The sequence below is a fragment of the Eumetopias jubatus genome, unplaced genomic scaffold (genome assembly GCF_037043125.1).
Source record: "Eumetopias jubatus isolate StellerSeaLion01/CBP00866 unplaced genomic scaffold, mEumJub1_p1.0 scaffold_5, whole genome shotgun sequence".
Lineage (NCBI taxonomy): Eukaryota > Metazoa > Chordata > Mammalia > Carnivora > Otariidae > Eumetopias > Eumetopias jubatus.
Genome location: NW_028274811.1, coordinates 25,669,267 through 25,739,621, shown reverse-complemented (window position 1 = coordinate 25,739,621; position 70,355 = coordinate 25,669,267). Strand labels below are relative to the sequence as shown.

Here is a 70,355-nt window from a genome sequence, read left to right as displayed (position 1 = left end):
TATCTATTTTTAGTTGTTTAAAAATCAAGTTTTGGAATTCTGTCTATATTTACCTCATAAATTGAATTGGATGACAAATAATGTCTTCATATAGTTTCAAATAATTTGTATAATATAGGGATTACTTATATTATCAAATTAAAAAAATTCTTCCTAGGGGGGTAATGGATGATACATGAGGCTGGGAGTTAGAATGCCTAAGGTTTGGTTTGGTCTTTACCTTAGTTTTCTGTGTGACCCTAAGCAAGTCCCTGAGCCTCCCTGGGCCTCTAGGATTAGGGAGGACAAGACAGCTGGCTCAGATGTCTTGGACCCCTGCCTAGCTGGCCTTTCTGGGTCAGCCCATGGTCCTTGGGGTTGTTTTCCTTTGGCAGGGCCCACTGGCACCATTCTGGCACCCTCTAGCCGATTTCTAGTGGTTTTCCTCCCCCCTTTGAAGTGCTTTGTGTTGTTTCCTTGGTTTTCTCCTGGACCTGAGAGAGCACCCCCCACCCAAAGCAGTTTTTGTTTTCCTTGGGTCTAAGCTCACGTGTTCAATGACTTAGGCATTGATTTTTTGGTTCCCTATAATGAGTTCTGAGATGGGAAGCATCCTGACTGCCTCCAGGAATGCATCATCCTCTTCTGGAAATTCATCTCTCCTTGGATTTCCCTGGTACCTGGCCCCTCCTTGAGATCTCTTTCCACTACGTCTAAAAGAGTCTGCCTCTGCCTGCCTCCCCTCCCTCTATAACATCTTCCTGGGCTGACATGAGCCACTCTTAAGGTCTTCATGGCCACCTCCAACCCTGATCTCCCTCCCCAGCCCCAGCTCAGTGAGTACTTCTAATGGCTACCAGAGAAAAGGAAGCCTGGGACAGATGTCTAGAACCCCCAGGGTCAGGAGGTAAGGAGTTTCATAGCACTGACCCTCTCCTCACACCCTGAGGTTCCTGCCATTTGGGAGGAACATCCTCCTGATTTCTCCAAAGATCTTCCCATGGCCTGCTTCACTCTCCAATACCCCAGCCCCTTCTGAATGGAGAGGTGGCTCTGGCAATGGCTTCTTCTTATTTTAGATTTCTCCTTGTTACAAAAATGTCTATTCATTGTAGAAAATTTGGAAAATACGGATGAATTCAAAGAAGAGAAAAAACCTTATAATCCCACCACTCAGTGATAACAACTATTCATCATTTGTCCATTTTTCCCATGAATGTATAAATGCTTTCAAACATAATTGGAATTGTACTGAATATACTGTTTTTATAAGCTGCATTTTTCAATTGGCCACACGCCATGAGCATCTCTTTGTGTCATTGTGCAGTGTTCTGCATCATCATTTTTATGCGCAGCAGTGCATATACCATCTTATAGATGTACAAAAACGAATTCAGCTTTGTGATTGAATATTTGGGCAGTTTACAACCTGGCACTGTTGTAAATAATATTGCAGTGACAATCCTTGTGAACAAATAATTCCTAATGTTTCCCCTTTGTGCTCATTCTTAAGCAAACCCACTGATGGTAGTCAAATGTAAGAATTTTTTGAGGTTTGTGATACACCTTGTCAAACTGCCTTTCAAAAGAGGTTTGCAGGATGTCAGACATTCAGATGCCCATACTTTTTTCTGATCTCTACCTTCCTTTTATTATTGATATCATCTAGCGTGGCCAGTGGGCTGAGCTGCCTAGGTGGTCACCGGGAAAAATGGTCTGAATTCTTGTTAGATGGGAAGAGTGTAGGGGACTGGGGAGATCCTTCCAGATGAGTGAGGCGGAGCTTATGGAATGCTGGCCCTCTGAGCGCTCCTATGACATGGCTGGGAGAGGGGACCCCACCAGTTTTTGGCCGAAGGAAACAGGAAAAGGGATGGTGACCTTCAGACAGTAGCTTCATCGTTCACTTCCATGGCCAGCTATGCAGAGAAGGGCAGTATTGTTTCTTTCTTCAACTCCTTGTCCATGTCCTTTGCTTATTAGTTTTTTTCTTCTTGATTGGGGTAACATGTCAAAACCTTTTCCTGTTGTCTGTGGTATAAATGTTTTTTGCAAGTTATTTATCTGTTAGATTCTTTTAATGGTGGTTTTTAAGATGCAGACATTTAAAATTTGCATGCAGTCAGACCTTCAAATCACCAGTGTTTTCCTTTGTGGTTTCTGCCTTCTTTGTTGTACTTAAAAAGATTTTCCCTACCCCTGGATGGTATAAACATTCATCTATATTTCCTTCAATTTTTTTTGTTTGCTTTATTTTCAAAGTCTTAAAAATGTGATTTATTTCCCATCAAATCTTGACCTTGTGTGAGTGGGAGACACAGGTGTCTCCTCAGGATCTGGTGCTGGTGGCTTGATTAGCCATAACTTCCAGACCTGTGGACTCAGGACAAATTCCAAGGCCCTCATCTCTGTCCTTCTGTGACTCTGGGGAAATCCCAGGAGCCCTCGAGTCATTTAATTGGCCTTTTCAAAAGTAAAGAATCTGGTTGCTTCTGTCTGTCTAGTTGGCTCATCAGAAAACTTTCAATCAAAAAACCTTCCCAAATACGTGGGTTAATCCATGTCTGACAGCTAGGCAATGGGATTTCCATGGAGCAGGCACACTGCATGTGGACAGGGACTTTCTGTTTGTTCACTGCCACATCCCCAGTACCTACACAATACCTTGCACCTAGTGGGGACTCAACATATACTTGTTAACTGAATAAATGCATGAACGATTATCATGTATCCATTTTTTAAATTTTAAAGAGGTAATAACTTGGAGAAGATACTCATGTGGTTAAGTTTAAAAAAGAAACGTATGGTACTGAATAAACTGTATCCATCATTCATTCATTTAACAAATATTTATTGAACTCTGCTATGAATGGGGGAAAGACAGGACTGATATAAAGATTAAATGACTTAGCATACTGTATCAGTCTTCTAGAGATTCCATAACAAAATACCACAAACTGGGTGGCTTAAACAACAGAAATTTATTTTCTCACAGCTCTGGAGGCTGGAAGTCCAAGATCATGATGTCGGCAGGGTTGGTATCTGGTGAGACCTCTCTACTTGACTTGCAGATGACTGTCTTCTTACTGTGTCCTCAACACAGTCTTTCTCTGTGTGTGTGCCCTCCTGGTGTCTCTTCCTCTTCTTATAAGACACTAGATCTATTAGATCAGGACTCTGCCCTTATGACTTCATTTAACCTTAATTATCTCCTTAAAGTCCCTGTCTCCAAATACAATCACATTGGAGGTTAGGGCTTCAACATATGAATTTCAGGGGTTAGGGGAGGATACAATTCAGTCTGTAACACATATATAAAATACTTATAAATAATGCCTGGCTGGCTCATTTGGTAGAACATGGGACTCTTGATCTCGGGGTTGTGAGTTTGAGCCCCACGTTGGGTGTAGAGATTACTTAAAAGTAAATTGTTAAAAAAAAGAGAAAAAAGAAAGAATGCCTAGCACATACTAAGCACTATATGAGTGTTCGATATTATTATTACTATTATTATTGTTAGAAAATATACAAAACCACATTGGTTATTATCCTTGGGGAATGAGATTACAAATGACTTTAGTTTATTCTTTCCTGTATTTTCTAACATTTTTATGTTGAACAATTTTATTAATCTGGGGGAAAATACTACTATTCAATAAAAGACATGGGTTGCAACTTGTTTGCAGTTCTATGCCCATTTCATCACATACTGCAAGCCTTTGCTCTGGATAGGGTTTCAGGTCCTGGCTGAGCTCTTCATATTTGTGGTTGTCAGAGTGAAGAGATACAAAAACCAGGCTCAGTTCCCACAGGCCCATCAGCTAGAGCTTCCATTTCCTCACGAATGCAGGGATGAGGGTGTGGGAGCCTCATGCTGTTGAGGCTAGAAAGACCTTTAGCAATGGGACAGTGAGTAGGTCCGTCTGAGTTCTTGATTGCAAGCAACAAACTCCATATTGACTATTTTAAGCAGAAAAGGAGCACATTAAAGAATGTTAGGTAGCTCACAGAATTTGGGGGAAGGTTCAAGAAAAAGGGTCAGATCTCAGCTTCTAGGAACAATACCACAAACTGTCCTCTACGCATTGCTTCTGCTACCAGCCTGTGCCAGTAAGATGGAGACCACACATAGGACTTCTTGCTTATTACCGGGTTTTGAATCAAAGGCTTACAAAGCTCTATCTCATTTGCATGGTCTAAGTCACTTATCCACCCCTTCCTGCAAAGGAGGCTGAAAAAAAGACTTCTCTGGGTTTTACCTTGGGGAGGAGGTAACTATGTGGGAGACTCTCAAAATGAAGGAGAGTGTTAAAAAATGTTGGAGAGTTCAAAAACAAAACAAAACAAAACAAAACAAAACAGAGGGTCCACCACTGTCAGAGAAGCATGGCTCAGATATTCTAACTTCAGGAAAACCAGAGCCCATCCTTGTCTGGCTCTTAGGGCCACAGTCAGGCTAGACACAGAGTGGTGGACACTTGGGCCTCACAGACCAGAGGCCATTTGTGATGATAAAGAGGCAGCAGAGTCATGGCTAGTTAATCCTGATGGTCAGAAACCTATAGATTAGCCCCTCATTGTACCAGTGGACACAGAGAGGGACAAAAGCTTGTCCAGGGCTGCACAGCATGGCAGAACTACAGCCAGGACTGGGAGTGGTGTCTGTTGTTTCTCTTTGATGCCTGGTAAGTTTTAAGGTCCCACTCAAATATTTCCTCCTTCAGGATGTCTCCCTAGGTAAGGCTAGGATCAAATGTGTGTCCTCATGCTCACCACCTGAACTGCTCATTACCCCTGTTTCCTATTTGCCTTTTTCCCCCTCCTTGGTTCCCAGCAAGGGGCCAAACACGTGTTAGTGAACATTAGCTGAATGAGTGAGTGAAGGAATGAATGAATGAATGGGAGTCTAAAGTCAAGGAATTGCTGTATGACCTAAGGCAGATGTTCTGCTCTCTAGACAATGGCCTCCTACTCTGTTGAAGAAGAAAATATTCTCCGCATTCTCTGGACCAGACCCCATGCCAGGGTCTAAAAACATGATCAGGATTCTACCTGCCTGCTCTCTCAGAGGTGCTGAGCTGGGAGGAGATAGATGTGAACAGAGCTGGCCACTACTGTGGCTGATCTTGCTGACTGAGAGAGAAGTCCAAGGGCCCTCCAGCCTGGCGTAGGTATCTCTGGGCCCTGGGTCATCTCCTGCTGGGTTCCATGGCTGTCATACCCATGCAGTCTGGATGCTTCAGAGTCACAATTGCTGAGACCCACAGAAGGTCCATAGATGGACACCTACAGGAGGGGAAAGAGACCTCTGGAGCCAAGGACAGAAAAGAACGAGTCCCTATAGCCAGTGGCAAGAATAGGCCTAAAGAGGAAAGATACCTGGCCCATGATTCCACAGCCAGACCCTAGTGTTCCAATCCCCACCCCTTAGAGAGTAGGGGGAGGCAAGCCATGCTCAAAGAAAACAGAAAAATACTCAGTTAAGCTGTAATCTGTCACAGCTCCAGCTCATCTTTTTGAATCAAATTTTTCACAAGTAGCAGAGACATCTGTAGGAAGAGTAACTGGATGCGACATCCTGCAGGAGGCCAGGCTAAATGTGTCCCATGACATCATTGTGGGGAGGAGGCTGCCAGGAGCCACGCAGGGGCCTGGAGTATTTCTGCACCTGAGTGCTGTAGGAGAAGGCTGGGCCTGAGGCTAGCAGCTTGGCTTCTGGGCCCTCTGCTCCACAAAGAAATTCTTTGTTGGCCCCCTGCCCTATGGAGAAATTGCCTGCCCATCTCTGTAGACTAATCTGATCTGGAGAGATACCTTCTTTCAGCCCAGCCTTCTGGTTCCCTCCCCGGGTCTCCTTTTGAGCACCAGTAGGTCTTCAGTTAATCTGCTGCCAGTGGGAATTGGGGGGGGGGGGCAGATTCTGACAGACTTATGACACCCTTTTGGAGGAGCCTTCCAAGCCTGGAGCATGAGAGATTCCATCAAAGTCCCTGCCAGGCTGTGCCTGGGTTCCAGCAGGAGCATCTCTCCCAGGAGTCCAGATCCTGCGATGGGAAAGAAGGTGGAAGGTCCTACTGTAAACATGGGAAGTGCCTCAGAGGCACACATTTACACATTTGCACCTACAGAGTGTACATGGATGGGGCTGGCACACATATGCCATATACTAATACTGCAAGCAGAGGCCACAGCACAAACTCACACCCTAACTGCTAAGTTGTTGAGCACATGCACACAGGGCAGGTAGTCTCTGGTGAGTCTGAAGAGATCTCTGGCTCTTCCATTCTGTGCCGCCTGACCTCTATCCTCTGGTTTCCCATCCTTTTCTTTGTGGGTCAGCTAAGTGCCTGGCCTGGGAGGGCTGCATATATTCTGGGTTGGGCTGCTTGAGCGCTGTCCTCGGTGCTGGATGCCTGGTGGGACATGCACATTTGAGAACAACCGAGAGTGTTGGGAGGAGGTGACCTTGAAATCCAGGTGGTGTAGGGCCCAGCAGGACATTTACGTTTATTCTACACTTATTCTTTCAGAAGAATATACCAATGGGTTTTCTCCTTTCATCCCACACACTGAAACAGAAGGTGTCCAACCCCTCAGCCAACATTGTGGCCATATGCAGCTGTGGGTGGCTGGGTAGCCATACACTGTAGCTATGAGGGACTTCTTAAGGTCTCACGTGCCACAGATAGCTATGTATGAAGACCATGATGGCCTGTGTCCTCAAGAAACACCTGTGATTCCATGTGGCTTCCTGTGACCTCCTGTGACCCCATGTGGCAGGCTGTGACTACATGGGGCCTCCTGTGACCTTGGTGGCCTCAGATCCAACCTTCCCAGAAGGGGAGATCTGAGGTCTGGGGTCCCCAAGGAATCTGGGCACTAATTAGGCCTCGTAATCCCTTTGCCAGAGCCTACACAGACCCTCACCACCTCTCTCCTCACTAGCTTGCGGGCGTGGCACCCAGAGGCTCCTAGTGTCTGCAAACTTGGGTCCTAGGGGTCGTCCGCGGCAGCAGGAACCGGCCCACAGGTACGTGTGCCTCCCAGAACAGGTGACCGCAACCCCTCTGCCAACCAAGCCTGCCCAGCAATCAAAGGCAGGGTCACGCGGGGTAAGGGTCGCGCAGCAGTGGGGTGGGCGCGGCGTCACGCTCCCGCGCTCATGTCCCGTGCGCCCCTCTCCTGCCCGTTTCCCCACAACGCCCGGTCCTGACGTTGGGGGCGGGGGCGCAGACGGCTGGTCTGCGCTGCGGCCCGCCCCTCCCCCACCCCGGACCTCAGCGGTTCCGACGCGGCTGGAGCGCGGGGGTTGCTCCGGCCTAGGCAGGCTCCGGGGCTGGCAGAGGGGCTCCGGTGCGGAGCGCGCGCTGCGCCCTCCCCCTCCTGCCAGGACTCCGCAGCGGCGCGGAGAGGGGGGGCGCTGCGGAGCCGGGGGGCGGGGGCTAAAAATACCGGGCGGCGGCGGCGGCGGCGGCGGCGGCGGCGGCGCGGCGATTGCTGGGGCTGCGGGGTTGCGGGGCTGCGGGCCGGGGAGGCCGTGCGGGGCCAGGCTGGGCCCCGCTCACCGACATGCTGACCTTCTTCCTCGTCTCCGGGGGATCGCTCTGGCTGTTCGCGGGTAAGTCCCCGTTCTGTCCTCGTCCCAGACCCCCATCCCCAGCGCGCTGTGGGATCTTGGCCCCGGGTGGAAGTGAGCCCCCAGTCCCAGCTGCTGCGCGGTCCTTCAAGCCTCCTCCCCCGACCCGGGCCTCCCAGGTCGTCCCCCCACCCCCTCAAATTCTGGCGGGCTCCGGGTCGGGTTTGAGAAGCAGCTAGGTGTGTGGAAATGAGGGGCCTTGCTCTCAGGACCGTACAACCTCGTTCCAGTTCTCGCACCTTCTCCCCTTATAAAGAGCTCCATCAGTGATCAGACTAGGCCGAGCCCACCCGTCCCCCAAGGGACAGACGTGGTGCATCCTTGCCAACCCCAGTATCCGGAAACCTAGGGTGTTGGTCCCCGACGTTTTAATGCAGATCGGAGACATAACCAGCACCAACCCGGGACTTCCTGATCCTGGGCAGGGGTCTCCTCAAGACCCCTCACTGCCCACCCTTGAGCCAGAAATCTTCACAAGATTTCTGTAAAAGGGTGCTCCCCTGACTCCTCAGCTCTGCCCAGTGCTTGTATCCCCACTGCTCCCAGCCTTCTCCCCTCCCCCCTCACAGGAGTCAGCTCCTCGCCCCTGCGTTCTTTTAGGAGGCTGTGAGGACCCTCTCTGAATCCTTGCCCAACACTCCTCCCTCCTCCTCCCCGGCCACACACACACCTGGGGTCTCACCACAGGCCCGTTCATCCACCAGTTCTGCTGCCTGCACCAGCCAGTCCCCTCTGAGAGCCTCGTGTTCCTCCAGGGTATAATACCACTACAGGGTCTCCACTTCCGGCTGCCCATGTGCAGATTTAAGCCTGATAAGGTATGTGAAGTTTCAAACCTTAAACTGACCTTGAAAGGGACCTAGTCCAGAGCAAATACTCTAAGAATGTTAGTGTTTATTATTATTTCACAACCTGCAGCATCAGAGGAGGTAATATGGTTCTTTATGAGCCAAAGAAGGGGAAGCCAACCCTTCTGAAATCCTTACCTGAAACTTTACATGCATTATTTAAAATTCACAGCAAATACTAGGAGTTTGGTGGTGCTTTCCCTTTCTCACTGAGGTTCAGAGGTTAATTGACTTGTCCAGTGTCACATGGGTAATATCTGGCAGAGTGGGCTTTGATGTGAGGTTTTAATTGAGCAATCATTGCTAAGTGCATGGTGGTATCAGGCCTGAACCTTGAGGGTTGGTGGGCCAGGTAATCACCCACACCACTCCCCCCCCCCCACCGCCGCCTCCATTGCCCTGAGTTGGGCCACAGGGATACTTCCCCTGAGCTGGGGAGTGAGTGAGGCCTCTCTAATCCCTTCAGCTCCCTAAGCTCCTTCTGTCTGCCGGTGTCTGAGGACAGGCTGTGCAGGGCCACTCTGGGCCTGATGCGCTCATCCAGCAGGCAAGGTCTGGGCCAAAGCTGGGGTCACAGGTAAGGAGCAGGAGCTACCAAAGTAATGAGGAGGGGAGGATGGTGATAGCAACAGCCACCATTTACTGGGTGATGGTCTCAGAGCCTTTCCCTAGTGCCGGGACCCTTTGCTTTACCCTTAGTAGGCCCTCACCCAGTGGTGGATCGAAGGGCAGCTCTCTGGAACCTTGGTCTTCTGCAGCCACAGGGAGAGGTCTGGGGACCACAGGGCCACATGTGCCAGGAGTCATCAGCAACCTTTGAGAAAAAGCCCCTCACAGTATTGGGTCCTTGGTCTGAAATTGGGGTTCAGCAGACACTGACTCAAACTGGCCTTCTGTCCTGCTTCGTTGTGGAGCATTTCCCAAAGTGGTCGTGTGCTTCCCTGAATGGGAGAACTGCCTCACTGAGGGACTGTACAGAGGCCTTGGAGTGGTCAGGGAAGGAGACTCTCGGTGCAGGTGACAGCTGCTTCCATACAGGGCTGGCTGCTCAGTGCAAACAGGAAATTCCTCAAAGATGCCACACTTGGCATTAGAGTAAGAGCCTGAGTAGTGATCATTGGATGGAATACCCCGTACACCTGTAGGGGCACTCCCAGATCATGTGTCCACCTTGCTTGGGACTTTGCCTGGACCCCAGCCTTTCTCTGGAGAGAGAGAGAGAACTGCTAGGCTAAGACTGACAACACATTCGGCCTTGTAATCTCCAGGGTCCGTGGGCAGCTATCGGATCCCTTTGGCTCAGCTAGAAACAGGAGACGACCCTCAAGGCGATGTCACTCTTTAGTAGAGTTATGTGCTTCTGGCCCTAAGGAGACAAGGGCTGCCTTCAGGGCACTGCAGGGAGAGGATGGTGTGACGAGTAGGAGGAAGCCCCCTGGAGGAAGAACTGTCTGTCTGAGAGAGGCAGCCATGTGCTCTGAACCCTAGGAGAGCAAGAGCTGCCTCTGTGGTCTTCCCCACTGAAGAGGCCATCTCTGAGTCCTGGGCCAGCCCAGATCCCACCTGTGTGTTGAGTAGTAAACAAGGAAGCAAATAAAATAGATCCAGCCTGAGTCAGATGCTGCACCTGGCCTGGGAAAACATGGTTGGTCTCTGTGCGGTGAGCACTCAGAGGACTGTGGGAGCAATGGATTGGCACTTCTGCCATGTGGCACCACTGGGCAAAGTAGAAAGAGGCACCCCTCTTAGTGGGTGAATTTCTAAAAGGGCAGCCTTCCCTCTAGGTTGTTGCAGCCCCATGCCCCTGGACAAGGTCCATTCTGCTCAACCACATACCTGACCACTGGTGGCATCTTCATAGGCTTTTGCAGCATGCAGGAGGTTTGTCAGAGGCAGATAGGCCAAACTCTGGGTAGAGAAAGTCAGGGCAGCCAAGGGGTGCAAGAAGAACTGTGGGGGAGTGGGTCTTCAGGGTCTTGTGCCCCGGGAGGCTAGGCTGTGGGAGGAGGTTGGAGTCTGGATAGCAGGGGATTCTGGAGGAAAGGGGAGGGGGGGGGTTCTTTAGGCGGTAGAGCTCTCCATTCAGCTGCAGTGGCCACGCTGAGCCAGCAGGGGGAGGGTGGTAGAGCGCAGAGAGGCTGTTGATGCGATTAGATGCGGCTCAGGTCACGGCTGGGCTCCTGGGAGGGGAAGGTAGGAGGTCCAAGTTGTGACCCTGGGGAATGGGGTTGGCCGGGGTGGCAGAGACTGGTGTGGCAGCCATTGAGCTGTAAGTGTCTGGGGCAGGTGCAGACGTGCACAGCCTGGCTGAGTTCAGCCCTATCAGATCTTCACCTATTCCAGACTCCCATTAGGGCGGAGGACTAGTATGAGATCTAGAGCCATTACAGGGAACCCAAGTAGGCACTTAGGACCCTGACAGATTGTGGAGCTCCAGGCAGAACAGCTGAGGGCATGCCTCACAAAAGAAAATTGAGATTTGCTCATAGTGCACTGCCCTGTGGGAGAGTTCTGACCTCAGCGCCTTATCTTGCCCGGCCTGTGGTGGGATACAGGGGTCCTACCAGTGACAGCACACTGACACCAGAGGGCATCAGAACCTGGCCATTCTGCTCTCTGGCTGGTTTTCTATCTCACGTGATTGTAAGGGCTCTCAGTTTGACCTTCAGAAGGCTGACTTTGGCTTGGCTGCAGGCCCAGATGGGAGCCAGGGCTGTCCCATACACATAGCAAGCCAGATAAATGAGCATGAGGCTCTGGCTTGTTTGCAAAAGGAGGCAACGTTTACAGGCGTTTATATAACATAAACTGCACTTTGTCATTAGCCATGTAATGAGCCTGGAACATAGTAGGCGTTCAAATATTCATTCAATGAAGTACTGTGGGAGGGGAGTTGTTTTTATGGGGTAGAGGGGAAGTGTTGTTGCAAGTGTACTGATTCGACTGCTGTTTCCCTGAGCACCTACCGTGTGTCAAGCACCATGCTCTACAGTTCCCTAAGCTTTCGTGTAATCTTTCCCACAACTGTTATCCCCATTTAAGGTGAGTCAATGAGGCCCAGGGAGGTACAGAGGGGAAGCAACTCCTAAGAGCTAGGAGCCAGGCCATCCTCTCAGACTTGCAGTCCAGGGAAGGACCACCAGGTATGAGCAGCCGGTGCCTGAACCCTCCAGCAGGCTCAGCAGTGGGCACAAGCAAGGGAGCGGTCTTTGGGAGGAGGAGGGTTTAAAGAGAGGACTGGCATAAAGAGCTAAGAGCAGGGCTGGCACATAGGAAAGGTCCCCTTAAATGTTAGCTCGAGTTAGGCCTTCCTTAAAGCGGGCACAGGGTTCTGACCTCCAGAAAGGGAGTTAGGGAAACAAGGCATTCCTGGCAGAAGGACAGTATGAGGAAAGACGGGCCGTAGGAGTGAAGAAAATCTCGGGACAAACTCTGCTTGGCCAGTGAGGTCACCAGGGCTGGGATCTGCAGGCTCTAGAATACCAGCCCAGGCACCTGGGCTTTGTTCTGTGTGTATAGTGGCTGCGTCAAAGAAACATAGCCCAAACTGGGCATGTGGGTGGCCAAGGGGACCCTACCCCTGCCCTCCACATGCCTGTTCCACTGACCTGCAGCCTTTGGCCTCCTACACTATGATCTCCTGGAGGGGAAAGCCAGAGTTTCTCCTCTGTGAGCCTCAATCCGGGGCCAGGCACAGCGTGAACCAGTGTCGGTTGCATTAATGAAGGGCAGGAAGAATTCTGTGAGAACAATTTATTTTAATAAGGATGTATTTTATAAGCTGTTTTCTTATCACACATCAGTTAGCAAATAACACAATTTGAACATAATCTTACTAGGTACCAGGCTCCATGCCCGCCGGGGCCATGATGCCGCTGTGGTAGAAGCAGTTGGGGGGGGGGAAGCAGGTGTGAACTCCTTGCAGGCAGGACAGCTCAGCCTTCCCTGGGGAACACTTAGTGCTAAGAACCCAGAACAGAAGGAGGTGCTCCAAAAGCCAAAAGTGAAGGAAGGAAGGGAGGAAGGGAGGAAGGGGTCAGCCAAACCCATAGCTGCAGGTGATTGGTTTTGTAGAATATATTCTTCTCTGAGGGCAAAGTCCTTTTGTCTCCTTAGAGCTCCAGTAGGCTGGGAGCTCTGGCCAAGCAGAGCAGAGAGCAGGCCCTAGTCTTGGTCCCCAGCTCACTGGATGGGCTGGTGTGCTGGCCCCATTTCCTGCCTTGGCCTGGACAGAATCCTTAGTAGTCACCCATTGGGCCTCAGGGATACTTCTTTGGGGTGTCCTTCAGGTTGCCCAGGCTGGTCTCCCACCATTGTTTGGCTGCTCTGGGAGCTCATGGTGGGTGGAGTCATTCCCAGACCTGGTTCCTTTTTGTGGCTTCTGATTCATGTGAGGCTTGATCTTTATCATCTGATTCTGTGACAGGCAGAAGTGGCAAGATGGGAAGTGGGTTGGGACAAATTCTGAACCAATCTGAGCTTTCTGTTCTGAAACCCAGCCTATAATCTCAGAGCCTAAAGGATTTCAACTCCCAAGAAGTCCCACCTGTGTTTACTCCCCTGCTTTGCCCGGAGACATCTTTCTTCTCCGGACAGGTAGTCCAGGCATTTGGCCGGGAGTGTTTGTGGAGAATCGGGGGAGGCTAGCTTCTGATTTTCTCTCTGTCCATTCAGGCCTGCATTCTGAGATAGCTGTCTTCTGGGGACTTTAGAGCAGGAAGTAGGCCAGGATGGTGCCAGTGAGGGAACAATCAGCATTTCCATTTTCAGACCCTGGGAGAAGCAAATCCGGAATGACACCTGTTGGAGTCAGGAACAGACCCAGCGATTGATGGCTATGAGAGGAAAGGGAGAGAGGACAGGCAGGCCCAGGTCGAATGGGCAGCTCTGGGCCCAAGACCACTAACCAACACCAGGAACGCTGCCCTGTCCCCAGCACACTGCACCCGCCCGGACCACCAGCACGGCAGGTGGATCCCAAGGAACCAAGCAGGACTCAGCCGTGCTACAAAGCCCTGTGTTTCCCTCCGGTGTGTGGATTGTTGTTGGGGCTAAGTATCTCCAGTCCCGCTCCTGACCAGCAGCCCTTGCGCCTATAGACCAAGTGGCTGCAGACCCTGTCGAGTAGGCAGAAGGGTCACTGGGAGGGACGGTGAGGTCAACCAGAGGTTGAACGGCAAGGCTGCACAGCAAGGACAGTCAGAGGTGGGGCAAGGTAGTTGGAGCTGGGACAAAGAGAGCGGAGGGATGGAGTAAGGGCCTGCCGATGAGATTGGACAGGGAATTTGGCCAGAGGCTGGATGGCGAGGCTCCAAAGGCCGATAAGAAGAAGGCAGTTACCGACATGGAGAAGGGAGACTCACTGGGACCCATCCAGGCCTGCAGTGACCCCCGAACTTTGGAAGCTGGGGTCTGCATGAAACCCCTTAAACCCCAGGACCCTGCTTACTTCTGGCAGACTTCAGTGTTAACAGTGATAGTCCCTTCCAGCGGATGGGTTGAATGTGGTTCTCTAGGGGACACCCTCAACTCCCACACTCAGCCCCGCTCCCTGCCTGCGGTCTCTTTCCACAATCCTCACTCTGCCTGAGTGCCGGAGAGGAAGGGAGGGGGGCCTCCTCCTGGCCAGTGGGCTGGTGGGACATGGGGGTACGTATGTCCCTGACCTCCCTGCCCCAGGTCAGATATCAGGGAAGGCTATAACCTGGGAAGCACCCTTTCCATCTGTACCGAAGTCTCCTTTCCCTCCTCCCTCCTCCCTCCTCCCTCCTCTTCCCCTGCATCCTGTTCCTCCCAGTGTGGCTCCATGAACACTCACGGACATGCCTGGCTTCTTGGCTCCGTGGGCGTACCGTGTGGCCCCAGCCTCTAGAAGGGAGACCCGTGGAGGGAGCAGCAGCGGCTGCTCATCCGAGATGGGCATTGTCTTTGGGCTGGGAAGCCGACCAGGCCTGTTTCCCTTGGATTGCGGGGAATCTACAGAGCGTCCTCCAGACCTACTGGTTTTGAATCAGTTCCTTAAGTGGATTTGTGCTAGATTTCTCCTCAGGCTAAGCCATCATGTGTGTGTTTGAGGGCTCCCTGTGTCACTGTCTCTTGTTCATGGGAGTCTGAGTAGCACCCTTACTTCACAGGGTTACAAGATTTGTACTGTGGGTCATGGACGGCTCCCAGTGACCCTTAGGGGTATTGGAAAAGCAGCATTTCTGGCCTCTGGAAGTCTGAACAAAAGTGAAGTCTGACCTTGTCATGGGGCCTCTGTGTGGAGGACGGAATCCAAGCCCTGGAGTGTCCCAGGAGCTTATGATCTCACACACTGGGGTCTGGGTTACCATGAGCCCCAGCCACAGCTTGAGGGCTCTTGGGCCAGCAACGCCAGGCAAGGCGCGCTGAGGATGCCTGTGGCCTCCATTCTTAAAAAGTGCTCCCTGTGCACTGCAAGGTCTTTGGTTTACCATCATTTTTCTTCCCGTGTTTAACTGTCAACACCCTGAGAATTACCAGCGTTCCCTCATAGATAAAAAGGTGGTGACCTCAGAGCCAGCCATTTCTATTCCTGCAAGGGGCACAACCAGAGGAGCCTCAGAATGAGCCAGTCCTACTCTTTGGTGCCACCCGCCCTGACCTGACACAGGGCTTTCCTCAGGAGCCCCAGAGGCCTCCAGCTCCCTCTGGAAAGGTGGTGGGTTCAGTAAGAATCCAAGTGATGGGTGCTCTCGGTGGGTCGGTGTGAACAACGTCCAACAGCCTTCCCCGGGCCATCCAGGGCCTCGTTTTGCTTGGGTCTGAAAGAGATTTTTGTTTTCTGGTGAGAACAGCCCCAGCCTGGCGCCGGAGCTAGCAGCAGGAATACAAACCCTTTCATGTGACGGGCCCAGAGTGGAAAGATACAGCCGCAGGTCCTCCCCTGCACCCCTCAGGGAGGCGGGCATTTGCATATTCCCCATTCATCCTGGCCTTGAAAAGGAGGCCCGAGGTCTCAATGCTCCCTGCCCAGCCGAGGGCCGGGCTGCTTGAGCCTGGCATTAACCCTGTGGACGCCAAGGGCCCCTGCTAGCCAAGAACAGGACCGGGCAGCCGGGGGTGGGGCAGTGAGAGACAACTGCTTCGGGAGGTGGCAGGGTCACCCCGACAGGCAGAGCCTTCGGCTGAACTGAGTGAAACTCGGATTTGTTACTTTTTGTGGCATTTGGAGGAAGAACATTGTCAAAGTATGGGGGAGCCAGGAAATTAAGCTATTTATCCAATTTTCCAGAAAATTTACCCCTAACCAAAGGCAAAACTCTCTCTTCTCTGCTCATTGTCTCTTCTGTGACAAAACCAGTGGCCCTTGGAATGGTTGGGAGGGAGTCTTGGTGGCTCCTGGCTGCAAGCAGTGGCCCCGTCAGCAGGGAGCTAGGGGCGTAGCTTGCCTGGGGCACTTGTGCATCTTCAAACCCCAGGGTACTCGGAGCTGGTGGGTTCTGTTAGCTCATGGCTGTGGCATGGAAGGCATGAGGCATGTAGGCAGTACCCTGACAGTCTTTTCTCCTCTGCAGCTACGTGCTGGCCTCCCAGCCTCGGCTTCCTGCCTCTTTCCTCAATGCAACCAGACTCTTTCCTGGGAGCCTCAACATCTTACAGGCTCTTCCTGCGACTTACCAACCCACTTCTGTCCCTCAGTCCACTTCTCAGAACATTCCTTCCCATCTGTTCCTGATTCCCTCCTTGCTCCCATTCCCTGACTGAGGATGTGTCCCGGGTTCTGTCTTTTGTGCATTTTTTCCTGAGCAGGGTGTCAGCGAGCGAATCCCCCTGTTGCTCCCCCCTCCTCTGTGACCACAACCACGTCTTAGCAGGCCCCTCCTGGAGAAGGTCACGTCCTGTGCTGTGGCCACTGCAGTGAGCTCTGAGACCCTGGCCTTGCCAGGAGCGGCCTCTGGTCCCTTGATCTTGAGCCTGTTAGGTTCGCAGTATGTCCTCAGTTTGGGCTGGTGTTGGAAACGGATCACGGCTCCTGAGGCCAGGACACTGGCAGTCCTAACACGGACTGGCTGGGAGGGGAAAGGATCATGTTGCAGCCTCAGGATTTGGCTTCCTGCACAGTGGGGCCTGGCCAGGGGGTGTCCCTCTGTTCTTGTGGTGCTCATGGCCCTCAGCAGCATCCCCGAATTCTGCCTGCTGTCCCCGGCGGGGGGTGGGGTGGGCTTGGTGTGAAAGGAAGGGCAATGAGGCTGAGGCTCACCCACGCCATCAGCCCTGGCTATTGCGTTCCGTAAATGGTTCCAAAGGGACTGCCGCCGGTCTTAGCCTCTGATGCCCCTCTTGGCACTGAAACTCTAGTTGGGCCTGATTCGTGGTGAGGACAACACTTATCTCTGAGCTTGTGAAAGACACTGTGTTTCTCTTTGCTCCTCTGTCCTCAAGGTTATTTGTATCTTTTAAGTTCCTGAAGGTGTCGTTTGAGCCTGGCTTCCCAGTGTTACCGTCAGGAATGTGGGCCCACGTTCCCTGACCGGGGCTTTGGGTGAGTGGGCTTCTTTCAAGGTGCTGGTGTGGTGGGAGGAGGGCCCAGGGAGAGGGGGCAGTGAAGGCCGCTTCCTGGACTGAATGGCTAACGGGAGGCATGATCAAGGTTGAGTCGAGGCCAGTTGGTACAGGTGGCCCCACGCAGTGGGCAGGCACGGCCTGCCGGGGGTGGGCTTTCCCACACTGAAGAGGCTTAACTAAACCTTCACAGCTCTCTGCAGGCTTCTTGGGGAAGCTCGGCAGGTGAGTCGCTGTGTAACCCAGCAACCTGCGTCCCAGCCTCTCAGGGGATGTGCGGCCAGTCTCACCTGGCAGTTCCCCAGTCGGGGAGGCCCTGGGCCCCATCCCTGCACCAATCATCTGTGGCACTGTGGCTAATTAAAACCCAAGAGGAAGATGGAAAGACAGCCTCTCGCACGCGCTGCACACGGTAGAGCCAAGCGTGAATATCTGTGAGCATGGGGTGGATAGTGGGCCAAGGGTGGGCTGCTATGTTTGCGTGTCTGCCTGTCAGGGTCACACAGGTATGGTGGTGACATCTGTGCTTTTCTTAGCCTAGCACCTGGGCCACACCCTTCCTGGGGCAGAACTGCTGCCGAGCCTCCGTGTCCCCTGCACCCTGTGTGGTTTTTCATCAGCCAGGACCTGAGTTGTGGCCACTGCATTTCCTGCTCCCAAAGCTGCCCTGAGAAGCACTAAAGGAAGATTTTGTCTTATTTTAAAACATCTCTGAAGATGTCTAGATAAAAGTAAGGGTCCTGCCAAGAAGGAAGAGGTAGGAGCTTTGTGAGCAGGAGGAGGGTCCTCAGGCATTTGTGTATTTTACAGCTTCCTCGGGGTAGATTGGAGGAGGCTATGGCCTGGGGGCCCAGATAGGCTCCTGCCAAATTCCCAGAAAGGGCAGCTGAGGCCGGAGGCTCCCCTCCTGGCCTGCCCTGGGGTGGTGGGCTGAGCAGTGGAGGCTGCCTCAGCCTCAGGGAAAGTGTTGCGAGGCCTGTGGGCTCCAGACTCACTGGGCTGTGCACACAACCCCTTAAGAGGGAGCTCAGAGCCCTGGACTGTGGCGTGGGACAGCCCTCCTGCTGACGAGGTAGGCCGGGTTTGGGTAGACAGTGGCCCCACTTTGGCAGACTTGGAAGCACCAGGTGTGGGTAGGGCCCGGAGGGTGGCCAGCGACCTACTATGGCCTGGATTTGCGTTTTACTCTCCAGCAGCAGCGGCCATCTTCCTACTGTGTGCACAGTCACATGCTGATCACTGAAGTAGGAGTAAGAAATGGCCATACCTGAGCCCCACCCCCACCCCTTATCCTAGGGAGACAGGCTTTGCAGGAGTGAGGCCCTGGGAGTTCCTGGGACCTCTGGCCCTAGTCTGTCTGCCAGAGGTGCTGAGAGAGTTCAGAGCTCAGCCTTGGTCCCACCGGGCCAGGGTGTGGGTTCTGGTTTCGGGATGACAATATCTCTAAGGGCAGGCATTAAGGAAGGGCTGATGTGCTGGCCTGGGGTCTTGCAGAGTAGACAAGCCAGTATCTTCTACCTGCTGGCCCTGATCCTTATTCTGGAGCATCCAGAGCATCTTTGAGCAGATGTTTTATCTGGGACTGTGCCCAGTTTCCTTCCTTTCCCCAAGTAGGCAGGTTGTGACCTTTTGGGGTGGAGGGGAATAGAGGCAGCCCCTGAGACCCTGAGAGGGGCTGGAGGTGGAGTCTCCTGGGCCCCCAGATGCCTCGCTCAGCCAGAGATCTGGCATCCCCACCCCCACGCCCCCCCCCCCCGACTTCCTACCACTTCCGCCACTCACGTGGCCCGGCAGGTCCCCAGCCCCTGGCTGAGGCTCTGGTCCCTAATCAGTGTCACAGATGGAGGTGTAAAGAGGCTTTGTCCTTAAGCAACCCATTTGGCAAACTCCGTCCAGAACTGAAGACAGAGTGGGGGCAGGGGGAGAAGCCGCAGGTGGAGCTCCAGCAACCCGGCAGAGCGGGGGTTAAGGCGGGTTGCTCCGCTCCAAGCTGATCTGAGCCAGGGCTGCCCAGTGTGCAGATGGAGGCGGGGGCTGGCAGCTCCTCATAGAGCGGCTCTGTGCTCAGGTCCCTGCCAGACCTGCCCCCACGGCCGCCAGGGAGCCACTGCCACCGCTGTTAACGCTGCCGCCAGCACCCGGCTTCCCAGAGCGGGTGGCCGTTGCCATCCGTTGTCCCCAGGAGGGCAGACTCGGGGCAGGGCCTTCGCCACTTTTGTGCTTTGCTCAAGATGTGGTAAGCTCTCTCCCCGAGCCCCACACACCCCTTATAAAGGGAGGCTGGTACTAGTGGGACCAGTTCAGCCGCCTCCCCAGTGCCAGGAGCCCTCTGGAAAGGTAGGGTGTGAGTGCATGTCCTTTTGCAAGTTACCTCTGTGCCCTTCTGGCTGGCCAAGAGATGGACTAACTGCTTTCGCTAACCACTGTCTACCGAGTGTTTCACTTCCTCTGTGATCCGCACCACATTCTCTGTCCATGACCTTCTTTGAGAAGAGGCCCACAGGGGTCAGGTGACTTGTCCAAGGTCATAACTGCTATCAAGAGTGTGAGTCAAGGCTTGGACCAGGTCAGTGCAGCACCAGAACCCGCCTTGGGGCCCTTTCCCTGGCCTGTGTGCTGGAGATCCCGGTCCCTGGGAGACGTTGTGATTTTCTTTTTGAAGCTTTTAACTGGGAGTCGAGGATGTTCTTTAATGATCTGGTGGCTTGCCCTGCACTTGCCTACCATTTCTGAACTCGCAAGAGCCCCCACCCCACTCCAGGCTGATACAGAGGGAACCTGGGTGATTCTAAAGGAAGGGAAGAATCTGAGGGTCAGGGAGTCCTTCAGCACCAGCATGATGAGTTGGACTTTTGTCCTAAGGTAGTAGGGAGCCAGATAAGGTTTTTGAGTAGTAGCATGACATGGTCATGTCTGTGTATCAGGAAAATAACCTTGGTATCAGGGCAAGCACCAGGCAGAGCTGGGACGCCTGTGAGAAGGCTGCTGTGTGAGCCTGGACTGCGCTTGGTGGTGGCTGGACCAGGCCAGGAGCTGTGGGGGTAAAGAGGGGCAGCCACATTTGAGGGGTATTTAGGAGGTGGCCCCGACAGAGCCATCTGGCTAGGTTGCAAAGGTCTAGAGTGCTGGCGTTAGGAGGCTGGTCAGCAGAGGGTCCTTAGAGCCAAGCCATGGGACTCAGGGCCATCTCCACAGGGACTGTGTGTGCCCTGGGCTCTGCCTCTGCCCCTCGGCCACCGTGGCACCAGCATGCTCCCCACCAGGGTCTCTTTCCTCCCATCTCTCTCCTTTCCTGCGCTTGGACAGCTCTGCTTTCCACCACCTACCTTCCAGGGGCCCCGATCAGGGGAGGCCCTAGTACGGTGTGGGGAGTCCCAGGCCCCTAGCCTGTGCCACCAGCTGGTATCATGAACTCTTCCGTGGCAGAAGAGAAAAAGGCATAGGGTATGCTGGGGGAGGGGAGGCCGGTTTGTGCTGAGGGTGGGGTCCTCCCTCCTGGTGAATATTTACAAACACAGCAGCTCACTAGGCAACAGGGCCCCACTGATTCCCCCGGGTACTGCCCACCCCCCACCCCTGTCCCATGCTACTGCCACCAGGAGAGCCTCGTGGGGCATGGGAGGAGGCAGCTATTGCTGGCACCCCAGGGACCTCCGAGTCCCACCCTGGTCCAACGGAGAGGGAGTGAAGGTCGGAGTAGGCCTAGGCCTGGTGAAGTAAGGACTCCCAGGCTTAGGCTCTACCCTGCCCCCATGCCAAGGGTTTGGTGGCATGGGGTGACTCTCAGGCCTGTGTCCTCACAAGACCTGAATCTGCAGCTCTGCCCTGCAGTGGCTCCCAGGTCTGGAGGGACTTTCGGGGCAGATGCAGGCGGTGGCCCTAGCTGTGTCTGAGAAGGTTGGCGAGCCTGGAAGCATGACACAGTGCACCACTGATTGCTCTGGGTGCTGCCCACCAGGCAGGGGTGCGGGCCCGGCCTGAGGAGGAGTGGGTAGGCAGACCCTTTCTGCACCACCTTCCATTGCCCCAGGCAAGTGGGCTTCCTAGAGAGAAGGACCCAGCCAGGAGAAGTTGGTGAGAGGGAGGGCGTGCACCCCTAGTGTGTGCACGGTGGAGAACCAGCCACGGGCCTGACTAGCCTATGCTGCCACTTCCCGGGCTCTGGTGGCCTCGTGCTGCCTCCTGCCCCTGCAGCCTGGGCCTGGGCTCTTCTGAGCAGGGCTGGAGCCAGTTGTCTGTGGGTTCAGCACCCCCGGACATAGAGGTGTGGGTATGGACAGTCCAGTGCCGGCAGGGGTGGGTGGCGGTACCACACGAGGTAGGGGTTTGGGAGGCTGTGGTCTGGGGCCTGGATCCTGGCTCCCCCTCTTGCGACCCGTGTACCAGTAGACGGCAGCTACCTTCTTTGGCGGCGTCTGTGTGCTCCCACCTTAGGCAAGGGCTTCCCAGACACCAGCAAGTCAGGAAGTTTAGGCAAGTTCTGTTCTTCCCTCTCCTGGGGACTGTGCTACTTTGGTGACTTGTGAGAGCACGTGTACGTAGGAGGCCAGCCGCTCAGACTCGTGGCAGTGACCTTTGTACAACATTTCCTGAGTGGAATAGTCAGCTGGCTAAGTGCTCCCCGCTCTCTCTCAGCTCCAGCCTTTGTATGTTGGCTTCCCTCTGCTCAGGACACCCTTTCCTCTTCGTCCTTCTGCCTCAGCACCAGTACGACTCCCTGCCAGAAGCCGGTCCTGACTCCCCATACCTGAGTCGAGCACCTTCTCTGGCTCCCCATGCCTGATCACGGCCCAGACCGCGCTGCACGGCCCTGCCCCCTCCTTCATATGTCTTCTCCGCGGAACTGAGGGCAGACCCACATCTGGCTTGTCCCAGGGCCCGGCCCCAAGCCAGAGGGGAGCAGGGACCGTGTGAGGGTTTGCTCTGTGATTGGGGGTTGGGTGGGTGGATGGATCACTTGGCCATTCTGGGCTGTGCTCTGTGAAAACCCCAGCATTGCAGCAAGGGCTGCAAATGCCCATGTTCTGCTGCAGCTTGGCATCCAGGAGCAACTGCCAAGGGCTAGGTTACTGTTGGTAGGGAGCTACATTTCCAGGGTGCTCTCTGACATTTTTGGGACCACATAGCTGAGCTCTTGGGCTTGTCTGAGGCTTCTCAGCCCATTGATTCAGTTCAGCGCATTAGAGGAAACGTCTGGGAGCTCGGAGCCCACCCCAAGAGCTGAGGAGCGTATCTGGATTTTCTATATGTAGACTAAGTCACTTATCTGATAGGCATGGCTGTGACACAGTCTCCCCATCTGCAGCTTAGGGAAAAGCAAATGTCCCAAGGAAGCTGGCTGATCCCCTGCCCAGGGTCTTCCCCAGAGTGGTTTTCCTTGGTGAATTCACTAGGGTCCATAGCTGGGCCTCTTCTCTGCTGGTGCAGTACTTTCATGTGATCGATATGCCCGGAGTGATTTGTTCCTGTGGGATAGCCTGCAAACTGATCTAGCTCAAGGAGGCTGCCAGGAAAACTGGGTTTCCGGCTCAGGAACTCAGTGAGAATGACCAGGCTGGCTTGGGGCCTTACTTTCTCTGCACCCCAGGCAGCACCCAGAGTCTGTGGGTGGTTCACGAGTGTTCCCAGGACTCAGAAGGCCTGTTATGCCTTGCACAGAGCATCAGCTCCCGGGGCCTAGCCACCTCTGCCCGGTGCTCGGACCTGCCTGGACTGAGCATTCTAAAGATGGGCAAGGGGAGGTCCACAGAGGTGGGTTACGTGCAACCTCGTATGGCTTATAAGTGAAGGAGAAGGGATTTGAAGCAAGATTTGCCTGCTTTCTCGGCGATGCCCTGGTACGTCACTGACCTCATCTCTGGTGTGGTGATGACACAGTTTAGTACAAATATTATTTGTCAGGATTTCAGCAGATCTCTCCTCTCTCAGGGGTCAGGCAATTGCTGCTTGGCTCATATCCTGTGGCGGTAGAGTGGCTGCTGTTGGGTTTCTCGTTGTTTCCTAAGAAGCGAAACCACAGCCATGCTTCCAGAGGTAGACGGCCAGTAGGAGAGCGGCTGTAGATGGTGAGATGGTGCCTGGAGCCTAACCAGCCCTCGTTCTACTGGCAGACCTGTAGGTGTTGTGTGGCGTTTCTAGCCTCAGATCTTCCTGGGCAGTGACTCCGAGGAGGCCCTAACAGGGAGAAAAGCATCCATGCTTGGTCCATCCTCACTCTCTCTCTCAGTCCTGGGCGAAGTGCAGACCCCTGAGCCCAGCTGGCCATGTCTGCCCTGCCAACATGGTTCACTTAGCCATCAGGAGGATGTGGTAGCTCTTGGGACCTGTTCTCTTTGAACCAAAGTTAGTCACTAGCGCTTCCCACAGAAGCGCTTCCGCTGCCCACCCCAAGGCATCCTCTCTGTCCCCTGGTAGGCTTACTGTGTTCTCTTGGGCTGGGGTAGGCAAGCATGGCACCCTGCCCGCCATATGTGGTATCACAAGAAATGCACCTTGCTGAGCCCTTTCTCTCTGGGCCTTGGTTCTTCTCCCTTCCCACCAGTTTAACACGTGCTCCCTAGGCCACTTCCATTCGCTCTGGACATTAGTGGATGGGATGTCCAGTTAAGGGGCCCAGTTAATGGTGGGGCCACCTGTCCCTCTCGGTGCTTGGTCAGGGGCAGTGCGCACAGTGGTCAGCGGTCTGGGGCCAGGGATCGGTGCCTTGACCCCACCCCGGCTGCTCCTGGTAATGCTGCTCTTCCTCAGAAAGCTGGCCCCAGCATCACCTCTGGCCCTGGCAAGACTTTGGCTCCAACTTTCCTTCAAGGAGGGCCTGTGGTGGATCAGGATGTGGACCTGGGGGAACCCTGCTGAGTCACTCACTGGACCCTTGCCAGATAGATTGATGCCCTTATGTCATGAGGGCCAGAGGTGTCTGTCAGGATGTGTCTGTGGGCTCTGCTCCCCTTGCCTTCTGTCTCCCTCAGGGTCAGGGCCTGGGGCTGGGAGCTTTGGAATGGGGTGGGAGGAGCCTGCATCACCCCACTCATTCTGGCCACTGTGCTCTCCTTACTGCAGGAGCAAAGAGAAGCACAATGGTATGACCACACAGGAGCGGGGGTGCACCCAGACCCTGGGGCTCAGGAGGCTTTACTCCGGAGCTGTCAGACCATGCACTGGCCTCTGGAAGATACAGAAGCCTCTGTCAGTCATGGCCCAGGGCCTGCACATACGGTTCTCAGGAGAACTGGGCTGGATGTCTGACTCTCAGGGGTGACTCCTCAGGGTTCCGGCCTGTCACCTAGAAAGGCCTTTCTAGGAAGCCAGCTTCTGGGATGTGCTGTGTTGCACCAGGCGACCGTGTGCCCCAGCTAGCCCAGGGCCCGCCCTACAGTGTATTTGGCCAGGGCCTGGCCAAGGTCACTGTGTCACTTGTGATCCAAGACAGATGGAAGGACAGACCCGGGACACCTCCCTGGCCTGCCATCAGCTCTCCTCTCTCACCCACCTCTTGTTTCCTGCAGAGTTCATTCTCTCACTTCTGGAGAAGATGCAGACCCAGGAGATCCTGAGGTTGCTGCGGCTGCCTGAGCTGGGTGACTTGGGCCAGTTTTTCCGCAGCCTCTCAGCCACCACCCTCGTGAGTGTGGGTGCGCTGGCCGCCATCCTCGCCTACTGGTTCACTCACCGGCCAAAGGCCCTACAACCGCCATGCAACCTCCTGATGCAGTCGGAGGAAGTGGAGGTGAGCAGAGTGCCACAGCTGGCGGCAAGGAGTGGGCAGAGGCGTCTTGAAGGCAGAAGGCAAACTTGCAGCTGATTTGACCCAAAATGGTGCAGAGAATCTCGTTTTCCCCTGGCAGTGAGCCAGTAAGCCTCCCGGGGCCTTGAACAGGGTCTCCTACACGATACTTCTCTGCCTTTCCCAGGAACTGATCCGTGGCCTTGCACCGGATCTCTAGTTTGTCTGCTTCTTGGGTGGGAAGCTTTGGCTCGTTAGTGCTTCAGCAGAAAGCCTAAGGTTCTCAAGGGGCCGCCAGGTAACTTTCCTCTTGTCTCCCTGTGCCCAGCCCTGGTCTGGAGCTGGAGCTCAGAGCTGAGCCCACCTCATGGCCCTGTGTTCCCAGAGCACATGGGCTCACGGGAGGGCCACCAAGGGGAGCAAGGGCAGTGGCCCAGCCTGGACAAGGGTATTCCAGGCTCAATCTAAAAGGACTAGTGAGATTTCTTTCTTTCTTAAGCTTGTGAAATTTATTTTGCCTTTTAAAAAATTGTCTTTTTCTTAAACTTTATTCATTTTGAATAGATAACATATTCACCCTTCCAAAGAGAAAAAGGTCGCAGACTGAAGAGCTTCTACCTTCTTCCCCTTGCCTGCGAGTTCTCTCCAGAGAACTGTCCATGAGCGAATGGATAGTTATCTGCCCCTCTTTTTTTTTTCCTTTGAAGATTTTATTTATTTATTTTAGAAAGAGAGAGTGAGAGAGGAGGGGGAGGGGCAGATAGAGAGGGAGAATCTTGAGCACGCTGTGCTGAGCACGGAGCCTGGGGGCAGGGGGGCTTTACCTCACAACCACGAGATTACAGCCTGAGCCCAAATCAAGAGTTGGATGCTCAACCCCCTGAATGCCCCTGCCCCTCTTTTTAAATGCTATCCTGCTGCATACACAGTTCAGCATCTTGCTTTTTTGCTCTTGAGGGTGCATTCGGCAATCATGAGCATGGTACAATTTTGTGTGGTAGGAGAAGATGCAGGTCTAGATAGGACAGGGGTCTTCAGGGCACTTTTCCCGCAGAAGGCATGATGTGTGCAAAGGTGTGGGTATGTGTTCTTGCACTTGGTGGCTTTGGGAAATAGTGATTCACATGGGGTAGCTGGATGGTGGAGCGGGGTACCCCTGGACTAGCAGAGTGGTGACCAGAATGGCCTTTGGTGACTGGCAGCCCTGAAGGGCTGGCCACGCCTCTTACTAGCTATATGGTCCTTGGCAGTTTCTTAACTCTCTGAGCCTCAGTGTCCTCAACTGCCAAGTGGGTAATAAAAAGAGTGCCCACTTCCTAAGGTTGTGGTAAGGATTTGGTAGGATGACACAGAGAAAGTAATAGACTGTTTTGGTAAGCCTATAATCACAACTCGCTTGGAGAGGCCAGTAAGGACAAAGCCCCATGGTGGGCAGCATGGATTTACTTTGGGTTTTTAGTAGAGAAAGAGATGCAGGGCCAATTTGTGCTGTAGAAGGATTGAGCAGCCTGGGCAGGAGTGTTCCTGGACAGGTACCTTCGGCCAGTACACAAACTAATTCACACTATTATGTGAATGCTGGTTGGCACCCAAATGATTCTTAACCTAGGGGCACAGCAGCAGCAGATGATGATGAGGGCCGTCCCGGTGCCAGAGGGTAGCCGGATGCCAGCCAGCACTCCCCATTCCATTGTACGAGTGAGCCATAGCTGTATGTGAATCGTAACTGGAATTCTGGACGTTTTGTGGGTACCGTGTGTACGTATGGGAGACCAGTGTACTGGGCCTGTGTGCGTGAGCCAACTGTGTTTGAGTGTGGGGGCATACAGGTCAAGTGTAGAGGTCATGTGTGTGCCGTCTGGGTGTTCTGTCTAGGCCCCGTGTGTGAATGCATACAGAGCATGTCACAGTCCCACCTATGTGGCCCTGGTGTGCGTCCACGCTCCGTACCGCCTGGTGTGTCCTGGTGCCCTCTTCTGATGCCTCTGCCTGCCTCAGCCAGCTTCCCTGGCCTGTGCTTGGCTCGTAGGACAGTGGCGGGGCCCGGCGATCTGTGATCGGCGACGGCCCTCAGTTGCTCACCCACTACTACGATGACGCCAGGACCATGTACCAGGTGTTCTGCCGTGGGCTCAGCATCTCAGGTGAGAGGGGGCGTAGGGGTGTGCAGGAGCTGTGGCAGGGAGTGAGCAGGTGCAAAGGTGGGGAGGGGCAACCCAGGTGTCAGGGGGCTGGGAGGGGAGTGGTACCCAGGTTCAGAGGGCAAAAGCCGCTCTTGGCCCTTCTCCCACCCAGTCGGAGAAGTAGCTGCAGTGTGTGGCCGAAGGGCTGACCTCAGCTTTGTTCTAGCACTTAGGACTGCCCGACCTTAAGCTGGCTCTTAGCCCGTACTTTATATCTCCCACAGGCAGCCCCTGATAAGCCTCATACTGCCAGGCCACTGGCTGGCATGGTTCAGAACCTGGGCCTCTGAGATGTCTGGGTGGGCCAGGGTAGGGGGCAAAAGGAAATAGTCCTACAGAGGCAACTTTCCACCTCTGCCCCCATGGCCAGGTCTCTGTGTCCTCCTGGGGCTGCATCACACAGGTCATGGTGGGAACTGGCACTGTGTCATTCCCTGATCCTGGGCCTCCCTGATCCCTGAGGACACATCATGCTTGTGTACTTTAGGCCTTCTTGGGCTTCTGCAAGTTAGACAGGGAGCTAAAGGGCAGTTCACCTGACTCCTGGACCAACCACCCCATGGCCTGGGATGTCCATTCAAGTGTCTGATGGGCAGGTGCAGGTGACAGCCCACACTACCCTCCTCCCTGGCACAAGGCCTGCTTATCTCCCTGCAGGGAATGGACCCTGTCTTGGCTTCAGGAAGCCGAAGCAACCTTATCAGTGGCTGTCCTACCAGGAGGTAAGTGACCGAGGACAGGCCCCACCCTGTCAACCCATGTAGACCTGGCATTGGGGGGGCTCATGGGTACCCTGCAAGGTGTCAGAGGGTCATTGTTTCCTTGCTTGGCCTGTTTGCCAGACTCCTGGCAGCTACCTCACAGGGTTTCCAGCCAACCTGGGTAGGGACTTGGGAAGGTCTCAGACCTGTAGGAATCTCCACCTGGGGATCTCCCTCCCTGCTCAAAGTCCTTGCTTTCCATTACTTCCCCATGTCTGTGTGCAGGTGGCCGACAGAGCTGAATTTCTAGGGTCTGGACTTCTCCAACACAATTGTAAACCAAGTACAGATCAGTTCATTGGCGTTTTTGCACAAAATCGGCCAGAGGTAAGCATCTGCCTTCAATGGTTTTAGAGGTATCGGTGGCGTAGGAGCTTGGGTATCATACACAGCCCCGATCCCACTGTTTGTAGGGCCTGGGACAAGAGGAAAAATGGATATACTTGGTCCATGCCACCCCCCAGTCCCTTGGCTTTGCCCCTAATCAGGAGTGGACATCCCAGCCAAGCTCCATCCACAACAGCCAGCCCCACAGACCGCTGTTCCCTGAGCCATGCGGGAAGAAGGACCCAGGGAAGAAGGCCGTGCAAGCCCTTGAAGTAGGCTTGGGACTGGAGTCTCGGAATTCCCTGGGGCATGCATGATCTAGAAGGCTGTGGGTAAGCAGGCACAACGGGTTAGCTTTGTGGATGCCTTGCCACATGGAGAGGGCCAGAACAGAACCTTCTCAGTAGGACCCAGAACAAGTCCCCTGCTTGCCTGGGCAGAAGAGCCGTATAGCCCTCCGACCTGCTCTGTGCTCCCCCAACCCTAGACCTGTGTGTCTCCACAGTGGATCATCGCAGAGCTTGCCTGCTACACGTATTCTATGGTGGTGGTCCCGCTCTATGACACCCTGGGCCCTGGGGCTATCCGCTACATCATCAGGACAGGTGAGCCAACCACATCCCCCTCTTGCCACTGGCAGCCAGCCCTCCAGATCCCCGCCTCTCAGATTATACTGATTGTCTGACAACTAAAAAGCACTTTGCCTCCATTCTCGAAGAACATTCTCCACTTTGGCCCTTGAGTTGGCCTTCCCCAGTTAGACTTCACCTAAAGGCACCTCCCACAGGGCCTGGCTATCATGAAGGAGCCTCTGCACCAGCCCCCACACAGACTTCCAGCTCCCTGAGGCTTAGTCCAGCTTGGGGCAGATGGCCAGGGGCAGGGGCGGGGGTGGCAAATATCTCCAGCAGCGCTGAGATTAGGGAGCCTGAGCCTGGAGCAAAGGAATGCTTAGAAGCCACCCTAGGAGACTGGCCTTTTGTCCTCCGCTTTTCCAGAGCTCCCTGCGGCTTCCTCTCTGTACAACACAGGGCCTGCGTGGCCTGTCTTAGTGCATTTACTCACACCCGCGCTCGGGCACACACGGCCCATGGGGCTCTGCTGCCTGGCACATGTACCCACGGTCACAGCCCATGCGCACACAGCCTGACTTTCCCTTCAGCCGACATCAGCACCGTGGTCGTGGACAAACCTCAGAAGGCCGTGCTTCTGCTGGAACACGTGGAAAGGAAGGAGACTCCAGGGCTCAAGCTCATCATCCTCATGGAACCATTCGAGGAAGCTCTGAAAGACAGAGGGCAGGAGTGCGGAGTGGTCATTAAGTCCATGCAGGCTGTGGAGGTGAGGCGAGCCACTGGTTATCTGCCCCTCTCATGCCCTGGGGTGGATATCTTCGGTCATCAGGCTATGTCAGGGTTGAAACAGGGCAGGCTTCGCAAGGGCTGGCGGTGGGTGGGGGGTCGGTGCCCACAGGCATCCCCTAGGCGACAGGCTCCGTTGGCTGGCACAGTTATTGACATAGGCACTGACAGGTGGGTGGTGGTACCAGCCTGCCCCAGAGTTACTCACATAGCCTCTGGGGCTGCCTGTTCTCCAGCCTGTCTGACCCTGAGGACTAGAGACAGGAGGTCCGGAGTCTTTGAGGGGTTCTTTCAATGTGTCCGAGACTCCCAGCGGCCAGCAGAACCAGTTTTTCTGTGTGTGACCTTCCCGGATGTGTTGCTTTGGTGACAGCTTATGGCCTGCTGGAGTGACACAGGCCATCCTGGCCTCCAGGGCCTCACGCCCTGCTCAGTAGCAGCTGACCCCCACTGTACCTTCCTGGACGTAGGCCTCTGGGCTTTCCCCTTTGTCCTCCTGTGTGCCTGCCTGTTCTGAACTATACTTGTAATTCCTGTGCACTTATACCCTTCCATGGCTCTTGGGGCCACATTTACACTGGCAACCCCCATCTGCCCCTCCAGCCCTGACCCTTTATCTGGAAGTCCTGGCTACCTAGCCCCTCTGTCCTGAACGTTTGTCCGGATGGGCACCTTGAGCTGTCTCCCCCACTGCGCATGTGCACAGTGCCTCACCTTTCCTGGGCCTCAGGCCCCTTGTCTGTAATGTGTGCGGTGGCCCAGGCCTAGGTGTGTATTTGAGGAGAGGGCGCTCCCGTGGTTTCTCCACATGGGCTACGTCTGGATGGGGAATCCTGAACTCTAGACTCCGCACAAGAGCAAGACATACTAGGCTGAGTGTTTTGATTTTTTGTTTCTTCACTTGTTTTGACTGATAAGAACTTTTGAGCATTTAAAAATAGTATTTTTCTCTTCCAGGAGTGTGGCCAACAGAATCATCAGGCTCCTGTGGTAAGCTCATCTGCCAGTAGGTCTTTATTGAGCAAGATGCTGTGCAGGTCTGACACTCACAGACCCCTCCCAGGGGCTTAATAGGAGGTCAGAGCAGCACCCCTGTGCTGATAAGCAGCTACCGTGGGCAGCTTAGGAAATGCCCGCTCAGGGCGCCAGGACTTGTGTGGGTGAGGGTCTAGTGAGCGACCTGAAACAGGAGTCAGGTGTTGAGGAGGGAGGAAAAAAGGGCAGCCAATCCTGGCCACTCTTAGTTCTCCAGGAACCTTTCTTTGGAACGGCTTATGTTTTTCTTTGACGGTAGTGAACTCTAAAGACAGGCTGAGCAGAAGCTGTCTTTGTTCATTTTTGCTTTGTGATTTTTTTCTGCGTGTCACCCCCAAGTGGTACTGCCTGGGGTTGAGTCACCAGTGACGGTCACTGGCCCTGGGAGGGCCCTGTGGGGCTTTAAGCTTGCTTACACGGCCTCTTGCCTACAGCCCTCCCTCCAGCTCAGCCCCGCCCCCTCTTCTTGCCGGCCTCTGTATGAGCATTCTCATACATGGGCTGGCCCTGCATGGGTGGCTCTGGGAGTTGCCCACCTCCCGCACCCAATGCGCCAGCCTTAGAGCACTGTTCTCCGACCCCCTGGCATGCGCTTGCCTCTTGTGCCTCTTCCAGAGCCCACTCTCTGTTCGTCTGGAGAGGTCTGGCTTGTCCCTCAGTCTGAACTCGTGTCACCTCCTCTGCGTACGAGCAGACGTGCTCGGCTCTTCCCCGTGACCCCAGGACTCTGTGCCCTGTGTCAGGGGCAAGGGCCTGATGCAGAACAGTCTTGGTGACACTGTGGGAAACTCAGTTCCTGGGCCACACATTCTGCACCCAAACCTAACCCCAGACATTTGGGAGAAAGTGGGAAGGAAGGATGGCACTGGATCATATCCACGAGGCCTAGATGTGGCCACTGCAGCCCAATCCCATCTAGAACTGAACTCAGATTCAAGTTAGGGAGGCAGCAGACGCAGGTGAGAGGTTAGTGGGACAGATGGATGTCCAAGGCCCCATTAAGTTTCCTCAGCCTTTCTTCCCCTCTCCTAGGGACGTGCCAGCCCGCCTTTCTGGCTGCAGCAGGCAGGGCATGCGCACGGCCCCACACGTGGCAGGTGGGGGTGCATGGAAGGGCCGGCTGGTAGAGGGGCCTGGGGGTATTGGGCCCTGGCTGGCCACACTGGGTCCCTTTAACTCACACCTCTTCTCAACTCTGCAGCCCCCGAAGCCCAGCGACCTCTCCATTGTGTGTTTCACAAGCGGCACAACAGGTGAGCAGAGGTGCCCAGATCACCAGCCAGGGCCACCGGCAGGCAAGCTTCCCTGGAGGCCTTGGTGTGGTGGATGCAGGGGGCCCTGGTGCCCTGCGTGGCACAGGCTGAGCCTTGTCCTGTGCCTGGCTCCAGACGATGGGCCCCTCCTGCCGCTCCCAGTGCCCAGCAGGAGGCAGCCCAGGTGGCTGGACGTGGATGGACAGTGTGGCCTGGGAGGTGCAGGGTGGGGACTCGCCATTCCATGGCACTGGGGCCAGAGGAGGGCCGGGTAGCTGAGTCACATCATCCCTCCCCGAGAAGCAGCTCTCACCTCTCTGCTTCCTGCCCCTGCGTGGCCTTTGTGTCGGGGACAGGGGAAGAGGTATGAGGTTTGGTGTCTGAGAGCCTCTGTTTGAGTCCCACTTCCACCACTTGCTGGGGGGCTACGAGCCAGTCACGTAAACTTGCCGCCACCACTCTGCCCAGCTTCTCACCGGGGATGGGGGCTGTTTAAAGTGCCAAAGTGTGAAAAGGCGGTGCAAAGGCTCTGCGGGGTGGGGCTGGTGTGCTGTGGGTACAAGGACAAGCAGAAGTGACGCCCCCCATGCCTGGTGCTGACAGAGAAGTGTACACAGCCGCTTTAGTAGGGACAGCCAAGGCAGGCTGCCTGGGGGCGGGGGTCAGGACGCACACGAGGAGCATGGTCACGGGCACAGCACGTCACGGTCTGCAGTGCCCTGTTGACGCAGTCACTGAGCTGCTGGGGCCCCAGCATGGCCTGTGAGGCCAGCAGGTGTGGGGGCTGGCCGGGTGGACATCACCAGCAAGTGGAGGTATAGGACTTGGGCCCTGCTCCCGCGACCCCCAGCCCAGGGCTCTTCCCCTTTGCTGATCCATCTCATCTATGGACTTGGGAAGTCACTTGTGTTTTTCCCTGAATGGGCAAGGAGTTTCCAGCCTTCTTTTTCCAGATTGAGAACTGGCCTGCCTTGATGGTAGCTCTTGGTGGGGTAGGTAGTGAATCCGGGTCTTCCGACGCTTTCCGCAGACGTAACCTCCGAGTCTGACCGGCCCCATAAGCAGGACTCTCCATGAGCATGGATCACAATAAATGTGGCTTCGTTGGATCCAGATGGATTTTTGCCATTAACTCAGTGGGTTTGAGGGTTTCTACCACGTTGCTAATTTTTGTCAGAGAAGAAAGAATATAGCATTTGCTCTCCAGGAGCTGACATCTAGATTCAACCCAGAATTCAAAAATGCCCTTCAGGTTTATATTGTTCTTCGTCATGAGTTTCATGACATAAACTTTTGGTGACCTGTCTCTCCAGCCTGGGCTGGGGAGCACGTTACTACTGTGGTCTTTAGGTTTAGACTCTTGCCCTTTGAGCGTGCCCCTAGGCTTTTCCTGAGTCACTTGATGTTGCCCCCGTTTCTGGAAAAGAATGTCACAGTGCAGAAATGGGCTGTCACCTGGTTGGAGAGGACAGGCCTCATGTCTAGTGCTTTTCCAGGCCATGAAGTCAGAACTGAAAGCTAAGCTGTCCTGCCCAGGCTCTGTGTGGTGGCAGTGGGATGTACAGAGCCTGGCCAACACGTGATTTAGTGCCCAAGCCTCCCACTCTATAGAGCTGTTGCTGGTGCCAGGGGCAGAGCTGGACAATCGAGCACACCTCTCATCACCCTGCCTGGCTGTGCTTGGATTTCCTTGGCCTTCACCTGAGCCTGCTATGCCCCTGGTAGCCCTGTTGTCAACCACATCAGCAATGCGTGTCCTCAGCCTCACAGCCCTGGACCCGGCGGCCCAGCGGCCCAGCTTCCCTTCCATAGTAAGCGTCCTGGCTCGCAGCTTCATCAAGAGCCACACTGTTCTTCCGGTGGGGAAAGATGGAAAATATGATCTAAACCTGACATTTGGTTCGTGATTCTGGTGGAATCATTCTGGGAAGATTTTCTTCTTGGTATATGATGGAAACATCTGTGGAAATTCCTAGACTAAGCCAGTGCTTTGGAGCCCATAGTCAGGCCAAGACGGCCCTGGAGGAGATGAGAGCTTGGGATTCGTCTGTGCTCAGGGATGGCTCCTGGCTGGGTATGTGGGTTGGTTGTTTGTAAGTTCATAAAATGACTGTTAGCTGGACTAGAATCTGACACCCCTCTCCCCCAGAAAAGATAATTTGTGGGTGTAACATGGTCCAGTTTGGGAAGTTGGGCCCCATGAATGATAATTAAGACGTATCCTATGAGGACATGCACCCTCTCTTCCCAGAGAAGAAAATATAGTGGTCTTTTAAAACACACCCTTCTTTTTTCTTTTTAATAATTTTTAAAAAAGGTTTTATTTATTCATTTGACGGAGAGAGAGAGACAGCGAGAGAGGGAACACAAGCAGGGGGAGTGGGAGAGGGAGAAGCAGGCTTCCCGCGGAGCAGGGAGCCCGATGTGGGGCTCAATCCCAGGACCCCGGGATCGTGACCTGAGCCGAAGGCAGTTGCTTAACCGACTGAGCCACCCAGGCGCCCCCTAAAACATATCCTTCTTAATCGATATGTTTTTAGCATTCTTTTTCTACTTTATGTAGATTGACTCATTCAGCTCATTTATGGAGCATCCCCTATGCATCAGACCTAGTGCTGGGGGCTGAGGTCACAAGGATGGGTAAGCCAGAGCCCTGTTTTCATGGGCTCACAACTCACGTCACCTAGTAGTTTGGTACAGTGTGGTCACTGCCTCAAGGGTCCGCATCCCAACGTGCCTGGAGCACTACGCCACCGGGAGGTGGGAGGAGCAGGACAGACAGATGCCCAGAGGAAGCGCATCTGAGCGGAGTCCTGAAAGATCGGTAGCTGGGGGAGAATAGGAGGAAGGGCATTCTCAACAGGGAGAGCTGTATGTGCGGAGGGTGGGCTGCAAGAAGGAAACTGTCGCTTTGAGGGAGAGTTGAGTGAGGGGATAGCAGTGTGGGGACAGGGCCTGGAAGCCCTGGCCGGAGCGGAGTGATGGGGGCCGGAGTTTCAAACGGAGGCTGAGCAGATGCGGCCAGAGATGCTAGAGGAGAATAGAATCTGTCAGCATTGTCTGGTGGCTGAGCCACCCCCGTAGGACGCTGCGGCTGCCGAAACACTGGCTGGTGCTCCTGGCAAAGGCTAGTCGTGGAGTGGAGGCTGGACACAGAAGCCGACTGCAGTGGAATGAGGAGTGAATGGGAGGTGAGGATGTCACTTCAACAGGTGTGGACAGTTCCTTCACGAAGCTTGGCCCTGTCACCAAAAGGCCTGCTCCAGAACGTTCATGACCTTGTGGTGTGGATAGTCAGAATCCGGAGACAACTCCAGTGCCCATCAGCAGTGGAATGGTATACCTCAATAGAACATTCTACCTCACTGTATGTTGAGTGAAAGAAACCAGGCACAAAAGATTGCGTGATTTCTTTGATATAAAGTTACACACATAATCAACTAGTCTATAGTTTTAGAAGTCAGACTAACGGTTGCCTTCCAGGATAATGGTGCCCTGGATTATTGATGATGTTCTGTCTTGACCTGGTACTGGTTGCACAGGTAAGTTCACTTAAAAAAAAAAAACAAAAAAACCTATTGAACCTTATACTCACTTGGGCACTTTACTATATGTATGTTGTGCTGTAAGAGAATTTATGTAAAAAAAAAAAAATTAGCTCTGAAGGAACAACAGAGCAAGAGTAGAGCTGGCAGAGACCTGGAGGGGGTGGGGGCTTTTGTTATCTTCCTGGAAACCCCTGCAAGTGTTTCTTGGCATCGAGTAAGAGCCACTAGAGACAGAGGAAAGGGAGGTGCTGCTCAGTGGAGCCGAGCCCCCAAAGCTTTGGTTTGGACTGGGGGAGAGAGGAGGCTTCCAGGTGCCACCAGGAAAGAGACGTGCCCTGCCTGGAGAAAGGAGAAAGAGTGGGTAGAGGCATCTCTTCTGTTCTAATTGAGGACACCCAGGGAAGCTCAGTCATATGCAGTCCTTTAGCTGAGCATGAAGATGGCCATCAGCCTTACGTCTGTGGCTGCTCAGAGATGGGAGCTTGGGAAAATACTTTTCTTGACCTATTTGTTTTACACCATTCAGTTCAAGACTTATGTGACCATATGCATGAAACTGCACCTCAATACTCCTGCTGTGCAGCTGTAGGAGAATTTCTTAACCTCTCTTAAGCCCCCACTTCCTTGGATATTAAATTAAGCCATCCGTGGGGCTCCTGGGTGGCTCAATCAGTTAAGCATCTACCTTCAGCTCAGGTCATGATCCCAGGGTCCTGGGATTGAGCTCGAGTGGGACTACCTGCTCAATGGGGAGTCTGCTTCTCCCTCTCCCTCCCCCTGCTCATTCTCTCTCTCAAATGAAAAAAAAAATCTTAAAAAAATGAGGCCGTCTGATATCTGCAGCATAGGCTGTTTTAAGAAATAACTGAGTTACCATGTATGAGATGCCCACCCAGCACAGTGCCCACATTGGTAGGTGTTCAGTAACTGGCTGCTATTAGAGTTATTCCTTGTATTCCTACCAGTTCTCAAGTCTGATTGTTTCAAAAAAAAAGAATGGTGGGCATGTGATTGATGAAAGTAAGGCTCAATCCTAACTAAGATGTGGGAGCCTCAAGCAGGGAGATGAACACTCTGCATTATAAAACTTCCCAAGCATTTCTGTCACCAGCCTCTTCTGTAACCCACCTTTGTGTGAAAGTGGAAACAAGCAGCCAGAGGAACCTCCAGCCAGAGGGCCCAGCACTGCTCCCAACCCCACTCCCAGCCACCCCTGTAGGAGAGACCTTGGGCTCAGCTTCACCCCATGACTGCCCTCACTTGGAGCCAGTGTCCATCCAGGGCAGACCTTCAACCAGTGAAAGGCCTTTCTGCACATCAGCCATGGATGGCCAGCCAGGAATACTGGGCTAAAGCCCAAATGACATTTGCAGAATCTGCAATGAAGAGTTTTTTCCTTCAGCAGCTGGAGAGAAAAATAAATGGGAGGAGGGCCAGCCTGTCAGTAGAAGGTGGGAAAGGGACAGTAGGTCTCATACTGCTGAGATGTCGGGGCCTGGGCAGCAGCATCTCCACTGATGTTGCACCAGAAAAGGAGAGAACTGGTTCTTTAACTTTGCCAGAGGTCTAGTGAAGAATGCTTACCTGTTCTTCTACGTGAGTAACTTGGAAATTTTTCTATATCACATTTGAAGGAAATACTGCCAGAAGCATGCACTATTCCTGAATCAGAGAAGCAAGCAGAACTTTCCAAAGGCTTACCTCCCACCTCCCACCTCCCACCTACCAGCTCGGACCTTGCATCCCGTTCCAGGATTTGTTGTCAACCTGTGCTTCTTCATCCTTCTTGAACACATCGAGGCATGACTTGAGGACATCATTTGAACATTTCTGGGAATATTTAAAATTCTATAACTCATTGGAAGTTTATAAAACCTTACTCATACCCTGCAAGAAAGCTGGAGGAGGAGGAGAAACACCAGAGCGAGAGAGGAGAGGCAGACCACCCGGCCGACCGCCAGCCCTAGCTGGGGAGGGCAGAAGTGGCAGCAAAGTGGTCAGTTCGCACTTTGGACGGACACATGCAGTCCTGAATTCAGACTGTCGGTGGCTTACGACACCCATGAAACTGACCTGACAGTGTGACCAGAGAAGGCATGAGGTGCCTCTGTTTTCATCCAGGGGCAGAAAAAGAACTGCCCCCCACCCACTGAGCAACTTTAAAGGCACAGATGGAGCCAAAGGTTTGTTTTTAAAAGGTGCAAACTTTTCTCATCGTGTTGGAGAGGGAAAAGTTTTGTCTAAGCGGAACTGAGTAGATGCTACCATTGTGTGTGTTGTGGACTGAACTGAATGGAGGCTTCAGACAGTTTTCATGAATGAAGACAACTATCTCTCTTTTGAGATTCTCAGTCACCCACCTTGAAGTTGCATTAGGCATGAGCAAGTCAGCCAGCCTAGCAGATCTAAAGCTCTGTAGCATTGGACGATATTTTGTGGAAGTTCTGATTTCATACCTAGTATTTTGGGGGTATTCCTTAGAGACTTCCAGAACCTGGGGACCCACAGGTGAAAATTTCCAGGTGATACTCTCAGAATAGTCTGTGGACCCAGAGATTCTGTGGGATTTGTACATAGGAGGCAATTCAGGGCTTGGGTTTGAGGAAAGACGCTGGGATGAAAGAAGGACCAGCAGAAGTAAAAACAGATCCCATATATCTTCATTAAAAAAAAAAGAAAGATATTTTAACAGCTACCTATTAAAACCCTGTAACCTTCTATGCCCCCAAATCCCCTCTGTGATTTGGGTCACATTGCATGCACACGGGTGCCAGAGCGCTTGTTAAAACCCAGCCCACCACACATCTTGGTCAGACTGAGACGGGGCCATTCCTGAAGCTCTGGTGTCTGCCAGTAAGTTGAGCACACGGGCCACATGGGATAGAATTATGAGAGCAACTGTGCCTTCAAAGTTGCTCAGTGCGGGGGTAGTTCTCTTTTTGCCCCTGGATGAAAACAGAGGCACCTCATGCCTTCTCTGGTCACACTGTCAGGTCAGTTTCATGGGTGTCGTAAGCCACCGACAGTCTGAATTCAGGACTGCATGTGTCCGTCCAAAGTGCGAACTGACCACTTTGCTGCCACTTCTGCCCTCCCCAGCTAGGGCTGGCGGCCGGCCGGGTGGTCTGCCTCTCCTCTCTCGCTCTGGTGTTTCTCCTCCTCCTCCCGCTTGCTAATGAAGCTTTGGGCCCTCTCCCACCAAGTGGAAGTGGGGAGGGAGAAAAAGGAAGTGGGAATGGGAAGTCGAGAGATGGTTTGGGGCAGACCTTTAAAACCTGCTCCTTGTGTCATGGCCACTTCTGGGAGTTGTCTTGATCGCAGGCAGTGTTCTCTTGGTTGGCTGCTTCCTTTTCCACTTCACTCCTGCCTGTGGCGCACACGACTGCTTCTCCCTGAGTCAGGGGGAAACTGGCCAGTGGACAAGACTCCTTTTTAACCCACCATTCCCACTACCACCCCCTCAGACTGCTGTTCTTTCTGCAAACTCCCCATCCAGTCCCTGGGATTTATTATTTGTTTGCAGACACACTTCTCACATTTCTCACCAGGACCCTCGACTGCAGGGAACGTGATCGAACTCTGAGTTAGCGTGGGTTTGGGCTTGGGAAAGAGGACCCCCCCTTCTTCCCACTTCGATGGGCTATAGAACGTGTGGCTCTCTCCGAAGAAATTCTTCTCACAAATCCACTCCTCCCCTCCTTCTTCTTTCTTCTTCTTCTTCTTCTTCTTCTTCTTCTTCTTCTTCTTCTTCTTCTTCTTCTTCTTCTTCTTCTTCTTCTTCTTCTTCTTCTTCTTCTTCTTCTTCTTCTTCTTCTTCTTCTTCTTCTTCTTCTTCTTTCTCCTCCTCCTCCTCCTTCTCCTCCTCCTTTTCTTTCTTTTTCTTTCTTTCTTCCTTCCTTCCTTCCTTCCTTCCTTCCTTCCTTCCTTCCTTCCTTCCTTCCTTCCTTCCTTCCTTCCTTCCTTCCTTCCTTTCTTTCTTTCTTTCTTTCTTTCTTTCTTTCTTTCTTTCTTTCTTTTTCTTTCTTTCTCTCTCTCTCTCTTTCTTTCTCCTCCTCCTCCTCCTCCTCCTTCTGAAAGCCCTGTGAGGTGGGCATTGTCCCTGTTTTACAGGTAAGCGAACAGGAGAAATGGCTTCCCTGTGTTCTGCTGGCAGTGACGGGCAAGGCCAGGAGTCGAGAGGCCAGTTAGATGTGTGTCCTATCCACCCTGACATGAAATGGTGGCCAGCTGGTCTCCCTCCCCAGCCTACTGGGCCCTGGGCCCCCACCTAGCCTCTGTCTTCTGAGTCATTCTAGCAGACCTGGGTTTCACTACAAGCAATCCTGAAAGGTCTTATCCAAACAAAGGGAGAATATCCTTCTCGCGTCCTAGCTCTGCTGGCGAGCAGGCAGGAGGGGCTGCCCCCGTGCCCTGCTCCTCTAGCCTGGCTTGAGCCTGGGGCCTTTCCAGGTGCTGCATGCAGCAAGGAAGTCCTCTGCCAGCACAAATGGTTGCTGGATTCTGGAGACGAGACCTGCTCAGCCCAGAGAGCAGCACAGGGTACTGGGTGCACGTGAGGAGCCTGGGGGCTGAGATCCCGTGCTCCCTGGGGAGGCAGGAGAGGGGAGGACACAGGCCACAAGTAGCCAACCTGTCAGGCCTTGAGGCACCCTGCCTGTGGGACTGTGTCGCCTGCCTTCCCATCCCAAGCTGCTGGGAGCCTCAGGGTGAAAGTCTCCGGCACAGCATTCATCTGCCTCGGACTCAGAAGTGTCCGGGACTGTCAACTTGGGCACTCTCCTCAAGCAGTGACCCTTGAGCTTCCAACTAATTTGCCTTTTTGCTTTCTCTTTTCAGGGAGCCCAAAAGGTGCGATGCTCACCCATGGGAACGTGGTGGCTGATTTCTCAGGCTTTCTGAAAGTGACAGAGGTGAATAAAGTAGACTCACTAAACAGGTGTCTCTTGAGGACACCCTGGAGCCTCAGAGGTTTTTTGTTTGTTTTCTATTTTTTCCCCCTGATGTAATCCGAGCTGCCTTTCCCAAGCAGGAGTTTCTGTTGACATTAGAGCAATCCAACTTTTACAGACACTTTAGCCCACAAGCCCTGAAATGATCCATACCTGATAGATAGCCAGTTTGATTTCTTTTTTTTTTTTAAAGATTTTATTTATTTATTTGAGAGAGAGAGAATGAGAGATAGAGGGTCAGAGGGAGAAGCAGACTCCCTGCTGAGCAGGGAGCCCGATGTGGGACTCGATCCCGGGACTCTAGGATCATGACCTGAGCCGAAGGCAGTCGCTTAACCAACTGAGCCACCCAGGCGCCCTAGCCAGTTTGATTTCTAAGAGTGCTAAGATCCCAGGAAGAGAAACATGTAAACCTGCTTTTCATTTTTTAACTGCAAAAATTGAGATATCTGTGGTTTTGTGTCTACCTTTATTTAGAAAGTAATCCTTAATAACTGGTTTATCACATAGGTCAAGGTTTAATTCAGTCATTTTGTGTTTAAGGACTACTAGAGTCTGAGAAACAGTGGCAACGACTAACTTGTAAGACTGTACTTAAAAAGGTAAATCTAAAGTAAAAAAAAAAAGTTTGATATCTTGGTCTGACAAAAGCATGTTAGCATTTTATAACTGACTAAGAAAGAAGGACGTTTTTCCACAAGTGGTAAGTATCTCTATGTCCTGCAAGTTTCCTTAAGGAGAAAGGAATGTTCCTTTTCACATAAGTTAGGCTTTTTCTCCACTGTGGAGAAAAATCACTCTTCTACATTCATGCCAGATGGCATTATGGAGCATATGCCCCCCAAACACTGATAGATTTTTTTGGTAGAAGACGGTGAGAGGCTGTTGGTGGCTGAACTCACGTCGGGAGCCATAAACCAGGTTCCCAGGGCTTGTCCAGACTCGTTCAAAAGCCAGCCCTGGAGAATGAAGGCCCTGTGAAAGGGTGGGGGGCAGGGGAGTCAGCAAAGGAGAGCTCCCGAGGGCCCGGCCTGCCCCTGAGCGCAGGCCTTGTGCAGGGCTTCCCCTCCAATCCTTGAGGTCAGGCCCCTGTGTGTGTCCTGGCCTGGGGGGCACAGCAGGGCTCCTCTCAGCCTCCCCTACGGGTCTTGTCCCCAGGCCGTGGCTTGCGAGGCCTGGTTCAACCATCTGTTTGCCTGGGGCTTCTACCCCAGCCACAGTTGCTGCAGACCTAGGGTTCCCCAGGTCCCTATTCCAGAAGAAGGACTAGAAAGTGCCGACAAGCCTAGCCCCTTGGACTCCCTGCCCAGGTGGCCCAGGGAGATGGCGAAGGGGGCCTGGCCCCGGAGGAGACTTCCCTGCGGAGCTCGACTCTGCTGGTTTATGTGTGCTTCACTGGGCTTTTTGCTTCTGCAGATAACCTAGACCCACTGGCTGCGCCCTAACACTCAGCTTCCTGCGCTGCCCTGTCTCTCTCTCCCTCTGTCCTTCCTGCGCCTTTCATCTTCCTCTCTCTCTCTCTCACACTGTTTCTCTCTCTCTCTCATCTCGCCTCTCTCTCTGTTCCCCCCTCCACCCCCCCCATTTCCCTTCCCCCTCCCTGTTCGCCCCTCCAGGACCATTTTCTCTGTATTGTTTTATGACTCTCTCGTCGTCTTCCTGTCAGTGTTTCTTTCCTTTCTGTCTCCCATGCCCGTCACCTGCAGAAAGTGATCTTTCCGAGACAGGACGATGTGCTCATCTCCTTCCTACCTCTGGCTCACATGTTTGAGAGAGTAATCCAGGTAAGACGCCCACCTGACTGACCGGGCCTTGCCTGGGCTCCTTCTGTTTTCTTACAGAGTCAGTGGGCTCCCACTTGTGCGGATGTGCACATTTCCTATTTGCCTTTAGCACACATGTTTGAGCGAATGGTGCAGGTAAGGCCCTGGCTCCAGGGAGGCACAGTCTGTGCCCAGAACCCAGAACCCTAGCAGAGTGTCACTTTGTCACTGGTGCCATGAGGTAGAACTAAACTGCCCTGTCCTCGGAAGGTACCGCAGGGGTCAGGGGACCTTGGCTGCCCGAACTGTCCCTTCTGTGAAGACTCCAGGGATGACCCCAGGCCTGCCTTGTCTTACCAGTGGAGATACCTTAGCCGAGAGTGGCCCCAGCTGGCGGCCCGTGCTCAGAGAGGCTCACAGCTTTGCAGACGTGTGTTACGTTCACGCTCTGTGCACTATGGCTCCGCTTATGGCCACGACACTTATATACCATAACTTCCAGAACTCATGAACTCCCGGAAAGGAAAACAAGACAGTAAAGTTGGGGAATCAAACTACCATGACCCCTCGCTCCGGAGATAGGATTGGCATTATGATCAGCCCTGAGACTGGCCTTGTGGGGGTGCAAAGGGAGCGGGGGAGTCCACATTAGGCTGTGGGAACAAAGAATTTTCCAGGCACGTGTCACTCAGGGAACCAGCTTGTGAATAAGCTGTGTCTTTTTTTTTTTTTAATTTAATTTACTTATTTGAGAGAGAGAGCGAGAGAGCACAAGCAGGGGGAGCAGCAGAGAGAGAGGGAGAAGCAGGCTGCCCTCTGAGCAAGGAGCTCCATGTGGGGCTCGATCCCAGAACCCTGGGATCATGACCTGAGCCGAAGGCAGATGCTTAACCAACAGAGCCACGCAGGCTCCCCTACGTTATGTCTTCTAAGCCTCTCCCATCTTGCTTGGGGGAGAGCTGGTATATTAGGTCATGCTCTCCAGCTTTTCAGACCTGGATTAGAATGCCATAGTTCATTACTATGAACTAGTTTTGTGACCCTTTACCTCTCTAAGTTTTGCATTCCTTGCCTATAAAATGGAGCTATAAATGCTGCCTCACTTGTAGGGTTGCTATGAGCATTAAAGAAAGGAGCATGTATTAGGCCCCAAGCATATTCCTAAACCCATTAAGAACCAGCCAGCCCCCCGCCACTTGGCCCCCTACCGAACAACACCCACAGCCAACATTAACAATGTGTCACAGTATTCATGGGCACTGCACACCCTTCCAGAGTTGCTGAGATGTCCCTGGGGGAAATCCACAGACCTGGAACAGACCTGTTGGTAGGGTTCAGTACAGCTCAGAGACCTAGGTCCCCAGGGAGGTCCTTGCCCAGGGCTTGGGAGTTGAGCAGGAGGGAGCAGGCACCAGTGAGCCTGGCTGCTCTGGGATCTCCCGGCGGCCCAGGATTCCCCTCCATCTCCTGCTGCTTCACCCCGTGCCTAAGTGGGACTTAGTGGGGGGGGGGCAGCTCAGATGGTATTCTTGAGTGTCTCACGGCAGCAGCCAGCGCTGGGTTAGGGGGTCATGGGCGCCCTCCATGTAGGGCAGAGCTTTGGACCGTAGCCTGGAGTGACCACCCTGAGGGACTCCTCCCTTCCTGTCCTCTCCCTCCAGTCTGTTGTCTACTGCCATGGGGGACGCGTCGGCTTCTTCCAGGGAGACATCCGTCTCCTCTCAGATGACATGAAAGCTCTGCACCCCACCATCTTCCCTGTGGTCCCTCGATTGCTGAACCGGATGTATGACAAGGTGAGCCCCGTAGGGAGTCTCTGACCAGGCTGAGGCGCTGTGTATCTGCTGTCCAGACAAGGTCTGGAACCCCAGGCAGGCTTACCATGCCTCCTCCCTCAGGTCCTAGAAGTTGCGTCCTCTCTTGTATTCCTTCACCCTCACCTTCCTTCTCCTGTTTTCTTCCAATTCTCTAAAACCCTATTTAAGGAGATTTTCTCTTCAGGAATTTCTATCCCTACAACGTGACCAGACGCTGGTTAACTTTTAGCTGGGTATCACACATCCACTGATCTCCTGCAGAGGCAAAAATGGAGTGTGGCTTCTCTGTTGGTCAGGCTGTGGGAACAAAGGTCTTCTTCCTGGGGGTGGGGGGCATCTGTTAGAGGTAGTACACACAGGCCCAACAGCTGTCTTCCAACTTCTGTTCCTCAGATCTTCAGCCAGGCAGACACACCATTAAAGCGCTGGCTCCTGGAGTTTGCAGCAAAGCGTAAACAGGCTGAGGTCCGGAGTGGAATCATCAGGAATGATAGTATCTGGGATGAACTCTTTTTTAATAAGATTCAGGTAAGAAAATGAACAAGTGGCACCCAAGTGGCCTTATAGAAGAATTTGAGAAGCTCATTCCAGTGGCCTGTAATCTTACAAAATAACTCATTTGCTCATTAAATCAAAGCTTAAGCTACCATAGAATAATTAAAGAACTCATTTTTATTATCTGGATGTGTGTGATATTTGCCAAAAGGCAACCAGCAAGAAGGACTCCTGGAAAGTAGGTCCCTTGGTCTCCACAGACATGGGGGCAACTTTGCCCTTGGGTGGTCAGGTCCATCAGGAGCTCCTGTGGCCTAAAGTTTCTCTTGCCCCTCCCTGTAGGCTTGGCCATGCTGGCTTTCCAGCAGCACTAGGTTCTAGCCACGAGGCCAAGAATCTTCCTTTCCCTTCTTATTTCCTATCCGTTCAACCTCTCCCAGACTGGGCCGATCATGAATTTCTCACTTGTGTATCCCCACGTTAAGTTTTCAGGCTCTGCATTACCCAGGGAATGTGTGTAGCTAATTAGTGGCATTACTCGTTTTTTTTCTTACTACTCTATTTTTAGCTAAGACAATTAATATTTAAACTCTCTTGGCTCAACTTACAGAAACAAAGTGCTTAAAGAATCTGTTGTCCTCTGCTATGCATAGTAAATAGAGCAGAGCATGGTATTGATTTATAAATGAGAAAAGGCTATGCCATTATGAAGGAAGGGGGAAGAAATTGTCCTAAGTAATTGTTTTGGCTGCTTGTAAATGATGGGAGAGTGAGGGAAAAGCTGTGTATTTGAAGGAAGGGAGAGCCAAAATTATAGAATAGCACAGATTAATGGCATTTACCTCAAAGACACAGAGGAGTTGGCCATATTGTGGGTCGAGTTGCAAAGCTGATTGGGTTGATTTCGTTTGAAAGGAGAAGGGGCTTCTTCAGCCTCAGGCCTTCTCTTTCATCCCTTCCCTAGGGCCTGATGGGGTCCAACTGTTGAATGCCGACCTTGGATGAGGCCCACATGGGCTAGATGCCATCTCCAGCAGCACAAACTTCGGCAGTTTCCTTTCTCTTCCCACAGGCCAGTCTTGGTGGGTGTGTGCGGATGATTGTCACTGGAGCGGCCCCCGCATCACCGACAGTGCTGGGATTCCTCCGGGCGGCTCTGGGGTGCCAGGTATAGCCTTTCCACGACTTTCCCTAGGGGCAGTGGAACATGTGCTCAGGGCAGAGCAGGAAACCCACTACACCCTCTCCTGAAGAGAGAAAGATCCTGGGGGCAGGATTTTAGTAGGACAAAAGCTCCCTCCTCTGAGGATGAAAAAGGCTCAGAGTCAGTGAAAGCCAAGATGATCTTGTGACATTCTGCAAAGTCCAGGCGTACCCACTCTGGGAAGAGGGGTCAGTTAAACTCTTTATGGGCCACCGTTGTGCTAGAGAACCCATGCCACACCTGTGCCAGCATCTCTGCATTCTCCATCCTGCAAAATATCTCCCCACCTGGAAAAGGAGCACTAGAGAGGGGGATGAAAGCCCATTGGTGTTTTGTTATTTGATTCAATAGGTTTTGTCATCTCCTAAAATATTCATTCCTTCATTTATCTATTCAACTAATATTTATTAAGTTCCTATATACGCAGGACTGTGACTTGTGTGTTTGATGTAAAGTAGGCGCATCTGTTTCATAAAAGTACATGCTTAAGTTTTTATACTTTAGAAGCCAGTGCTCCCTTCACTGTCTTCCTATTCTGTACCAACATGGCATGGCCACTCTTAAAGGCAGGTTGTCTCACATGCTGTATTCCTGCAAACACTTGGGGCTCTGGAGGGGAATATCTTACAGAGTAAAAGTAAAACGTACGGTAGGTTTTAAAATATTTGTCTCTCATACCTATCATCCAAATGAAAAATAAAGTCAGTAGTTGAAAATAGGTCAGAAATCTTTACCCCAAACCACATAACTTTATCTCCTAAGTGTCGGCAGTAAAAATAGCACTTCTTCCAAGCCAAGGAGCCACACCTGCTGTATGTGTTCAGTTTCACCTGGAGTAACCTACCTCCCTTCTCACTGTCCCCAGCATGGAACAACCAGATGTGCAGTGGGAGGTTAGCTGGTTGAAAAAGGCAGCCAGTCATCTGTAGGAACACGTGTACTTACAGCATGGTTTTGTTTTTCATTTGAAGGTTTATGAAGGTTACGGCCAAACTGAGTGTACGGCTGGATGTACCTTCACCACGCCCGGGGACTGGACCTCAGGTAGGATGGGCTGGAGATGTGGGAATGATTCATGGGGCACTGCTGATCTAAAACTTCTTTATGGAAAGCAAATTTACAGGGGCACTTAGGGAAAAAGTAACAGAAAAATAAGAAAAACACTGATGGTGGTTATGTCTGGGTTGTGGCACAATGGATATTGTTCTCTTTGCTATATATTTTTGTGATTTCCAAATATATTTTGTATTTTCCCATTTATTTTATAGTAACTGAAAGTCATATATTAAAGAAAGAAGAAGAAGCCATAGATCACAGAATATAGATATAGTTCCAAGGGGAAAAATGCTTTTAATACCAGTAAATGTCAGTATGTTGGATTTTGTAGGTTAGAACCTATTTTAGAATGAGGGAAGCAGGCTGTGAATTGGATATGATTTAGGAAAGAAGGGCAAGTTCATAGTGACCAGAGCACTATTTCTTAAACCATTTCTGAGACCCTTTGGGACCTGGGGTCTCCTATGATGTTAATGTCTAGAAGGCAACAGCATCATCAGGAAGGAGCAGCTCCCTTCCACGCCTTCATTCTGAAGAGACTCATCTTTCAAGGCAAGGAGGAAGCAGTAGGTAGCCCATGTGTTTCCTATCACCAGATTTAGACCAGACACTAGAAGAATCTAAAAAACACTGAGCAAAAGAATCCTTCAGTATACCAACTTCCTCTGTGAGCCTGGGGCCACTCTTCAAGCTCAAGTTTACTCAACTACACACTGGAAAATTACGGGTGATGCACATGGAAAAGAAGTATGCACAGCAATGCAATGCTATTTTCAGAACACCTTGAGGCAGTCAGCAGAAACATGATAGGTGGATTCCATATTGGAATCATATTTGACCATGTCAAGGACAGAAGCATTTTTGTCTGAGTTTTATCTCTTCAGACTCTAGCTGAATAAAGCCTATCCTGTGTATAGATTCATTGCTATCTCTATCCCTGGAAAATTTACTACAAGGACTGTCTTCCAGAGTCCTGGATCAGTAACATTTTTCTTATCGCTGCCATCATATTTACTGATCACTCACACAGATACCCTTCTTTCTGGACATTCTCTTCCCTCTTAATGTCATCCTCTACATTTTCCTATGTAAGATTTTTGAGATTTTGCCTTTTTAAGTCATCCTTACCACAAAAACTTGCCAAGGCTGTTGAGTATGAGAGGATAGATATCTTTGTCCAATGTTGTAAAAGTTGGCAGCCTCTTATTTAAAAGAGAAATGGGAGTGTCACAACCCCAGTTTTCATCTACGGGGCTCACTTTTCTTTCAGGACCTTGGCCAGCACCTGCTCAAAAACCCTCCACCTTGCCAGTGAATTATGCTAACAACCATAATTACTAGAAAAATGACTTAGATGTAATTGTGCAGTTGGGGTATATATGAGCAAGAACGTTTGAAGTCTTATTTTTCAGGGACGAGTTATCTCATCCTTGTCTTCTATTCCTTTGTTACTCTAAGTGTCTAGTAGGTTGGACTAGAAGCATCAGCATCCCCTGGGTGTCTGTAAGACGTGGAAACTCTCAGGGCTCATCAGAATCTGAATTTTTAAAAGATTTCTAGATGGTTACTATGCACATTAGCCAACAGTCTGGTGACTGATGGAAAAGTAATGACGATGGTATCTTATGATCCAAAATCAAGGGTCTGACAATGGGGGGATATGTTTAACATAGGCCCTATTGGAAAAATCCTGATGGTATGGTTGGTGTGGGTAGGAACCCCACCTACAGACCCTGTGCTGGTTGGTACTGGGCCAGGTGTGTCTCTTTAGCTTTTGTAAGAATCAGATGTAAAACAAAGGCCCAGCAGAGGTTGGCCTGTCTTTTCCCCAGAACTTTTTTTAATCATTAGTGCTTGCCTGTGACAAATGCCCATCTAAAGATTTATTGCTCTCCTTCCATAATCCCCCACTTTGACACCGGAGGGATTTTTTACATGGCCCAGAGCATCTTCAGTGCTAAAACTGATCTAGACACTGACAAATGCCATATTGCTTTGATGTTCTAGGGCATGTAGGGGCACCTCTGCCCTGCAATCATATCAAGCTCATCGATGTCGAGGAACTGAACTATTGGACCTGCAAAGGAGAAGGAGAGGTAAATTTAGAACCTTAGCTATTTATGTCTCTGGATGCCACATGGAGTGAGTAAAAGAAATAAAAAATGGAATTGTTTTCCTTTCACCCTCCCTGTAAAGTCACTTTAAATTACCGATTAATTTGACTCCATTGAATTCAACATTTCTTCTCCTGCTTATGAAGCAACCAGCCCCCAAGGTTGGGACTGGGCTGGTCTATTCCTTTGTTACTCTAAGTGTGTAGTATGTGGACTAGAAGCATCAGCATCCCCTGGGTGTCTCTAAGACATGGAGACTCTCAGGGCTCATCAGAATCTAAATTTTGAAAAGATTCCTAGATGGCTACTATGCACATTAGCCAACAGTCTGGTGACTGATGAAAAGATTTAAAATTTGAAGGTTTGAATTTCAAGATTTTAAATTCCCAAACTTTTGTGGCACCTGGGTGGCTCAGTCAGTTAAGCATCCAGGTCATGATCTCAGGGTCGTGGGAATGAGCCCCGAGTCAGGCTCTGCACTCAGTGGGGAGTTTGCTAGAGAATTTCTCCCTCCCTCTCTGTCTCCCCCTCCCCCTGCTCATGCTCTCTTTCTAAAATAAATAAATCTTAAAAAAAAAAGAAATTCCTAAACTTAAAAAAAAAATCCATTTTTTTTCTCTGAAGTGGCCTGCTACTATGTATGTGTCCCAGCAGAAGCAGGACACTTGCAACTAGGCCAGAAGAGGGGGATAGAGCTGGCTTGTACTTGTTCACTCCGTGGGAGTAGATGGGCAAACTACTCTGTCATGACGCAGGGGACTCAAGCATCTCTGGTGGAATCAGCCAGCCATCAATACCTGAGGAGACCCCATCCAGTGTCACAAAGCAGGAGACTTGGGGGTGGGGGGCCAGGACAGGGAGGAAACATGGCCAGGACAGAAGATGCTGTTTGAGAGAAGCAGGAACTGTTCAGTCCGCTGGTGGCCGTTGCTGTGCTCAGTCTCCATCCCTGCTGTTTCCACAGCGTATTTCTGGAGGGATAGGATGCCTTCTCCTACACATGCCCCGTGACAGCCCCGCATCGGGATTTCTCATGCTGTGGGCTGACAGAAACCCGGTGTTTGTCCCTACAGATATGCGTGAGAGGACCAAATGTGTTCAAAGGTTACTTGAAAGATCCAAACAGGACAAAGGAAGCCCTGGACAGTGACGGCTGGCTTCACACTGGGGACATTGGGAAGTGGCTGCCGGTGCGTATGTTTGCAGCCGCGGCTCCTCCACACATTCTCGTGGTGGGAGGGTGTATAATCCGACTCATTTCTGAGGCAAAATTCTTCTCCGCATCTTCCCTGATAATTAGCCATTCAGGAACAACTGCAAGGCGGGTGGGGATAGGGAGTTTCTTCCTTATCTTGCCCCCAGAGCTTTCTTGTCCATCCTCCTGATAAAGGTGATAGAGATCTTTATGGGAGGGCAGAGCTGGAGTTTGAGACCTCTCCCTACCTTATCCTTTTCCCAACAGAGATCTACCGGTGTTGTGGGGTCCGATGGGTGGAGTCCAAGGAGCAGGAAGCTCACAGCTCTGGGAGGTCTGAGAAAGGCAGGGCCTAGGGACCCACAGACCGTGGCCCCTTGCTGAGAGGTGGCACTGAGCAGTGGGAGAAGCTTGTAGCCAGGTGGGAGGGTGTCCGAGTTCCTTGGCTCTGCTAGCAGTTGCTGAGACTTTGCCCAAAGCCTCATCCATCTCTGGGGCTGCTGGTTGACTTTCTTGTGGAATAAGAGAGTAAGGCTACATGATATTCTTAGGCTATTGCCCCCAACTTTTAACCAGACCCAGTTATTGTGCCTTACTCTGTCATTTGTAAAATGGGGATAGTAACACTGATTACCTCTACGGTGGTTTTGAAGAATAAACAAGTTATACCTGTAAAGCAGTTGGCACAAGGCCAGGCACACAGCATATGCTTAGATAAAAACTATGACCAGAAAACGGCTCTGTTGCTGGAACCGGGAGCCCCTTGCCTGATGCAGCCCACCCCAGGAACCTCCCCTGCGTCTTTATGAAATTGCTAAGGTTTGGGGCGGATGTTCTGAAATGTAGAGTCTTGTTGGGCATGTGAATGATGCTGAGCCTTCCGGTGGTCCTGTGGGCTGGTGCGCTGATTTGCCCCCACTTGAGTCTGTGTCATTCCTGGAGAAGCCCTCATTCCCGTAGCAGACACAGATGCATCCCTGGTGTGTGCCCTGGGCCAGGGACTCTGCTCAGGGAAGAGATGTCAATGTGATGTGCAATGTGATGGGCGTAAGTGGAAGGCCACACTTGCCTGGGGAGAGGCAGAGGGTGACAGCAGCCTACTGGAGTCTTAGGTTGTGAGTCATGTTCGGAGGGGAGAGGAGAGGGCGGGGAGGATTATTAGGGCAGGAGTGAGAGCACATGCTAAGTAGAGAGACAGAGAGGTGTGAGGTCATTGGTTCTCCCTGAAGCCCCCCCAGGTGTGGAGGAGAGAGGCTGGGGGAGCAGCAGGGCCTGCAGGCCGGCAGAGGGCAGATTGTCCCCTCAGCTAAGGAAGCCTTGGCTCAGAGCCCCTCACTGGCATGGGCCCCTTCCAAGCCTCTGCACTTCATTTTATATTATTTTTCTTAAAGAGGGAGGGCCTCAAAATTGGAAAAACTTGAAGTTCCATAGAACCTTGGATCTGGTACTGATTCCCTCTAAGTTGGATGCAACCACCCAGCTTGCAGGGGGTTGGGAGAAGCAAGTAAACTAATTCATGTGGAGACCTAGTGCTGTGCATACACTAAGAGCCCAAGACAGCTGGTAGGTGGTCTGGGGGGTGTCCATTTTTTTTTTTTTTTAATTACTAATGTTTTGAAAGAGTATTGGGTTGATTAAGGAAAGGTACAAACTTCTGATCCAGAAAGACCTAATTGAAATCCTGGTCCCCCTGCCTTCTAGCTGTGTGGCTTTGGAGGAAGTAACCAAATTCTCTAACCCTCATTTTCATCATCTGTGAAATGGAAGTGACAATGCCCCGCTCAGGGGGTGCCATGAGGGTCAAAGAAGCCAGTGTAGGGAAAGCGCCTGAGGTCCAGCCTGGGTTTTGAACAAAACAGGGCCTGTTCATTTTTCTTTTCCGGAGACTCTGCTCCCCCTTTGGCCAATCAAACAGATGGAGGAGGGACAGAGTGTATGCAGAAGTCTGGTCAGGAAGTGGTTTTGATGGGTGAAGGATGTGGGTGTGGGAAGGATTTGTGATTGAGGACAATGAGCCTGACGGCCAGAAGTTCCAGGAGAGGCAAACAGCAAGGCCATCTCCAAGTTTGGGGCTTGCGGGCTGGAACAGGCACGAGGAGGACAGTGATCGGCTTCCTGAGTGGCCTGTTGCATCCTGCAGGGTGAACGGCCTGGTTTCTAAAGCGTCCTGAGTGTTAGGTCCTGGGTCTGGAATTCAGTGAAGAGGTTTGGCTGGACGCTTAGGCAGACGTGGGAGTGGCCAATGAAGAAATAAAGGGAGCTGATTTCAAGGAACACTATCAGTGGAGGTGAAGAAAGTACAACATTCAAGGGTTGAGCCAAAGGAAAGAGATACACCAATTCCCCTAAGACACTCAAAAAGGTCAAAGGGAGTCAGGGAGGTCTGTGGGGGTTCTAGAGGCCAGGAGCACAAACACTCACTGCCCAAGAGGTAGCCTGCCTGCTGCAGAGGTCCTGCAGAGGTGAGGACTCCTGATCTCATCTGGTCTGTCAGGGAGAAGTCATGGGGGGCCTCGGCCAAGCTCTGCTGTTTGCTGGGGGATGGAGAGGCCACTCTTTGGGAGTGGAGGCAAGAACTGGGCAGAGAGGCCTAAGCATTGTCCAAGGAAGTGAATTTGAGGATGGTGGTGAGAAAAGAGTCAAGCCTGGGTGAGAGGGGAAGGTAGGCGAGCCTTCTGAGGAGGAGGACACCTGTTGCTGGGCATGAGGGTGGCAGGTGTGGGAGTGGGGAGTGGCGGGGGGGCGAGGGCGGGGTAAGTGCTGAGAGGAAAGGACAATGGGCACTCGGGGTCCAGCAGATCTCGAGAGCCATCAACCGTGGTGCATGGCGGCCCTCTCTGACCACACAGGGGCTGTGGTAAGAGCAGAGCCCTCAGGCGGAGGAGCAGATCCAAGTGGGGTGTGCAGGGAGGGGGACAGGGCAGGGGGGGAGGGGCTATGGCACTGATGAGTGAGGGGCTTAGGCTCAAGAATGCTATCTTTTCATGATGCTTTGTTCAACTCCACAGGCAGGGACTCTTAAAATTATTGATCGGAAGAAGCACATATTTAAACTTGCTCAGGGAGAATATGTTGCCCCCGAGAAGATTGAGAACATCTATATCCGGAGTGAGCCTGTAGCACAAATCTATGTCCACGGGGACAGTTTAAAGGTGAGTCTCCTGTGCTTCAGCCCTCCCACGCATACTGGGCCTGCTGAAAAATCTAGGGTTATTGGGTAATAATTTCCTCAGTATTTGGTATTTGATCGTAGTGGTAAACATTAATTTCCAGTGAGACACCGGTGTTCTTCTGCATATGAAATCGTGAGAGAAAATTCCTTTTAAAGGTGAAATCTTACTGGCTTACAGTTTGATAAATTGCAATTAGGTGAAAAAGTTGCTTGAAGTAGTGGTAATGAACATTCCTACTACTTTTAACTTATGCTACATCTACTTCCAAGAGGGATATAGGATTTATGCTCTTTAGATTTTGAAATATGCAAATGAACTCTACAGATAAATGGGTACAATATTGCAAATATTGGTACTGATTGTAACATAACTCAAAATATATATATATATAACTAATATATTGAGCTAATAATATATATATATGTATTGAGCTAATATATTCAGCTAATGTTAACATAGTTAAGATTAAATTATTGGAGAGGATTTATATTTATTCTGCTTTCAACATCATTTAGACTTGAAGTCGGAAAGATCACTGTGAATATATTCTGTGCTATCATTGCATTCATTAAGCAAATATTATTAAAGAAAATGCTTTAAAAACTTAAAACGGAGTTCTTCATGAATGGGGACCATGTTAATAAAACAATTTCAAAATGGTCTAGGAAACCTTGAGAAATATGTGTTTGGGTTCGTAGAATTGTTTGGCATCTTAAAGGTGTCCTCCTTTAAGATTGGCATGAGAATCAAACGGTACTGATTCTTAATCTCCTTAAGCTTATACTTTATTAATTTTTTTACAAAGTTAAGGAAATATATCAGAAAATAAACAGGTAAGAATGTGTGCTATATTGGTGGAAATGTTTCATAACATAAGCATATACTTATTTTTAGAAAAGGATGGAATCAGAATACCAGGAGATTATTTTTAAATGCTGGACCACAAATTACCACTTTAAAAGCTTTTGTCTTGACTGTGTTTTCCTTTGGTTGGGATTGCAGGCCTTTTTGGTGGGTGTTGTTGTGCCTGACCCTGAAGTCATGCCCTCTTGGGCCCAGAAGAGAGGAATTGAAGGGTCATATGAAGAGCTCTGTGCAAATAAGGTCTGTACCTTGGTTGCTGGACCTCCTGATGCTACTGAGTAATGGGAGAGCAGAAACACAGTAAAGCAGTGGAATTTGAACATGTAGGGACATTTCTAACTTTCTTTTATAAGTGGTAGAAATCCTAAACCAGAGGTTCATCTTTTTGTTATTGCTGTTGAAGGAATGCAGATTTCTTCTTAGAAAGTTTGATAAACTATTGAACTAATGATAGGAGACACCACAGAAAGCTCGTCCAGCCCTGCTGTCATGCAGCTTGCAGTCGAGTCCAGGGAGGGAGGTGGCTGACCCAAGGCCACACAGCTGACACAGCTGGTTAACAGCAGTGTCAGGTGTGAGTATAGGCCTTCTGACTCACTGGTCTTGCTCTTTCCAAATGTGAGGTGGCTTTTGTCCATACTGGACTTAGGCGGTCATGGAGTTAGTTGAGAAAAAAATAACACCTCCCTGCTTAGAGCTTTAGCCACTCAGGCATGTGTAGGGTCCTGTGGAAGAGCTTTCTGTGCTCTGGCTCACCATCACCTCGTCCAGGCACATGGTCCATTTTTCAGCAGCACCCATGGACCTGAGCACTCCCTCTGGGTCCTGGGCTCTTCTGGGGGTGACGGGGTCCCTGGGACTCACCGGGCTGACCAGAGAGCCACTTTAAAAAATGGAGTGGTCCCTTAGTCTGTTCGTGGTCACTCCTTTGTTCATGCCTGGCACTCGCTTGCCTCATGAGAGGTGGTGAATGTGTGCTGCCTGGGAGTGTCAGCCCCAGGCAGCGCGGTGGAGGTGAGGGTGGGGTGGGGGTTGGCCCAACCACCAGTTGTACTTTGCTCCAGACTCACTGTTTCCTCTACCTCCATTTTGAAATGTGTTTTTGCCTTGTCATTTTTCCTCTATGGTCCCATTTAGGAGCTGAAAAAAGCCATTTTGGAAGATATGGTGAGGTTAGGAAAACAGAGTGGACTCCATTCGTTTGAACAGGTAAATATTCCCTTCCCCATACTTGTTACAACCCTTCATGCAGTGCTGAAAATTACACTCACCCAAGGTGACCCTGACCTAGATTCTCCACCCCCCCGCATGCTGCGGCCGTCGGACGGGCTGTGCACTAACAGACCCCTGCAGGCTTCCAAGCCGACTCTCCAGCAGCCTGCATTCTGCGCTAAATGGGTCCTATGTCGAGTGAGACCGTGTGTGTTGTCCTTGTGATCACAGACGTTTGTAAGTTTGAAGTACTACCCTAGCTGTTACTAGCAGAGCGTGTGTGCGCAGGGTTGGCCTGTCTCCAGGCTGCAGTACTCAAGACCACAGTCCTCTCTTATTTTTATTTTTATGGGGACTGTCTTCTTGGCTACAGCAGGCAAGCTGACTTGCTAGGACATCGGAAAGATTGTGCTCCTCGGGGTCAGTGATCTGTTAGCCCAGAGTGTCTACCACAAAGAGGAGGTTGGGGGGTGTGTTGGGAGGTGACCCAGCAAGCGTTCCTCTCCGACTCTGTCTTTGCAAGTTCTTACTCTGACTGAGTTCAGAAGCACCCTTGGTCCTATTTACCTACATCCTTTACGCCCTCTTCAGTCAAAAATTCAAAAAGAAAAATTCTTCAAGTGGAGACATAGAAACACTCCTATTTTTAAAAAATTTTCCAGCGTGTCTTTAACATAATCATTTTTAATAAAATTGTGTTTCTCCACTAGGGTTCCCAAATATAGTGTTAGCGTTATGGATCTGCAGGGTTTTTGAGAATTTTAAATTTTGTATGTTCATTTTGATGATAACCTGAAAACATTTTTAAACCAGTTTCAAATGTAAAACTCTTATAGCAAGTATTTGTGACTTAGAAACCACTTCCACAGAGTCAGACCTTAACTTCTTAAGTTTCAAACTGATGAAATCTGAACATAGTTTCAGAATTGTTTTCTTTTGAAATAGATCTTTCTATTAATCTAGTTTGAGAAACACTACTTTACCCTCATCTGTCAGCATCTACGGCAAAAAAAGGCTTGGATGAATAAAATTTTCATTTTAAAAAATTATAAAATCAGGGCGCCTGGGTGGCTCAGTCGTTAAGTGTCTGCCTTCGGCTCAGGTCATGGTCCCAGGGTCCTGGGATCGAGTCCCGCATCGGGCTCCTTGCTCGGCAGGAAGCCTGCTTCTCCCTCTCCCACTCCCCCTGCTTGTGTTCTTGCTCTCGCTGTGTCTGTCAAATAAATAAATAAAATCTTTAAAAAAAAATTATAAAATCAGAGGCCTTCAGGCAAGTTATATTTATCTTTCTGAAAGAAAGGTCATTTCTGGCATCATTATTTAAATTTCTTTTAGGACTGACTTCATTGTCCTTCCATTAAGAGGAGCTGTGTGAGTGGATCATATGATGATGTAGAGCAGGGACCACAAATGGGTGGTCCAAGACCCAATTTTTCTGGGCCCGTGTGTTCCTCTGAATGGGGAGCTATAGGGGCTCTGGGTGCTTTGCTTAAGCAGATTAGGGCCTGCCACTACCTTGCGATTCCTGAGGCTGGCACTCCCCCTGCTGGGTTCGGGATGCATTGACCTGCCCCAGGACACAGAATCTTGGCATAGACGCTAAGCAAAAGGATTACGCTGAAAAGCGGACCTTTGGTAAAGTTTCAGGTGTTAACCATTGGCTCAAATTAGACCTTTACTGAGAGGAGAGGTAGTCTTATCTTCCCATACCCCTTAAGCAGTTTCTGCTCTAATAATCTGCCCTCACCTTGGTAACCTCAAATACGGGGAAGTCATGTGGGCATCCCAAAGGCCTGAGTTTTATTGCCAAGCGTGTCACCTCTTCATTTTCTCTGTTCTCATTTTCCTCTTTGTTGGTCTGTGCATCCTCCACCACAAGCAGTGTGTGCCCTCAGCTGAGCACAGGAGAGCAAAAACCAGGCCTCATGCCTGAGGAAGGTGTGCTCCCAGTCGTGTTCCAAAGATCAATATGAATTATTTAAGTTAATCCACAGTCCATTGTCAGCTTGTCCTCATTTTCCTCAAAAATGAGTCATCAGTTAAGGCTTAACACTAATTATTTTGAAAACCACGCAAACACAAATAGATATCCAAGCCTAAGGCTTAAATCATTCACCAAAAGCTTTAAGAGTTCAGGCTCACTGGGCAGGGTTGATCTGAATTAACATTTGAACTAGATAAAAAAATTAGTGTGATTTAATTTCCAGAAACAATTTCCTAGAATGAGGCCAATCATTATTAATTTATGGAGATTTTTGGAAGATATATTTTAATGAATAGATAGGAAGCATTTAAAATAACTATCAATAATTAAAATGTGTAGGCACCTGGGAAGTTTTTGAGCATACTTAGCCATGGTTTAACCATTTTCTTGGCATTTATGTGTCTTATTAGTTTGTATAGACAATACCAAGTGACCTTTGACACTTGATAGATTTTTAAAATTCTGGGCACCTGGGTGGCTCAGTTGGTTAAGCGACTGCCTTCGGCTCAGGTCATGATCCTGGAGTCCCGGGATGGAGTCCCGCGTCAGGCTCCCTGCTCAGCGGGGAGTCTGCTTCTCCCTCTGACTCTCCCCCCTCTCATGTGCTCTCTCTCTCTCTCTCATTCTCTCTCTCTCAAATAAATAAATAAAATCTTTAAAAAAAAGATTTTTAAAATTCTGATGTGAATCTCTCACTAAAATATGTTATTGTGTTTCCTGTCACGGAAATGAATACTTACCTAACCAATTTGCCTTTAAATCAGAAATGAAAAAAAAAAAAAGAAATGAATTGAGCATTTGTCTAATTACAGTGGGCTTTGTTTTTACTTTATCTCTTCAGTCCTAAATTATTCACTCTGTGTTTATTATCTCTAAGCAACATTATGTGTTGCATTCAGTAATACCATTGAAAACTTAAAATACCATGTTTCTTCAGAATTATGAAAAGTTTTGTGCTTTAATGAGTTGGCATAAATTGAAATTTTTTAGGTATTTTAATCCAATACAATATTTAAATGTTACAGTATTTCTAAACTAAAAAAAAAAAACCTATGGAATCACTTTTCAGCGGCAAGAGTGTAGTTTCAGAAAGGAAGCTAATATTTACCATTTCCTCCCTTAACAAAAATTTTGCTTATTGGGGCACCTGGGTGGCTGAGTCAATCGAGAGGCCCAAGTTATGATCTCAGGGTCCTGGGATCAAGCCCTGAGCTCAGCAGGAGTCTGGTTGGGGATTCTCTCCCCCTTCCCCCCCCCCCCCACTCATGCGTGTGTGCATGCCTGCACACTCTCTCTCTCTCTGAAATAAAGGGATAAATCTTAAAAAATTTTTTTTTGCTTATTACAGATTGAAAAGCGAGTCTCACATTGTGTTAGGCCTAAAGGGAGAATAAAGATTTTCTTTCTTTTTTTTTTTTAAGATTTTATTTATTTATTTGAGAGAGAGAGAATGAGAGATAGAAAGCACGAGAGGGAAGAGGGTCAGAGGAAGAAGCAGACTCCCTGCTGAGCAGGGAGCCCCATGTGGGACTCGATCCCGGAACTCCAGGATCATGACCTGAGCCGAAGGCAGTTGCTTAACCAGCTGAGCCACCCAGGCGCCCCAAAGATTTTATTTTTATTTTTTATTTATTTATTTATGAGACAGAGAGAGAGAGAGAGGCAGAGGGAGAAGCAGGCTCCCCACTGAGCAGGGAGCCCGATGCGGGACTCGATCCCAGGACTCTGGGATCATGACCTGAGCCGAAGGCAGACGCTTAACCATCTGAGCCACCCAGGCACCCACGAGAATAAAGATTTTCATTCCTTTTTTTCCCCCCACAAATCAACAGTTTGGTTTTATTAGAAAATATGTAATTATAGAAAATGAAAATTGGTTTTTACATTGGTTTACTTCTAAAAAAAAAATAGAAGTTTGGGACCCATAGTTAAGGTCAGTATTAGTTAAAGAACTGGTTTGACACATATCCGCCCCCCCCCCCCCATTTACTGACCGGACTTTTAGTCACTCAGGCAGTTTGTATAGGTATTTTCATGGAAGAATTCAAACAGACCCAGAGCTGTAGGTCAGACTGATGAGCTGGGCTCCATATGCCTTGGCTTCCTACAAGGCTGTATTTAGTGCCACTCCCTCTCCTCAAGCAGAGACTATTTGGTGGTGAGCCACAGTGAACTGCAGATGCCCCAGTCAGCCTTTAGGCTCGCTGTGAAATCTACCTGTTGGTTCAGTCCTTTGTTCCTAAGATCATTATGTTTTCTTCTGTAGTCTACTGAGCATCTAAATAGCGTTCCATAGCTCTCCCTATGAAATTCATCTTCCCTGTACTTTATCGTTGGTAACTACTGCATGTCACTGCTAGATTTTCAAAGGTGCTCACCCCAAGCCCCTGCACTGAACATACACTCTTGTCCCAGTTACACTGTGTGCTCTACAGGCTGTGAGGAGCTCAGATGAGCTGAAACCCAGGCAGCAGATATGATATCATGGCATTTGCTTCTCCTTTTACAATTATATTACTAATTTCATTTACAAAAGAAGGTTGGCTAGATCACTTGCCCTTACCAAAAGTTTTTATGTGGTACCATTTCTATCAGAAGAGAGCTTTAGGGAAAAAAAAAGTTAAGGAAATTAGCACTGTCAGTTTTCAGCTTTTCATTTTATGACCGTAAACGTGAGTTACTAAGTTAATTCACAGTATCTAAGATTAGGTTTGATTCAGATTGTGTTCCTGTTTTCTTTAAGCTAATTAGTTTTGTTGTCAAGTGGTGATTTCCAAACTTCTTTAAGCAGCAGAGCTTAGATGGCATCTTATCTGAAAAGTCGAGCTTGCCCCCGGCATCGGAGCGGGGCTGCGCCGGTGGGGTTGGGGCTGGAACCAGAGCCTCTCTCCCCCCGACCCCCCAACCCGACCACGTCACTTCATCCCTCCTCCACCCCACCTCCACACACCTCTGCTTCTCCCCAACCTCATCCATTCCCCACCGTCTATACCTGCCTCCACCGCCGCAGCACCCCCAGCAGTGACCCCTGCAGAACCCCTACTTCTCAGTGGGCTGTGTCTGAAAATGTCTCTCTTGGGACTGTTTCCAGTGACTTTTGGGTCCCCTGGAATAGTTTATGTTTAATAAAAACAAATTAAGAAAAAAGCGTATTCCAGAGGGTACAAAAAAAATGGCAGCCCTATTCCTTACCATATCCTTGCTTATTTGAATATCAAGAACACTGAAGGAGTTTTCAAGCAAAACATTTTTTACAAGAAACTTAACTAGTTTTGAAAATTTCACAATACCCCTTTTTAGCCAAGAACCTCAGATTTCCACCAATTTATATCAGATATCCAAGTAGAAATCCTTTGTGTGTGAAGTAAAGTTGAGGCAGCTAACTATAATGCTAACTCTAGTTTTAGCCTAACGTTCCCTCCTCCCCTCTGCTCTACACACTCGAATCCTTAAATGCTGTCCTTTTTATAGCGAAAGTGAACCTTTCATTTGAACAAATGTCTAAGAGACAAAGTGAATCTGATTTATTAATGCTGTGCTCATTTGAAAACTTTCACATTTTTAAATTACAAGCATGGGTTTATGCCAGGATTTGTTAGAATTTTTCTCCGTGGATTTTTAGGAAGTCGGAAGTATAGCTGTTTCAGGAGTCTTCTTTGTATAATGAGTTTTCGATCTGAATAACGAAGAGTTTTCAGGGCAAGGAGTTCTTTGCCATCTCAAAAGGCCCACCCCGCAGGACACAAGACTGTTAACATCAGAGGTTTTGAAAACAATCACTGACCTACTGAACATTTTGCAACTATTTGCATACCCTGACTTTTTTTCCATTTTTTCTTATTGTGGTAATATACACATAACATAAAATTTACCATCTTAACCATTTTTAAGTGTACAATTAGATGTATTTGTAATGTTGTGCAGTCATCACCACCATCCATCCCATAACTCTTCTCATCTTGTAAACGTGAAACTCTGTCCCCATTAAACAATAAATCCCAACCACCCCCCACCCCCACCCCAGCCTCTGGCAACCACCATTTTACTCTGTCTCTGTGACTTTGATTACTCTAAGTGCTTCATATCAGTGTAATCATACTGTATTTATCTTTTTGTGACTGGCTTATTTCATTTAGCCTAACGTCCTCAAGTTTCATCCATGTTATAGCACGTGTCAGAACTTCCTTCCCTTTTAGAACAAGTAATATTCCACATTTTGCTTATCCGTCTGTCAGTGGACATTTGGATTGCTTCCATGCCTTGGCTACTATGAACAATGCTGCTATGGACATGGATGTACAAGCGTCCTTTCCAGATCTTGCTTTCGGTTCTTTTGGGTATATACCCAGAAGTGCAATTGCTGGGTCATATGGTAGTCCTGTTTTTAATTCTTTGAGGAACTGCCATGCTGTTTTCCACAGTGACTGCATCATTTTACATTCCCATCAACAGTGCCCAAGGGTTCAAATTCCTCCACATCCTCACCAATGCTTGTTATTTTCTGTTTTGTTTTTTTTGGGGGGGTAATAGCCATCCTAATGGGCGTGAGGTGGTACATAAATTGATTTTTGAAATAAGTCATTTCCTGCTTGTGTCCACTGATTTTATGGACAGTTCTCATAGGACAGTAGCATCTGACAGAGTGATCGCTCATTCTTGTCCTCCTGGCTTTTGTAACCCACACTCCAGTTCCTTCCTACTCGCCAAGTCGCTCCTCTGTCTCAAACCCAGGCTGCTGCTCTGTCCTGCTTACTGATACGAATATATCCAGTATTAACCACTTGGTTGTCTCGGAAGCATTTCAGACTTTAACACAAATACTTGGTCTTCCCTCCTCCAAAGAATCTTCCTCCTCCTTCAGTTTTTCTGTTCAAGCAGGAGCCTAGAGCTATTCCTATGATCTCTCGTTCTCTGCCACGTAAACCCCAAGCAAATTGTAGGTTCTATCCACCAAATCAAATCCATTTCTATCTCCAGAGCCAACTTTCATAGCCCAGGTCACCCTCAGTCTTGTCTCTTGGCTGGTCTTGCAGGTTCCACTTTAACCTCACTTCGGTCCATCCCTAGCACAGTAGTTTTTCCAAAGAGCCGTTCTGTCTCTCACCGCTTAAAAGCTGTTGAAAGAATCATGTCCAAACTCCCTGCTTTGGCCTATCAATCCTTTATCACTTGGCCCCGGTGTATCTCTCCAGCCCCATCGCTTTCTTCTCCACCTGTACCGTAGGCTTCAGCCTACACATGGAATGTCTCAAATGTGCTTTGGCACGTGGTACTTCTCCCTAGAGCACCCTCCTCTCCTTGGGCCATATAGGAGCCACTCCTCCTTCCCCTTGCTGTTTTCACTGGGCTACAGCTGACTTTCCTTCAGTGTCAACTCGGGCATCTCTCTTCAACGAACCCTCCCCAAGCCTTGGGTGGGTGCTGTCAGAAATGCATTCAGCTCTAACAGAAAAGCCGCAGTGTCTTAAACACTTGGGTGTGTTTTTGTGTTTTTTCTCACATAAGGATAGGCAGTCCAAGGAAGATACAGGTCCTCAAAGGCCTAGCCTCTACCTGTCTTTCCACTCTCCATTCTTAGTATGTTGGCTTATCACAAGGTGGCCACTACAACTTTGGACATTGTCCATATTCAAGGAAGGAAAAAAAGGAGAGTGGGTGGAGATGGCAATGTCTGAACCTTTCATTATGAAGGCAAAAACTTTCCCTTCTCACTAGCCAAAAATAGACCTCATGACTGTCCCCTAGCTGCAGGGGTGGCTGGGAAATCAGGGAAGGTGACTGTCATGGTTGGCATGGAACATTTTGGCCCCAAACCGAATCCCAGCAAGGAAAAAGTCAGGAGTGGGTACTGGCAAAGCAACTGATTCTGCCTGAGAAAGGTGACCTTCTCTGTGCTTGTCCCTATAGTAGCAATATCATATTGTCACTACAAGGTCATATAGCAGCATCTCTCATTAGATCATAAATCCAGGTGGGCAGGGACTGTGTCTTGTTATTCTTTGTACCCCTAATGCCTGACACATACCTGATACAAAGGAGTTGCTCAATAAATATCAATTATACAAAACAACAGATGAATGTATATGTGTATTTAACATGTATATTTTGAATTAATTTTCCAAATGTCTATGACAGTTGACCACTGAACAACACAAGTTTGAAATGGAGGAGTCCACTTAGACATGACTTTTTTTTCTTCCAATAAATATAGTATAGTACTGTAAATGTATTTTCTCTTCCTTATGATGTTCTTTTTTTCCTTATGATTTTCTTTCTAACATTTTCTTTTCTCTAGCTTACTTTATTGTAAGAATACAGTATATAATATGTATAACATGCAAAATATGTGTTAATCAACTATTTATGTTATCGGTAAAGCTTCCAGTTAATAGCAGGCTATTAGTAGGTAAGTTCAGGGCGGAGTCAAAAGTTACACACGAATTTTTTTTTTTAAGATTTTATTTATTTATTTGACAGAGAGAGACACAGCAAGAGAGGGGACACAAGCAGGGGGAGTGGGAGAGGGAGAAGCAGGCTCCCCGCAGAGCGGGGAGCCTGATGCAGGGCTGGATCCCAGGACCCTGGGATCATGACCTGAGCCAAAGGCAGACGCTTAATGACTGAGCCACCCAGGTGCCCCTACACACGAATTTTCAATTGCTCCCCTAACCCCGTTGTTGTTCAAGGGTCAACTGTACATACCTAGGGAGTAGTTAGGATTTGGGGCACTTCTTACTGATGCTACCTGGGCTTTTCTGCCAGAAGATTCTGAGAAAAGGTTTGTTGTTTCAGTTTCAAAATTGCATTTTGGACTTTGAATAATATGCGTGTAAGGACAAATGACATGAATGTTTAGCAAATGGTATTTGTAGTCACACTGTGTCTCTGGGCCTCAGGTCTGTGAGAGTTTTATTTTTCAGAAGTGTAATAAAAAATTGTTACTAAAAAGTCTATTGCGGCAATTCCTAACTCTGTTTGCTATTTAATGATTTGGGTCTATTATCTCAATAAAATCATTTGCTTTAGACCCAGCTGTCAGTCAGGACACAATTTCTTGGAAGCAGTATCACTCAAAGATTAAACTCAAACCCAGATCATAAACTTCTCGTGGGATTGTCAGTGACCCTTTCAGATGGAGCCCCACGTGGGAGGAATCTGCCCAGGCCCTCCTAGTTAATTCATCTATCTCTGGTTCGCATTTCAGCATTTTGTAGAGGTACTTTGCATGAGGGGGCCTAGGATCTGTCTCATAGAAATAGGAAGTGTGAAACAGTACACCTGATCCCTCCATGCCTCCTCCCAGTAGATGTGGTAAAAGCCATGGCAGGCCTTTTTTTTTTTTTTTAATGTAGACTTATCATGTTCCCCCAAAACTTTATGTTCCTCCTATGTGTCCATCCAAATCAGAAACCTGGGAGTCCTGGAGGCTGCCTCCCTCTTTACTACTGAATGGTTCTTAGAACTGCTTACTTGTGTCTGTCTCTGCCACTGCTCTAAGTGTAGGTAGGTCCTTATCTCGTCTCCCGTGGATTGGCCAGATCCTTCCAATTGGTTTTCCTGTTTCTTATCTTAATGTTCTCAAAAAAAGTTTTCACATTTCTCTTGGACAGATCTTTCTAAAATGTGTATTCAGCCATGTCACTGCCCTGGATAAGAACTTCCACAGCCTTCCTACTGACTCCAGCCTGAAGTTGGAGCTCCTCTATCAATGGTCACATCGACCACTTTGGCTCCATCCCTGACCCCATTTCCCTCCTACTTCATGTAACTACAACCATAAACCCCTTGGATTTCCTTTCTCACTGCCATAGCTTTGTTCTTGGGGTTGCCTTCACCTAGAATGCCCTCCACCACCCACCTCTCCTCCTTTGCTGGTTAACTCTTACTCGTTCTTTAACACTCACCTAATTTGGGAAGGCTTCCCCCCCTGCTCCTCCTTCTCCCCTACCATAACTGCATTCGGCACCTGTCACTCTGTGCGGACCACACTGGCTGACAATCGCTCTATGTCTGCTCTGCTGGATGCCAGTGGGCACCCCCTGTGGGCAAGGGCACTCATGATTCTTCTCTGCGTCCTCAGTGCCTGGCACAGAATAAGCAGCCAGTTCATTTCTGTTGATTGGCTAAATGAAGAAATAGGAAGGGGAAAAGGTGGCTTGCAGACATGTTAAATAGGCTGAAATGTTTATTAACATAATTTTGACTTTTAAATGAGCATAGTGTTTCTGTACCAATATATCTATTCTTATATGCCTGTTTACTTTTATCATGTGTGCTATAAATGCTATGTTATATTCCTGATAAAGACGTATTCTGCATTTGGTTTTTAGGTTAAAGCCATTCACATCCACTCTGACATGTTCTCAGTTCAGAATGGCTTGCTGACACCAACACTAAAGGCTAAGAGACCTGAGCTGAGAGAGTACTTCAAAAAACAAATAGAAGAGCTTTACTCAATCTCCATGTGAAGTTCAAGGAAAGTTCTTCTCAGTATAATGGACTGTGTAGCAATACTATAGTTACTCTTGAAAGTAATGAATCAGAATGATGCAGCCGAAAATGAATAAGCACGTGACCTTATGATTGAGCCTTTTCCTGTCCCAAGAGGTCTTTAACAATATTTTCTCTATCATCACTGAGTACACTTTATTTTTATTAAAATGATATTGTAACAAGCTGCTAAAAATATCACAGATGGCAATGTAAAAGACTTTTCTCAAGGACTGTGTACCACTAAAAGTAATATATTCTCAATGTTCACAGAACTCCTATTAAACATAAAGGAAAAACATAACTGATATACTGTACTTAATTATTTGTGGAATAGTAAACAGATATAGCAAATATCTAGGCAATGTGGACTACCTCATTCAATAACTGATTGTCAAAATCACAGTTAAATCAGACTTAAAAAATTAAAACTATGTGTACAGAATCATGCTAAAACAAGACATAATGCACATTCTGCGTAAGTTCAGAGTCTTTATACATGACAATTTTTACTGATGTGAAGAAGTTTTCCCTCTCATTTTTACTTTTATTCATGAAAAATGCAAGTTCGGATATTCCTGAAACAAATGTTATATTTATATAACATTTTACAAAGATCTCTCAATACATTTTCTCATTTATTAAACTCATTAAAATATTCAGGAACTATCTAGAAAAAAATGTACAGCGACTTCAAGGATAATATGTGTATATCCATGGACTTCTTACACATGAATTCTAAAAGATGTCTGTTGGGCACAGTGAATGGACCTTTGGGGAAGACTTGGGAAAAGAAACCCAGAATTATTTCTCAGGATAGGTAGCGATTAATGTACCTATGTTCCTTGCTGGGTTCTTCAGGCCTTCCATTCTCAATATGTCCATGCCAGGCCTGGGAACCCCAGTATGGCTATAATCCTGAACAAGGGGAGGAGGGAATGTTATTTCCAAAGAAAATAGGTTTTCTACAACTTAATTTTGAAGAACCTCTTCAAAATACCCCTAGAAGACTTTTTAAGTCCATCATAGCTAAATATCTCATAGGGCATAATTCCATTCATAAAATCTTTACATGCTTCTAAGCTTAACCATGGAAACCTCCTTTCTTGCATTATGTGTTTAGATACTTCTTGCACCTGAGTGCCGACAATCACATATAATTAAAGCCAGCATGGACAGCAGTTAAGTTCCAAGCTACAGACTGTGCATCTGCAGAAGGAACCGTCCCTAGGCAAGTGTTATCTTCTGTAGAGACAGAACTCTGCAAAGCAGACATGGGGGTAGTGCTCACAGTCCCGAAGTTCCTCTCTGCTGGAGCAACTCCAAGCTGTAAATAAATGCTATTGGTTTAAAAAAAAAAAATGCATTATCACACAGGCCTACTGGATGAATGTGCATCAGTGATTATACACTTATATTTCAGTCTTGGCAAAAGTGGATCACACCTTCATTTGATGCATTTATCCAATTTTTACATATTCTTTTGGTATATTCTTTCTGCAGACCCTCTACTTATAAATCTGACTTTTAGCATATATGCTAGTTCAATGCATATTAACTTTTAAAGGCAGTTCTGAAAAAACAAATACTAAAAATGTCCAAGGCCACATCTATATAGCATTAATTTTTTATATTTAATGTGTTTGACTAATTAAAAGAGAAAATCATTACCTGAATTAGATATTCATACTATTTTAAATAAGGCAAGTAGTAGCTTCACATCCGAAGAAAATGAAGCCGCTTCCCATTGTCTTTCCACTCAACCAAAATTTCATAGTTGTCTTTTGTTTCCAAAAGGATTTTGGACAAATGTAACATAAGCAAATAATTTAAAACTTATATTGATTCTATTTATACCTCACTATAGTTAGATATGATTGATTATGGACAGCTTAAACATTTCTTCTTTTTCTCACTTTAAAGATCTTCATGTGTCTTCTGGCCTTCCTGATCTGTGTGAAAAGCATCACACTTGGGCCAATAAATAGGTTACAGCAGATGTGCTGAGAAAAGTAAACAGTTGGCGCTAAATATACTGTAGGTACATTTATCTATTCCTCTGTTTAAGTCTGCTGAATTTCTTAATAAAGGAGAAATAAAACAATATGTGTTAATAGAAAAAATCTCTCTCTTGCTTCAGATTTCCCAACTTCATTTTGGGGGAAAAATTTTGTATTTCTCTAACGAATATGGAAAAAGGCTATGTACTTAGGGCGTTCACATTTATAGTGGACATCAGATCTGATATAAATCTAGAGGTATAATAGAGATCAGTTACAGAAAACATGTTCCTAAATGTTTGGCCTTTTATCTGTTTTTCATTCAAATGTAAATTAGTAATGTAATTAGTAATATAAATTAGTAATTTTCACATTTTGCAAACTAATCCTGTGTATATTTTAAAATAAGATACACACCAACTTTTTTTCCTTTTGCCACGAAAGATATCTTTATATTGTATTGTAATTCCCCTCCAGGCGAGAGAGAAACTGAGGTGTGGCGTGGAGGCCTGGTTCCACATTTAGGAACTCACAAACTCACAAGTCTAGGAAATGAACATACATGTTTCCCTCATATGTGCAAGTCAAACTTTCATTCTAAGTAAAACTGCTAGCATGAGAAAAAATAGGACTTTCCATTGCAATTTTTATAGTCAGGTAATGTTTCAGCAACTTGAAGGCAGCACTTAATTTGGTTGCATTACCCATCAATGAACTGGTCATCTTTTATTTTTTCTGCAGTAAAGAAAATGAATTATTCTTTATTTTCCAAATGCATAAAGCACAAAGGTGATATAGTTATTTCGAGTACAAAATACTATGAAATGAATGTAAACAATGGAAAAATGTATTTTTTGCATGAAAACAGACTACTTACGAACTTGCTTCATATCTCAGGAAAAACAGAATGAATAATCATATATAAAATTGATAACATATGTTGAATTAAGTTGCTATATTTTCTTGCCTGTTTTTATTTTAAGGAAGCATAAACATGAAAAGGAGAACGATCCTGATAGTCTGAATTTTTTCTCAAGTATGCAAACAGTCCTTTCTATGATTCTACAATTAACTGCAGTAAGAATGGGATTAGCATTTAAGCGAGGACAAAGCCCTAAAGGAGGAACTCTTGACTTAGAACAATGAATGGTCCTAACCCAGAGGCAATAGATAAATACCTGGAATACAAGCATTTCTAAACCTTGTCCCGAACTGAAAAGGTTTTATTGAGGTGACAGTGGCTTTTAGACATTCATTTGATTGATTAATTTTTCTTGTTAAGTCATTGCAACAATTGCATGGGGCACGGGGAAATGGATATTTTTTGAAGAATTGCTTATTCTCCTTTCAATTTTTAAAAATTGAGGAGATTAAAAATTACCTTTTAAATATGCATAAAAGTATCTTAACTGTAATTATATTTTTAGTTGCTTTGTTATAATAGCATGCCTATGAAATATAAAATGCATTTATGAAAACTTTTGTAAAAAAATAAAGATTTTTCATTTCTCAAATTTGCTTATAATTACTATTTTATATATTTATATAGCATAATCCCCCTGATGTTAGCATATTAATAGTCACTGATAATCATAAACATTATATCAAGCTTTGTCACACTAGTCAGCATACTCTGCATTCTCTTTAAGGATCCTCAAACTCCAGAGATTTACAGTCCCCACCCAGAGACTCTCGTTTGCTCTGCACATTTCCTTTTACCAAATGTGTCCTGAATTTAAGTCATTTTTATACTTTTGAAAGAACAAATAACTGTATTCAAATTTTCCATTGTGATGCCCCTTAAACAGTATTTCTATAATGTCTTTTACCCACATACAAGCTAATGGTTACACTTTCTTAAAATGGTATATTCTGCCATGGCTCAGTTATGCAGACAGCCTTCTCTATAGATTTGCTATTGTCCGCCCCTCTGTTCTCACAGCTGTTAGTAGAGTTGGGGCCATTCTCATCTCTTGTCTGGAATATTACCGTTCTTTCTTAATTAGTCTTCCTGTTTCCACCCCAGCTTCTTTAAATTTCACCATCCACCTTTCAGTCAGTGTGGTCTTTCTAAATTGAAAATCTGGTCATGCCACTCTCCTGATTAACATTCCTTCGAAGACTTCCCACAGTTTCCAGGATAAAGTTCTGACTCCCTGGTTCAGCACACAAGGCCTAGCATCTCTTCTCTTGTCCCTCCCCCTTGGAGACTTGGCTCCGGTCATTCCAATCATACCAACCACTTTATGCAGTGTCCTAAAAGCATCATGCTCTTCTGCGCCTCCATGTGGCACATATAGTCCCCTTTTCACAGAATGCCATAACCTTTAATCCCCCTGCTAACTTCCACTGTGCAGCTCTTAAAACAGCTCAACTATCCTTTTATCTTAGAAGATTCCCTCTGCCCCACTCCCACTCACACATGAGTTGCTTGAGGTTGTAGCCCCAGTGCGGAAGGTCTGGTCCATAGCGGATGCTCAAGAAATATCCATTTAGGGGCACGTGGGTGGCTTAGTTGGCTAAGCGTCTGCCTTCGGCTCAGGTCATGATCCCAGGGTCCTGGGATGGAGCCCCACATCGAGCTCCATACTCAGCTGGGAGTCAGCTTCTCCCTCTCTTCCCTGCTTGTGCTCTCTCTCTCGCGCTCTCTGTCTCTCTCTCTGTCTGAAATAAATAAAATCTTTTTAAAAATATAAAAAAATAAAAAATAAATATCCATTTAATGAAAAATCCCCTTGGTTCTTTTTTATGCATTCATGCATAATGTTCATATGCATTAAGATTGCAATACCTGCAGATACGTTTCATCTATCACTGGGGTTTTTTTCCTTCTTGTCAAGTAAGGAAAAATAAAAACAA

General features: G+C 49.4%; 1 protein-coding gene across 8 annotated transcripts; it reads left to right on the top strand.

Moving 5' to 3' along the window:
* Positions 1–24,484: 24,484 nt before the first annotated feature.
* Positions 24,485–65,474, top strand: ACSL6 (acyl-CoA synthetase long chain family member 6). 8 transcript variants are annotated; one of them, XM_088023602.1, is made up of 21 exons: positions 24,521–24,715; positions 26,742–26,856; positions 27,553–27,617; positions 27,882–27,983; positions 28,489–28,588; positions 28,771–28,813; positions 29,144–29,324; positions 30,302–30,334; positions 31,581–31,632; positions 40,017–40,090; positions 41,836–41,913; positions 43,554–43,688; positions 44,103–44,237; positions 45,277–45,372; positions 46,380–46,452; positions 48,472–48,560; positions 49,652–49,768; positions 52,782–52,925; positions 53,949–54,050; positions 54,948–55,019; positions 65,337–65,474. In XM_088023602.1, the coding sequence occupies exons 1-21, from the start codon at positions 24,521–24,523 to the stop codon at positions 65,472–65,474; spliced, it is 2,139 nt and encodes a 712-aa protein (XP_087879728.1). The 8 variants fall into 8 exon arrangements, with proteins under 8 accessions (XP_087879729.1, XP_027959394.1, XP_027959396.1 ...); XM_088023603.1 differs by lacking the exons at positions 28,771–28,813; positions 41,836–41,913 and adding an exon at positions 41,971–42,048 and having other exon boundaries at positions 24,485–24,715; positions 29,146–29,324; XM_028103593.2 differs by lacking the exon at positions 28,771–28,813 and having other exon boundaries at positions 24,491–24,715; positions 29,146–29,324.
* The last annotated feature ends 4,881 nt before the right edge of the window (positions 65,475–70,355 follow it).

What these genes read in the sequence shown, in the direction of transcription:
- ACSL6 (XM_088023602.1), top strand. Translation starts at nt 24,521, where the DNA reads ATGCAGACCCAGGAGATCCTGAGGTTGCTGCGGCTGCCTGAGCTGGGT. An exon ending in CCGTGGGCTCAGCATCTCAG is followed by an intron (nt 26,857 to 27,552) that starts GTGAGAGGGGGC and finishes ATCTCCCTGCAG; the next exon opens with GGAATGGACCCTGTCTTGGC. An exon ending in TTGCACAAAATCGGCCAGAG is followed by an intron (nt 27,984 to 28,488) that starts GTAAGCATCTGC and finishes GTGTCTCCACAG; the next exon opens with TGGATCATCGCAGAGCTTGC.